Consider the following 63044-nt stretch of genomic DNA (forward strand, 5'->3'; position numbering starts at 1 on the left):
GACATGAAGTTTGCCCCAATCAATAGGAGGAGGAACCACACACTGTTTGACATCAGCTTCCGCAACCTCTCTTATCTCCTATAACTTCTTGTGCTCTGCTTCGAAGTCGACAAGTTGTTGACACAATATTTGATTCAGTTGGGATAGTTGAGCGTCGATCAGATCCACTTGATGCACAAGGGTAGTAGCCTCTTCCTTCTTCTTCATGTGATCTCTCATCATACAAAGAATTGCTTTGAAGCGATCCTTCGTCTCTTCTTCAACCACGACTCTCGTCCTCTCAAACGCGTTTTTCATGGCATCTATTACTTCCTCTTCCCACTCAAAATTGGAACTGCTTGCTTACTGAAACTCTCTTCGGCCATAGCTCGTAACCAACTTATTATTTTGTTATCGAAGAAGGAGATGCAATAGATTGACTAGAAATTGAGAGAATTTTTATAGATCCAATGATCGAAGAAGAAGATGAAGAGAAGGCAACGATACAATGAATGTAGATAAATCGAAAGGGTACAGCGAATGTAGAGATAGCGAAAGGGTACAACGAATGTATAGATAGCGAAAGGGTACAACGAATGTAGATATATCGAATGGGTACAATATGTTGACTTGAAACAATAGCATACATTGAAAGTTTAATAGACATCTGATTGAAGTTAACTTAGATATGTTGTACACATCCCAAGACACATTGCGATGACAACAATGAAACCTATCCAAGAGAGAACCATGAATTGACGAAGCATATTTTCCCTATCTTTGGCTGTCATAGCCTCACACTCAAACTGTTTCTTATCTTCCTCATATTTGTTAACCAAATGAGAGGTCAACAAACCATTAACAACTTGTTTATTCATTGCTCTTATAGATTCTTCAAGTACCTTGATTTCTTCTTTCTGCCGACGAATCTCGTCCCTCGACTCCAATAAGCTCCGCTTTTGCCATCCATGTGATGGTTCTTCGTCTGACCAACGAGAAAAACCATCAACAGTGCACCTGAAGAAATTTCTTCCTGGATTTGCATTTGTCCATGATTTCACAAGTACCGTAGATCTACCACAGTGGTTGCAGATTGGACAAGGAATTTGTATTTGCGAATTTGTAGCAGAATCTGACCCCGAAATTTGAATAATTATTCTCTATCTGATGCTATTTGATAAAGACGAGAAGAAAGTGGAATCCCCTTAAGAGAAATGATTGTCTGTAATAGATAATGTCGACTTGAACACGTGGAATATATACGAAAATATTACAAAATACACATTAATGGTCCAATCATTCCAGTTGACTTTACGAGGAAGGTAACTTTTACTCTCCGTCTTCAGCAACCTGAACAAGATCTATTAGTATAACCACCAAAAACAGCCACAAAACATTATAAATAATCTGACTGAATGTTACTCACGCAATGAGGTCGAGTATGTCCAGGCTGCCTGCATTTTGAACAAGCATATGACTTTTATGTCTTACGCGGCTTGGTACCCTTTTTACGTGACAGTTCTAGCCATGTAAGCCAATGAGACTTCTTTTGCCTACAAAGAGAATTTTAACATAATCGCGGTCAAACACACCTCAGTTGGTCTATCCAAGGATTATTTAACTGTCCATGAATACCACCAAAAAACAGTTTCCCTTCTTCATCATCTAGCCCCAGGTCATCTCCATCTCTTTCGTCATCTTCATCTTTAAATTTCCCGTACTCACTGTAATCGAAATCCATGTCATCAACATCTTTCGGCTTCTCATCTGTATGATCAGTTTCATGACATTCTTCTGCACATTCATCTGCACTCAACGGCACTTGGATCTACATCGTTACCAAATTCAACTGTTGGCTCTCCATCGTCAACAGAACGAGAGTTGTTTAACATAACCGGATGTCCATCCATGCACTGCGTAGAGACGCAAAGGCGAACAACATTCCTACTACTAAAATCTATCAAGTTCTGAACTGATCTATCATTTGTGACATAGACAGGAGAGGTATCTTGGAGCAATTGCTGAAGCATCATCTCTGTTAAGGGATACGATGAACCATCTCTGTTTCTTTGTGAATCAGATAATCTTCTACAACTATTTCAACAAGCTCAGCGTATGTACAACCGTGCAACAAAAAAAAACATTCTCCCACCTTTGCATCCATCCATGTCAAAATGCCAACGTCAGCCATACTCCGAAAACAACATGTATTTGCGCCATTTAAAATACCATAAACCTTAAATCCTTAACCCTAAACCCTAAACCCTAAACCCTAAACCCTAATAACCTAAGAAAAGCAAAAACATGATTGATCGAAAAGTATAATATTTAATCGTCGTCAAAATATACATAGACAATTACATAACCGATATAACAAGTAGGAACTAAAAAATCAAAAAACTTCTTTATAAATTTCTAATTAAAGACCATTTCAATTGTACAGACTTTAGGGATAAATCCAACGGTTTAACTTCATAAATAAGTCTAATTTAATAACCTAACTGCCTATGAAAACCAAAAACTTGATTTCTCCATATGTATAATACATAATCATGTCAAAAACATACAGAAGCAAGTACATACCATATATCAAAGAGTACAACAAGAAAAATTTTAAAATTATTTACCAACTTCTTGCAAATTGGTTTTCAAATTCTGAGTACTTCATGTTGATGTCAACATTGTATGCATAAACAAGCCTCTATACATAGACTACCTGTGAAGTCTATTACTTGTGGTCTATTTTTGCAATTACAATTTAATAAAGCAGACACCGTTTGAAGTCTACTATGATTGTTGACTTCTTTTGTTGTCTTCCTTTGTTAATTTTTGGGTCAGTTTTGCAATTCAAAACATAAAAAATAGTAGACTTCTTTGAAAGTTTCAAAAAGTTAACTTCGACTACAGTCTACACTGGTTATTTTTGCAACTGACCACACCATTGACTTTTTAGTAGACTTCTAACTAACAAGTAGACTTCGTCAATCCGTCAACTATAAAACTTAAACTTCGTTGTGGTTAGTTTTGCAATTGACCAAGTTTGACTTCCGCCAATTAGACTACTTACGAAGTCTCCAGAAATGTTGACTTCGTTTGCAGTCTGTCCTGGTCATTTTTAGGGTTGACCAATATTTTAATTTTTTAACTAGTAGACTTCTTTTGCAGTCAACTAGGTAATTTTATATAAATAATATTACGATCAATACTTTTATATTTTGGTCAACTTCAAAAATAACCACTATAGAAGTCTACTACTTTTTTTCATGCGAAGACTTCGTCTGACAATCTGGACTAAAAAGTCAATAATATGGTCAATTGCAAAAATACACTTTAGTAGACTGTAAACGAAGTATCCGTTAGAAATATTATAATGCAGTCTAAACCAAAATTTTTTGTTTTCAAATGAAATTAAGGAGACTAACATTTTAGTCTACGGACTCGAAACTCGATAAACTTTAAATTGCAAAACTGACCAAATAGTAAACTTTACCATTATATTATGATGGTTCGACTAACAAATATAGTCTAATTTTGATAAAAACATAAGAAAAATCACGAAATCTACCGGAAAATAACCTTACGGTGGTTGTTCGCAATGTCAAACACCAAGGACGTCGTCTTAAGTCACCACGGAAGAATCCCAACGCCAACTTAATCACTATCCAAGAATCATGATATATAACAAGATAAATGGACTTGAAAATTTTCTTGGATTAAAATGGAGAGGAGATGGAAGAAAATGAAGTTCTCTTAGCTTACAAATTCAGGTTGTTGAAGCTTTAAGAGCTTCAAATTTGGTTGTTCATGGTTGTTGGAAAATGATGGCGGTGGTACAACCGTAAATATAAGAAAAAGATGAGAATATGAATGTCAAAAACATTTTCGCAAAAAATTCAAATAAATCAGAAATAATGGCAATTCTGTGAATACAATGAATGAACAAGGATTTAATAGGAAGAAAGTGACAAATATTGGAAAAAAAAAGAGGGGTCTAACATTGGAATTGACTCAAGTTTGTAGTCTAATTTTGCAAATCTCCCGTTAATTTTTGATAAAGCGTATAACTGAATCGATTCCTAACTACGAAAGATATAATGAAAACTAAACCTACTTGTATTTAATATAGTTCAATATCAGATCTGGTATATAAATAAGAAGGACCATATATAGATGTAATTTCGTCACTACGTCTTTAAAAAGACAAAAAACTATCCAAAATTTGCCAATAGGAAAAAGCTCACTTCTCTTAGCTTATAAGTGTTGATGTCTTAAGCCTAAATGTTGGGGCATGTTCATGAACTCTGCCCAACTCAGTTGATCACATACAATTTTATAACAAGTCTCATCCCAAAACCGCCAAACATATTTGTATTTAATTTGATATATATAGATCCCATCACACATTTCGCATTTGAATGTGAATAGGAAAGGATCATGAGTTTTGACTTTGCACTATATACGATTAATTAATAATTAGTTACTCACTATTTCCGTCTTCTTCATATGTTCAGTATTATTTATAAGATTTGAAGTTTCTTAGCTCAAGATTGATTCATAACTACGAAAGATATACTGTGAACCTACTTGTATTTAACTAATCCCATCACATATCTGGTAAATGAACTCTACGAAGGTTTATGAATTTTACTTTGGACTATAGATAATTAGTTGCTCAATTTTCCCGCCTTCTTCATGTGTTGAGTTATAAGATGGAAGTTTGTAACTCAAGATTGATATTAACTTTTCGTTTTGTTATATCAGATTCTAACCTGTGATATATACATCGAAATAGTGCCAAAAAGATGGTTATAGACTTACGGTGTTGAACACATGACACGTATTAGTTAGTGGATGTCAATATCTAAATGATTCATATATATGTACTAGTTAATGTAATTAATATTAATATATTAAAATAGTTTGCATGTGTTAGCATGGTGTGGCATATATTTGATATAGTTAGCTATTATTTTTTCTTCAATTTTTTTGTTTTTGTTTTGGGTTTGAATGGAGTTAGGTTCTTTTTGTTATATGTTTATACGGTAAAATTTCTATAGATTAATAATGTTGGGAACATAAAAGTCTATTAATTTATAGAAATTTTAATTTCTTGATAAATTAATAATTATATAAAGACTTTTCTAGTAAAAACAAAATTCAAAAATAAAATAAAAATAAGAATTCGTCATCACGAATCAGGTTTCACAAGTTGGTGTTCTTTATTATCTTGGGCAAAGGGAAGTAACGCCTCCTCTCCATCTAATTTTCGGCTTTTGTTAACTCAGGCGATCGTCTATAGTGTATGGAAACAGAGAAATAACCTCATCCACAACCATATCATCATTCCGCCGCTCAATATCTTCAAAGATATCGAGCGCCAAATCATTAACACCATTCAAGTCTTGAGGGGCAGGAAGAAGTTCAGGAACCTATTCAGGCTTTGGTTCAGCTAAGGGAGATATGTTTTCCTCACTCTAGAGAGCATGCTTATGAACTTGTTCCTTGTTTTTTACCTTTTTTTTGGCAAGGAGCTTTCTATAAATTTTATATTTCATTGTAACACTGAAACGTTCATTCATGAGAGTCTCCGGTACCAATCTCCGGAACGAATCTAAAAATATTTAGAGCTGATTCTTATCTTCTCCGGATCATATTTTAATTATTTTATATAGTGGAGTAGGAGTATTGTAAGACGACCTCCAACGGAGGATCAAGTGGGGTGTATTGGAGATGCTCTAACGAGCTTACAATAATTACTTTAGGAACAAAAAAAGTTAGGCGTCACGGCCGGGTTCATGTAATGTGATCACGTTGGTCCATACTCTATACTACATCCGCCCTTACCCACAAAGAGAAAGATCACGTCAAACACGTTGCGGCAAAGGTGCCATGGTTGGAGCTTGAAAATGAGAAAGTTTTGTTTGGATCTAATTCAGAATTATAATTAACTGTATTATCTTTTATTTTAAAATACTGAAATAGAGGTTTAATAATTAAACCTTGTTTTATTACAAGAGATTCAAACTCGGAATAGACTACTAAAATTAAAGAAACATGGTAGTACGTAATACGTGAGCCTTAAGGCAACATAATGAAACGAGAGTGAAGTTCGTGACTATTTTCATCCATCGAACCTTATTTTTTTATATCGTTTATAGTTTTGAATTACGATGGAATCGGAGAGAAGTAAACCCCGATAGCGTCGAAAGCACCACCATCCCGCCCATAGAATCCAACAATAGCATTACCTTGGCTCTCCAACACAAATTTGGTGCCTGACACAAACCCATACGTGGGAGAGATTCTCCCTTTTGATGTTTTGAAAATCAACGACCTAATGACCAAAACGTTATCATCGGGGATTATGTTGTAGGTACCCTCCACTGATATCAAATATTCATTTGGATAGTCTACCACAAACTGCAATATAGAAAAACAAATGTTAGTAAACCTAGATTGAAATAATAATAAAAATTAAAATCTAATATAATCTATATATGTACATATAGAGTGTTTGGCTTATATATTAATATCAGCAATTTAAGAATATTATGTTAAGAGTTAAAAATGATTTGCTACCTCCTCTGTATCTCCATTCTTCATCCCATGGTAACATGTTACAACTTGGCCGTCCTTTTCGTAGTCGACATTGATACTCCTTATAAGCGTGCTAATGTAAGTAACAGATACCTTTCTCACGCCATCATAATTAGGACCATCATCCCAAGGTTCGCCTCCGGTTAGACCACCTACGAGTTCTGACTTGGTAGGAGGAGCTGTTGTTAAATATGCTCCAATGGAGTTTAAGACTTTCCCAGCGGATCCATGGAATCCGATCATCATCTTGCCATTGACTCCACCTAGTGAAAACTTAGTGGTACCCTTTGAATATCCAATCACCTCTGAAGTCTTCCGGTTGGTTTTGATTACAAGTGCTTGCATCCCACCGGTTTTGTCGTAGTAGCCATCAACAGATACAATATATTCACTGTTCAAATAATCAATCTCAAACTGCATGCGAACAAATATATGAATTACGTACATTAGTAAAGATTTTGTAGACACAGTACACAAAAAGCTATATAAGTGAGATGGGGATCCATGACATAATAAGATCCAAGTAAGTTTGAGTTTCATTATCCACTGGAATTAGATTTATATATAAAATATATATACCGTCTCTGTGAAACCGCTACCCGAAACACCATGGATGGATCCACTTATAGATTGTCCGTCTTTGACATAATCAATTTTGATGTATTGTATGCCTTCAAGACCACCTCGTATATAAACTTTTGCTACATTGTCATGGTCTGCTCCATCATCCCATTGCTTGCCTCCCTTCCCACCAACTGCATCCAACTTCTGGGCCTTTGCAAACCCAGTCGAATCTTTCAACATAAAATTTGAATTCATGAAGGAATTGTGCATGTTTTGAAGCTTGAACATTAATATGGTATAAATTCAACAATGTGGACAAGGAGAGCTTACTTACCTATAATGGCTGAGGAGAGAAAAAGAAAAATATAGAAGATAAACATGATCGTTTTGCTGTGGTGATTGATGAAGAAGCTTGGGTGCTGGAGATTGCTTATTTATACACATAGTTCTGGCTCTTTGACATATGAAAATTACTAGTATATATAGCTAGTGGCATATGATAAATTATAGTAATGTTTCTCATTTTGTACGTTTTCACCTTTTCAAGTTCTTAATATACCATTTCTTAAAGAACGTTGACGAGAACGATCATGTAGATTTAAATTTTGTTGAGTGTGAAATTAAAGGAATTGTTTTTGATAACTGTGTAACATTATAACTTATTAATATTGTTGACTTATACAATTGATGTTATGTTGTGTCATGTGTGGTAGATCTATTAATTAGCTTATGTTTATACATGATGTTAGTTCAGGTAAACTAATAAATTCGATGTCAATGTTCCAAAAAACAGTTAAAACAAATCAAATAAGGTTTTTGACGTAGGAAGGATCTAGTGAATTTTACTTTTCTTTTGATAATTACTTATGTTAGTTTTCTATTTCTGTTTAGAGTTTTCTATTTTATGTTTTAAGTTTCTTCTCTATATATAGAGAGAGCTTAGGTTATTGGAAAAACAGTTTTTGCATTCTAGTTAATAAAAGCAGAGAGAGTTTTCTTTCTAATCTGGTGTATTTCCAGAATTCCTAATAATCAAGTTCACGCTTGAGAACTTGATTTCTAACTAGGTTTAGTGCTTGCTAATCCTAGAGTTTCCGACTGCGTCAAGTGGTATCAGAGCAGGCTTTCTCCTGTCTCTTTTTCAAGGCTTGATCAGCTATGGGGGATCAATCTGTGACCAAAGAAGACTTGCAGGGTTTTACCGAGGCTATTACCTCGGCTCTAACTGATTTGACCGACCAGATGACCAATTTGACAATTGAGCTTAGAAACAACTTCAACAACGCAAATCAGCAAAGAAACAGAGAAGGAGAACAAGGACTTAACGTGAATCAGCATAGAAACAGAGGAAGAGTAATCCCAAGGGTAGACAACAATCATGCTGTTATGAATGAAAGTTCAAGTTCTGATGAAGACGAAGCTGTGGAGGATGAAGTTGAGCAAAGAAATCGACAAAATAATCATGACTACCGCGTAAAGGCTGACATTCCATTGTTCTATGGAACTATGGGTGTTGAAGATTTTCTAGATTGGCAAATAAGTGTTGATAGGTTCTTTGAAATCATGGGTGTCCCTGAAAACAAGCAAGTTAAGATGGTGGCCATTAGGCTGAAGAGTACTGCTGCTGTGTGGTGGGACAAACTTGTTATTCAGAGGCAAAAACAAAGGAAGGGACCAGTCAAGACATGGAGGCGGATGAAACAGCTCATGATGGACAGGTTTTTACCAGAGGACTATGAACAGATTCTCTATAAGATGTATATTGAATGTGTTCAAGGAAAAAGGACTGTGACAGAGTTTACAGCAGAGTTTCTGCGATTTTCTGAGCGCAATGATCTTGGAGAGACAGAAAATCAGAAAGTGGCAAGATACATCAGTGGGTTAAAGAGTTATATTCAAGAGAAGATGCGTTTACAAACTGTATGGACGGTGCAGGAAGCTTCTAGTCTAGCTTTGAAAGCTGAGTTAATAGAGAAATCTCCTCGCAATTTCACTTCCTTCAGAAGATATTCACCTCAGAATAATCTTGAATCAATAGGAGATAAAGAGAAGAGTGCAGTAATAAAGGATACTAACCTTGGGAACAAAGGCTCTGGAAGTTCTAACAATGGTTCTAATAATGCTCAGCAGAATAAAGCACAAATCCAAAAGCAAAGTAACACATATGCGAGACCATCCATCGACAAGTGTTTCCGCTGTTAAGGACAAGGTCACAAATCAAATGTTTGTCCGAGTAGGAGAACTACAGCTTTGCTAGAGGAGGAAGAAGAGAATGAAGAAGAGGATGAATATGCAGGTGTTGAATTTGTTGAAGAAGAATCGAATGAGATGATAAACATTGTACTTGAAAGGGTCTTGTTATCATCTAAGGAAGAAGGACAGCGAAAAAAATTGTTCAGAACAAGGTGTTCAATTAACGACAAAGTTTGCAACTTGATCGTGGATAATGGTAGCACAGAAAACCTAGTTTCTCATAAACTGGTTGAATATCTGAAGTTACCCACAACGCCACTTGAGAAGCCATATGCTTTAGGATGGGTGAGTAAAGGCTCTCGATATCGAGTAACATTGTCTTGTAAGGTTCCGATCTCCATTGGAAAACATTACAAAGAAGAGGTATTGTGTGATGTTCTTGACATGGATGTTTGTCATATCATACTTGGACGTCCTTGGCAGTACGATAATGACATTACATATCGAGGAAGAGATAACGTGTTAATGTTTTCATGGAATGGGCACAAGATTGCTATGGCTCCTGTTTCACACCTTGATCAGAATTCAAGGAAGAAAAATTCTAACTTCTTGGTATTGACGGATAATGAAAGGGAGCTTGGTGAAGCAATAAAATAAACTGAATGTATTTGTCCGGTGGTGATTAAAGGGTTGATGAGTGTGGTAACAGAAGAAGTAACAACTCCAAGAGAAATACTAGAGATTCTACAAGATTTTAAGGAGTTGATTGCAGATGAGTTACCACAAGAACTACCTCCTATGCGTAACATTCAACATCAGATTGATCTTATTCCAGGATCAAGCTTACCAAACCTTCCCCATTACCGTATGAGTCCTAAAGAAAATGAGATTTTAAGGGAACAAATTGAAGATCTGTTAAGGAAAGGGTTCATTCGTGAGAGTATGAGTCCTTGTGCAGTGACAGTCCTTCTTGTTTCTAAGAAAGGAAATCAATGGTGGATGTGTGTAGATAGCAGAGCTATCAACAAGATAACTATCAAGTATCGTTTCCCTATTCCTAGATTGGACGACATGCTTGACGAGTTAACTGGTTCTAAGGTCTTTTCTAAGATAGATCTTCGCAGTGGATACCATCAGATTCGAATTAGGCCTGGAGATGAATGGAAGACAGCTTTTAAGAGCAAAGATGGATTGTATGAGTGGCTGGTGATGCCATTTGGGCTGTGAAACGCCCCTAGTACTTTCATGTGGCTAATGAACCAAGTTCTTCGTCCGTTTACAGGTTCTTTTGCGGTGGTTTATTTTGATGATATTCTGATCTACAGTAAAACAAAAGAAGATCATTTGGAGCATGTGAGACAGGTGTTGCGGGTCTTAGAAGAGAATAAGTTGTACATTAATCTGAAAAAATGTACATTCAGCACCAATAAGTTGCTCTTCTTGGGTTTTGTTGTTGGAGAAGAAGGAATTCATGTTGACGAAGATAAAGTGAAAGCTATTAGGGATTGGCCTGTCCCAAAATCAGTAAGTGATGTACGCAACTTTCATGGTCTTGCTATCTTCTATATGAGATTTATAAGAGATTTCAGTACTATTACTTCTCCTATTACTGAGTGTTTTAAGAAAGGAAAGTTTCAATGGGGTCTTGAGCAAGAAAAAAGTTTTGATTTAATCAAAGAAAAGCTATGTACTGCACCAGTTCTAGCATTGCCTGATTTTGACAAAGTGTTCCAAATTGAATGTGATGCTAGTGGAGTGGGAATAGGTGCTGTTTTGTCTCAAGAAAAACGACCAATAGCTTTCTTCAGCGAGAAACTGAGTGAAGCTCGACAGAAGTGGAGCACCTATGATCAAGAGTTCTATGCAGTATTTAGAGCCCTAAGACAGTGGGAGCATTATTTGATTCAAAGAGAGCTCATCTTGTTCACTGACCACCAAGCTTTGAAGTTTCTTCACAGCCAAAAGGTGATTAACAAAATGCATGCTCGTTGGGTTAGTTTCCTGCAGAAATTTCCTTTCATAATCCAACATAAGTCAGGTGCTCTTAATAAGGTGGCTGATGCTTTGAGTAGGAGAGCTTCATTGCTAACTACTTTAACACAAGAGATTGTGGGATCATAATCTTAATTTTCACTTTAGCGGTCTTTCCTGCAATCCACAATGCGCAACAAAAAAATTTCTAACTTCTGACTTGACTCATGGAGTCATGGTCGAGAGCAAGTTTTACAATACAACTAAACTTTTACTCACGATCAATACAACTAAACTTTTACTCACGATCAATACAACTAAACTTTTACAACACAAAGTTTGGAAAAAAAAAGAAGAAGAATTTTGCATTTTCGATGAACTTAATAGAAACATGTAGGTTTAAAAAGTAGAGAGAGAAAAAATGAAATGTAGGAGTTTGATCGTTAGATCAAAAGTTGAACGTAACATGCTATGATACAATGATAATGTGATGAGAGACTAAATTATTTTTGGTAAAATGAGAGACTAAAATTGACATAATATGTTATTGCTCTCGTGAAAATGATTTTATATGGTAGATAAACTTAGGGAATGAATTAGCCTAATATAGTTTATAGAATCGTAAATATATATATAAAGATCTCTAGAATATATTAACACTCTCTCTTTGATCATATAGATGAATCTTCTAGATCCTTTCCAAGCTATTCTTAGGGAGCTCATGGCACCGGAATATCGGATGCATCACAGAACGATGAGTTAAAACCATTTGAATAGCTAATATTGTGGTCAAACATTCTATGGTTACATGCCATGCACTGATGCACAAGATATAATTATATAACATTAAATTCACTTGTGCCATGCACAAGTTCTTATCTAGGAGGCTAGGATATAGGATTAAAGGAGACGTTATTGAAGAATAAACTTCTCATGATCTATCTTTCACCAGTATCATTATGCAACCACTAACGAAACCTAGGAGGCAAGGGCTCATTTCGTTCGCCATTTCTTTTGCTTCGGTCCGAATATTTTGGATACAGGAGACTGAGTGAAACACAAACATCAAACTCCAACCAACGGCCAGTTTCATATATCCTTTGACGGAAGAAGACATTCACTCGGATACTTCAGTCTCCACCATCCTTAACAAGAAACCCGGCCACTGTGGGTATTTTTTAAACGTCATGTACTACATAGTCAGTAAACCTCATCATGGTGTCTTCAACATGCATAACGTTGGAGTTAAACTGAAAAGGTTCATAGCTTTTGACATGGGCTGAATTTTTGTTGGGCCAGATTAACTACACATGGACTTGGATTTGGGTCATCAATCTAAATTGTTCTTGTTCTCTTCTAATAGTTTTTTGTTGACTAATGAACATGTCGCACGAGTTAATGACACTGACATGCATCTTTTATTCTTTAGTAGTAGTATAGTAGTAATATCAAATTTAATTTAATAATAAACACACAGCGATACAAAACTGAGTCACACACAACAACACAATAAAGAGCCGGTCTATATGAAATAAATTAAAAAATTATTAAATGATACCCCAAATATGCATCTGGCGATGTTTCGTGATCGACTTCATCAACCCATCCTCTGTTCAATATTTCTCCAACTCATCAAAATTCTCGCCATCAAATCAAAATCAATATCTCTGCTTTCTCAACATCACATTCCGTGGTTAATCATCGGACCACGATATATACCCACCCACTCAAAAGAATCAAAAACCTTTTTTTGTTCTCTCTTTCTCTTAATTGCACCTAGAACCTCTCGTATCTGCTAACCAAACTTACCTCGAGAAAACAAAAAGAAAAACATAATTACCAGTTTATGTTGTTGTTTAATGGCGTTTCTGATGAGTTTCCTTGAATTTAATATGTTGTTCACTTCGGTTACTTTTGTGTTTTGACTTCAGTTTCTAAATAAGACAAAGATTTGATTTTTTTTGTTTGTTGGGTTTTCTTCCCAAAGTTGTGTTTTTTTTTTCAATCAATCTAAAAGGAAAGGGAGAAAAACAAAATCCAAACTTTTTTCTATTTGATCAGCTCTTTAGTTTCTGTAATGAGTAGATTACTGTTGATCCTTGGTGGGTTATTTGATCCCATCATCAAAGGTTTTGTTTTTTGATTAAAAATCTCAACTTTTTGCAGATGGAGGCAGAGGAAGAAGAAGAAGAGATATGATCTAATAATCTCCTTCTTCCAATTGTTAATTATTTTTGGGGACGGTGGGTTTTTTAGTTGGCAGTCATGATCATTACCAAATGCAAAAGAGACATAAACCTGTTTGTGCTTCAATTAGGAGCAGCTCTCGCCGTATCTTTTGCTGGATTTTTCTTTTCTCGATTTAGAAAGAATACAAAAAGAATCGGACCCACTCTGCCTCCTCTTTCACCTCAATCTTCTGGTTTGTGTTTCTGTCTTTGTATATACCATTTTGATTGATTTATGCAGTCAATGAGTCTAATTCGTAAAGAGTGTTTTGTTGAATTTTCAGATAAGGGATACAGTGACTGTTCCAACAGATCCAATGATGTAAGTATAATATAGTTTGTGGTGGAAGTTACTATTTATAGCCTTGTGATTTATAATCTGTAGATTGTTCATTTGGCCTCTGGTTTGTTTAGTTACATTTAGTTGTGGTCAATAGTGTTTGCTGTTACTGAAATTTTGATCTGCTTCTGTTTTTTGTTTGGTCGGTAGAGAGGAGATGTTGACTCTAAGAAGAGTAATGAAGAGACTGTAGTTTGTTTATCGCCACGAAAGGAATGTGATCTTGATGAAAAAGATGTGTTTTTATTACCGGAGTTTGAAGAGGAAGTGAAAAAGTTAGATTTGTTGGTCTCTGATGACTGTGAAACGCCGCGGTCGGATATAACTGTTCCGTTAGCATTTCCGAGCGAAGAGGAAGCTGATCATGAGAATGAGATTAACCGGTTGAGGAACACGGTGAGAGCGCTCCGTGAGAGAGAGAGGTGTCTTGAGGATAAGTTGTTAGAATACTACAGCCTCAAGGAGCAGCAAAAGATTGCAATGGAACTGAGAAGTAGATTGAAACTAAACCAGATGGAGACTAAAGTTTTCAATCTCAAGATCAAGTCTTTGCAAGCCGAGAACGAGAAACTCAAGGCTCAGTGTTCTGAGCATTTTAAATTTTTGTTGGAGCTGGATAAGGCTAAGTCTGAGGTTCATGTTCTTAAGAAGAAACTGAACGTTAATACCCAACAACACGTAGAGCAGATTTTGTCACTTAAGGAACGAGTGATGAGGCTTCAAGAAGAAGAGATCAAAGCTATTTTACCTGATCCGGAAGCTGATAAGATGATGCAGAGGTTAAGGGATTTGGAAGGTGAGATCAACGAGCTTCAGGATTCCAACATGAAATTACAGTTTGAGAATTTCGAACTTGCTGAGAAGCTGGAGTCTGTTCAAATCATAGCAAATTCAAAGCTTGAGGACCCGGAAGAGGTATGTTTCGAATTTACATCCTCAAATTCTTGCAGTTGCCTCAAAATGTTGAATCATGTTTCCGAATTTTTTGTATGTTTGTAGATTGAGACATTACGAGAAGATGGTAACCGTTTGAGGAGTGAAAACGAAGAGCTGAAAAAGGAAGTGGAGCAGCTTCAAGGGGATCGATGCACTGACCTCGAGGAGCTTGTTTATCTCAGATGGATAAACGCTTGTTTAAGATATGAGCTAAGGACTTACCAGCCTCCTCCGGGTAAAACTGTTGCTAGGGATCTTAGTACTACTCTAAGTCCTACTTCAGAAGTGAAAGCTAAGCAGCTGATCCTCGAGTACGCACATAGCGAAGGGCATGAAGAAGATAATACTGATTATGATCGATGGTCGTCTTCCCAGGAAGAGTCATCAATGATCACTGACTCAATGTTTTTAGATGATTCTTCTGTTGACACTTTGTTTGCGACAAAAACAAAAAAGTCAGGGAAGAAGAAGCTTATGCATAAGTTGATGAAGATTTTACACGGTAAAGATAGTACTCCAGACCGTAAGAAGAGAGCTGGTTCTTCAGAACCGAGCAGCTCAAACACAGGTGTTCACTCAACTCCTAGGCAGCAGCTTAGAACAACACAGTCAATGGACTTCCAAATGTTGATGCTTGGCAGAAACGAGGAAGAGGACTTCAAGAATCACATTAAGATGCTGCGTCGTAAGAGCGAAGCAGCAGACTCTTTCACTTATGGAGAAGAAAATTGTTTGGAATCCGATCAAAACGGGAAAAAAGAGCTGATTAAATATGCGGATGCGCTTACGAAATCTCGCTCCACAAAGAAACTGCATAAGAAATCTGTGTCGTTCTTTTTCTAAAAGTAAGTAGAAACACTAACTACTTTACTCTGTAACACTCATTGCCTAAAGCTACATATATGTGTGTATAGATTATAGGTCAAACAAAGTTTGTAAATTTTCTGAACCAAACATTAAATGAGTGTAACGAGAATGACCTACGTGTGGGCGTGTGGTGGGAGTAAAACATAAGATTTGTCTTATTACATGAGATTATTCTTAGAAGAAATAAAATTTTGTCTTATTACATGAGATTGTCGCTTAAATTAACATAGGAGACAAACGTGTGGACGTGTGGTGGGAGTAAAACATAAGTCAGATGATCAGACTTAGGTGGACTCCGATTTGATGAAGCATGTTGCTGGATTTTCCATGGAAACCAACGATCTTGTGATCAGCCTTTTGGAGTATGAAGCCAGATGTTGTAACGAGTCCAAAAGGTGGAGAGGTTTGTTTATTGGTCTTGAACTTAAGCATGGTGATAACTCCGGATTTATTATCATAAGTACCCTCCACTGTTGTGATATATTCACTTGGATAATTCAGCTCAAACTGCATAAGAAATAAAGGAAGAGTTAAGAGTAGTAATAAATCAATCACAGATTTGAAATTAGGGAAGTTGAATCAATGACCTCTTGGATTCCAATTTGGGTCTTGTTCCCATGATCCTCTCCGAAGACCAGTTGGTCGTTTTTGTAGTAAATAAACTTGATGAAGGAAACAGCGTTCTGGCTAAGTCTAATGTAGATCCTTCTAACACCATCATCCCAAGAAGCTCCTCCATCTCCACCCTTTGCTTCTCTAGTATATTTTCATCAGGAGGAGTAGGAAATGGACGATAATATGCTCCAAGATCTTTAAGGTTAGCAGATCCAGCCCATCCATAGAACCCAACAATAGCATTACCTTTCTTCTCAAGTACAAATTTGGTAACATCATCAGACTTTCTATCAAACGAAATGGTTCTACCTTTTGATGTTTTTGTGAGATTCGGTCCAGTTCCGCGTGATGGGCCAGAGACAAGCCTATTGGGCCTTGGATGAAAGAAAGGCCCATGTTCTAGGACTTTCTCTGTAACGGTCGAATGAAGCCAGTCAACACTCTGTTCTTTTCCTGTTGCTGAAGCGTACGGTGTCCTTTGTTACGCTGGCAAGGATAAGGTTTGACACCTAAGTTTACCACCTAGCAAGGGTGCATCATCAGGATATATATATATATATATAGGTAAAGAGTGAGGTTGCGGCTAAGATAAGAGTGAGCATTACAAGGTTGGAGAAATTTACAGAGATTGAGAGAAAGAGAGAACTCACCTTCTTCTTTACTCGGTTCTATAGGCTTTACTTTCTGGGTTTACCTTGTAATCGGTTATCAACATTCTATAAAACCTTGTGAGCTGGTTTGAAAGCTCACCAAGACGTACCTTAGTCACATTGACCTTGGGAACTTGTAAATCGTGTGTCGTCTTCTCTTCTTTCTGCTTCTCTTTTCTTCTTCTACAAACAACAACAAACACAAAAGATAAGCATTCTCAATCGGTTCAAGAAGTTAAAACTCTTACAAGTGGTATCAGAGCTACGGTTTCAAGAATAAAAGGTATTGTTTTCTGTCTTAACCTAAAGGAGTCGGAAGGTCTAGATTCAGCAAGTATAGGATCCTTACTTGGTTTCTGAGTCTAGAAAGGTGTTCTGGAACTCTAGTTGCATATCTGGTTGTGAGTCGGGTTGTTTAAGGTTGGTTCTGTGAGGGTGTTGTTCGGTTATCTTCACTAGCTAGGTTCTGATTAAATCTAGTCAAGGTAGGATAGATGGAACCCACTCATAGTAAGTTTGAAGTGGATAAGTTTGATGGGGAAGGTGATTTCTCCATATGGAAGCATCGGATGTTGGGACAACTTGAGTTATTCGGTCTACTATCAGTTTTAAAGATCGAAGAAACATCTGGGATAGAGAAAGAAGATGAGTCAGACCCAAAGTGAATAGCTAAGGATAGAAGGGTCAGAAATCTGATAGGTATGAGCATGACTGATATGGTGTTAAGGAAGATAATGAAGAACAAGTCAGCACAAGGGATGTGGGATGAGTTAGAGTCACAATATCAAGACAAATCACTGCCAAACCGATTCTATCTAAAGCAGCGGTTTTACAGCTTCAGAATGGATGAAGACAAGAACTTAGACAAGAATCTGGACGTGTTTAATAAACTCGTTTCAGATTTGGCAAGTCTTGAGGTGAAGCTAAATGATGAGGTTCAGTCTGTTATTCTTCTGAACAGTCTACCATCACATTTTGCACAGCTGGTTCATACGTTGAAGTACAGAGGAGGAAAAGAAACTATCACTCTAATGGAGATAGTTCAGTCAGCCTACTCAGTAGAAACAGAACTGAAACAAAAAGGTAACTACTTAACAAAGACAAGCGGTGAAGGTCTCTTTGTTCAGCAGAAACCAAAGTTTGAGAAGAAAGGAAATGCCAAAGCGAAACAACAAAACAAAGGAAAGGAGAAGGTTAAAACCAAGAAGACATGTTGGGTTTGTGGAGCTGAGGGACATTTTGAGAAGGATTGTCCGAAGAAAGGCCAAGCGGAAGCTGGTGTTGGACAAGGTATTGACTCGGAGCCTATGGTGTTAACTGCTTCAGAAACACAAGTGCGAAGCGGGTGGATTCTTGATTCAGGCTGCTCATATCATTTAACATACATAAAGGATTTAATGTATGATCTAGAAGAGATAGACGGGGGGAAGATCTTAATGGGAAATGATTCTTACTGCGAGATCACGGCTATAGGGAAAGTTAAGATTGTTAACTATGACAATACCATTGTCATTCTAACAAAGGTCAGATACTCACCAACTGCTAAGAGAAATCTGATATCTCTTGGACAACTGGAGTCACAAGGTTGTCGGTTTCAGTCAAGAGATTTCAGATTGATAGTTTTCAGTGGAGAAAAAGAAGCACTAGCAGGTGACTATAAGGATACTCTCTATATCCTAGATGGAAAAGCAGTAATTGAGCAGGCAAATGCAGCAATCAAGGGTGGAGATAAGACTATGCTTTGGCATAGCAGGTTAGGACACTTAAGTGAGAAGAGTTTACAACTACTGGCTAAGAAGGAGATGATCAATACCAAAGACATCTCGGAATTAAAAGAGTGTGAGCATTGCATTTTGGGAAAATGTCACAAGCTATCCTACAAAACTGGAAAACATACATCAAAGGACAAGTTGGAGTATGTTCACTTAGACCTTTGGCGATCTCCAAATGTCACCCCAAGCTTGTCAAAATGTCAGTACTACATTTCGTTTGTAGATGACTTCTCAAGAAAGGTATGGATCTATTTCTTAAGAACTAAAGATGAAGCATTCAACAAGTTTGTGGAGTGGAAAGCGTATGTTGAAAATCAGAGTGGAAAGAAGCTTAAGACCTTAAGAACCGACAACAGCCTAGAGTAGTGCAACAGATTGTTCGAAGATCACTGCAAGGCTCTTGGTATTCAGAGGCACAAGACGTGTCCATACACCCCTCAACAAAACGGAATTGCAGAGAGACTAAACAGAACCATACTAGAGAAGTTCAGGAGCTTATTGAGTGAAACCGGCTTAAACGAGACGTTTTGGGCAGAAGCAACATCAACTGTGGTGTATATGATAAACATAACACCATCCACTCCTCTAAATTTTGAAGTGCCTGAGCAAGTTTGGACAGGGTCAAAACCAGACTATGATCATATGAAGAGGTTTGGATGTTTGGTGTACTACCATGTGGATCAAGGAAAACTTAAGCCTAGGGCTAAGAAAGGAATCTTCATGGGATACCCACAAGGAGTTAAAGGCTACACGATATGGAGTCAAGAGGAAAGGAAATGTGGCATAAGCAGAGATGTCACATTCTGGGAAAACACCCTTTACAAGGATGTGATAAGAAAGGAATCGACAGGAAAGGAAAAGGTTGATGTTGTCTTATCAGAAGAAATCCGAGAAGGTGAAGTGTCAAGGGAACAGGGTGAATCTTCAGCTGGAGGTGGAGCTCATCATGAGACAGAAGCTAAGAAGGATTCAAGTAAAGGACTTGAGTTAACAAGATCACCGTCAAACTTAGAAACCTATCTTCTGACCAGAGATAGAGAAAGAAGAGTTATCAAACCACCAAGCAGATTCAATGATTGTGATGTGGCAGCTTATGCTCTTACCATGGCAGAACTAATTGAGATTGAAGAACCAAAGACTTTTCAGGAAGCCATGGAGAGCAAACATAAGGAAGAATGGAGTGGAGGAGCTGATGAAGAGATGGCCTCACATGATAAGAATCAGACTTGGAGACTGATTGAAAGACCAGAAGGACAGAAGGTTATAGGGTGCAAATGGGTGTTCAAACTAAAACCAGGAGTAAAGGGAGTAGAAGAACCAAGGTTCAAGGCATAATTGGTGGCGAAGGGATATGCTCAGGTCGAAGGGATTGATTACAATGAGGTCTTCTCTCCGGTAGTCAAACACACCACCATCAGACGGATGCTATCGATTGTTGTCAACAGAGATCTAGAACTGGAACAGTTAGATGTCAAGACAACTTTCTTGCACGGAAAACTTGAGAAAATGATTCTTATGGAACAACCAGAAGGATATAATCAAGGAAATAACAAAGTGTGTTTGCTCCAGAAGTCTCTCTACGGTTTGAAACAGTCTCCAAGACAGTGGAATTTGAGGTTTGATAGATTCATGAAGGATCAGGGATTCATCAGAAGTGAATATGATCCGTGTGTTTACTTTAAGTGTTATGGGAAAGAAGAGTATATATAGTTACTGCTCTATGTGGATAATATGCTTGTGGCGGCTAAAGAACTTGAAGAAATCAAAAAGGTTAAAGAAATGCTAAGCACCGAGTTTGATATGAAGGATTTGGGACCAGCAAAAAGAATTTTGGGGATGGACATCATCAGAGATAGAAAGAAAAGGACTCTGATTCTGTCTCAAAAGGACTACATTGAAAAGATTCTAAGAGGTTTTGGTGTAACCAATTCTTATCCAGTTCAGATTCCGATGGGATGTCATTTCAAACTCTCTAGTACCTCTACAGAAGACAAACCAGAAATGGAGTTCAAGATGAGAGGCGTACCTTATTCAAGCGCTGTGGGAAGCATTATGTACGCAATGGTTTGGTCGTGACCAGACATTGCTCATGTTGTTGGCCTGGTTAGTCGGTTTATGAGCTCTCCTAACTCACAACATTGGGAAGCAGTTAATTGGATACTAAGGTATCTAAGTACAAGTTCAGACTGTCAGTTAACTTTCAGAAGATCTAACGAGTTTGAAGTAGTAGGATTCTGCGACAGTGATTACGCGACTGACCTGGACAGAAGAAGGTCAATCACCAGCTATGCTTTCCAAGTCGAAGGTAACACAATGAGTTGGCGATCTGGCCTGCAAAAGATTGTAGCTATGTCATCGATAGAAGCCGAATACATGGCACTAGCAGAGGCGGCAAAGGAAGTTTTATGGCTTAAGAGAATTACCAGTGAGTTGAGATTTCCTCAGAAGACTACAGAGATCTTCTGCGATTCACAAAGCGCCATCTGCTTAGCCAAGAACAATGTCTTCCATGAGAGGATGAAGCACATCCAGATACGGTATCACTTCATCAGAGATGTGATTGCAGAAGGAGATCTGGTTGTGACTAAGATTGATACCAAGATCAATCCAGCCGACATCCTCACCAAATCAGTACCAGTACAGAAGTTTGAGGATGGTAGGAGTGATCTGAGAGTACTCAGACACTGAATCTAGCTCGGAGCGAGCTAGGGCTTCGACTGAAGTGTCGAAGGATCCGAAAGGACAAAAGAGATGTTCTTCGGGTGTTATGTCGGAAAAAGATCGAGGTGGAGAATGTGAGATTCGGTCCAGTTCCGCGTGATGGGCCAGAGACAAGCCTATTGGGCCTTGGATGAAAGAAAGGCCCATGTTCTAGGACTTTCTCTGTAACGGTAGGATGAAGCCAGTCAACACTCTGTTCTTGTCCTGTTGCTGAAGCGTACGGTGTCCTTTGTTACGCTGGCAAGGATAAGGTTTGATTCACCTAAGTTTACGACCTGGCAAGGGTGCATCATCAGGATATATATATATAGGTAAAGAGTGAGGTTGCGGCTAAGATAAGAGTGAGCATTACAAGGTTGGAGAGATTTACAGAGATTAGGAGAAAGAGAGAACTCACCTTCTTCTTTACTCGGTTTTATAGGCTATGTGTTACTTCTTGGGTTTACCTTGTAATCGGTTATCAACATTCTATAAAACCTTGTGAGCTGGTTTGTAAGCTCACCAAGACGTAACTTGGTCACATTGACCTTGGGAACTTGTAAATCGTGTGTCGTCTTCTCTTCTTTCTGCTTCTCTTTTCTTCTTCTACAAACAATAACAAACACAAAAGATAAGCATTCTCAATCGGTTCAAGAAGTTAAAACTCTTACAGTTTTGATTGTCAACGACCGAATATCTGTATCGGAATCAGTACTCATAGTCCCTTCCACAGATGTGATCAGTTCATTTGGATAGTCCAGCACAAACTGCAATCAAAACAATATAGTATATTTATCTATGCACGGTCTAAGAATATTCATTATATTTAGACGACTTAATTAAAAGGGAATCGTATTGTGACCTCTTTTTCGTTTTCAACATAATACCGACGATGAGTCTTTTCCACTTTGCCGTTATTAACGTACTCCAGCCTGATACACTTTATGTTCCAGTCCCTTGTATCATCGACGTAGACCTTTCTTATGCCATCATTATTAGAGCCATCGTCCCAGAATAAACCTTTAGTTAGACCTTGGCATTTCAATTTATTAGGAGTTTGAGTTGTGAAATATACTCCAAGAGAGTTTAGGTTCTTCCCTGCATATCCATGAAACCCAATTATCTTATATCCACTGGCTTCAAGTGTAAACTTCCTACCCTTTTCATACCCCATAATATCAAATGTCTGCATGTTAGTTTTGAATTGAAGTCCTTGAATGACTCCAGACACATCGTAGTAGTAACCCTCCACAGATACTAGATATTCGTCATTGCGATGGTTAATCTCAAACTGCAAAAGTTTAAAAATTTGGGAAATCAAAAACAAAACTTACAACATTCAAAATAAGGTTAATATATATACTTGAATACATACTGTCTGTGTGAAACCTCTGCTAGAGACACCATGGGTGGACCCATTTTCTAGCACTTTTCTATCCTTGACATAGTCAAACTTGATGAACTGAATGCCTTCAAAACCACCTCGTACATGAATCTTTGATACATTGTCATGGTCTGATCCATCATCCCACTCTTTGCCTCCCTTACGTCCTTTCTCATCCAGTCTTATAGGAGTGATCCAAGTTAAATATGCTCCAAGAGAGCAAACATGAGAACGATCAGACCCGTGAAGTCCAATTATCTTCTTCCCTGTGACTGCCAGCGTAAACTTAGTACCCTTTTCTTTAAATCCAAAGAGTTCAGAAGTCCTGAAATTTGTTTTGAATTGAAGTGCTGTAATACCAACAGGCTCAGCGTAGTAACCATCAACAGATTCTAGGTGTTCATTTCTTAGATGGTCAATCTCAAACTGCATCAAATTTGTTTAAACAAAAATTCAGAAACTGATCAGCATTCTCCATAGTGAACACAAAGAAATTAGTTTTAAATTTGTCAAGCCATACCATCTGTGTGCATTGTGCAACCACGATACATCAAACCATGGAATGATCCTTCTTTCTGTATTCCACTCTTGACATAGTCACAATAAATATAACGTATGCCTTTCTCTCCAAGTCCTATATATATCTTTGTTACGTCATCATGGTCAGGACCGTCATCCCAATTATATTTGTTTATCATGATCCCTCTTGCGGCCAACCTTTCGGTCATCTCGGGTGGATGTCAATCTTGAGCTGTACAAGAAGGGTTTCATAGTCAATATCTAGCATCAAACCCACGTACTATCTAATATATAATAACTGTCATGGACATATTTCTTGTTCTACAGTTTTTAATAACATGCTCGTTACAATAACAAAACGTACTTTATATAAGATCTTAGTGCTAAAACATTCATATAAATAAATATAGCTGACCTTGATTGGAGCAACTGAGCGAGAGAGAATTAATGAACAGAGCTATGTAGATTGGGCTGTAAGTTGAGGGTTGGAGCCTCGGAGGTGTCTCTTTATATACAAGTTTTGGCTCTCTTACGTCAAAAAGTTTATATTACTATATATAATGAGTCTTGGTTCGCCAGTCTGCATTTTATATTTCAACTTGCTAAAAAGTATTGAATGTAAATGATAAATTTAAAGACCACCTGAGGTCTTCCGCGAGATGCCAATTTTATTTTGGCTTTATCATAACATGGAGACAAAATTACTACGACACTGCATATATCCTAATTAACGTTAGATAATCAAAACAATTTAATTAACTGTCGTACGTTTTCTATATGATAATAATTTCCGAAGTTTTAATTTTGATGTTATCTTCTTACCTACGAAAAGAAGAAAAATTTAAACGTTATATCAATCAACTAGGATGGTCTGTGTTTGAATGACAAAACTCATGGCTATTTTCCATCCTGAGTTTTGAAAAGTCTTCAAATATGATGTACATTGTAGTAATATTTCTGGATATATTTCGAAACAGTGTTATATATTGAATGGAATAATATTATATCAATCAATTAAGATGGTCTGTGTCACTGTGTGATTTGTAATCAAATACATTGAAAACAAAAACTACTCTTCTCGGAAAATAGGTGACATCTATTTTTTTTTTTTTTTTTATAAATAATACACAAAACATTACTATGATAAAAAAGATATCAAAACTCAAATTCGTGAAATATTTGATTGAATATTGTATACCCAAAAATATTTGATTGAACTGTTTCAAACATGTTATTCTTTTTTTTTTTTTTCTTTTGGCCTCATTTCAAACATGTTATTCGATGAGAAAAATCTAAATATTTGTATTTGTACAAAAAAAAAAATACAAAAATTCTAGAAACCTATATTCGCTCCGCTCCGGTTTACTTTCTTGATGTTCGAACTTTTGTATTGCTGCTGAGGAACCGAGTCGTCTCTACTACAGAATCTACCAGTTGTTTTTTGCTGAATACGAGAATCGGCCATAACGAAGAAAAGTTTAATGACATCATAAAGCAGAGAAACCGAGAATGTGATTTTCTTGCAGCTCAGGGAAGAAGCTCAACGCTTGCTGCGAAGCATTGGAACTCGAATATGGGAAAACTTATTGCCTATGCATGATATTGTCTAGTGACATGTTTAGTCACCATAGGAGACATCCAATGGTACGTACTAGAATACTACAAGATAACGAGATTAGTAAAAAAACCAAGATCATACTTGGCTTTTCTAGTAAACCCTACGATTTTGTGACCCTCCTTGTGGAGTACGAAACATGGCTCTTTTGTTTGGCTTCAATTGAAGCATTCGTAAAACTTCAGATTCACTTCCATCTACTTTACCATATCTACCCTCCACTGATATCAAAGTATTCACTTGGATATTCCAGCTCGAATAAATGCAAAACCAAAAAATTTCCAAAAATTATGTTAATCAAGTACACTACAGCAAAAAGTTCATGAAGGAAAAAAACCCAAAAGGAATATTCAAAGTTTCAACTCAAAATAAAATTGAAATAAATGAAGTGATCCATGTCCCTATTACTTTAAAAGTGAAACTCTCAATTAAAAATCACCTCTTCGACTCCAAGTAGTGTCTTGCTCCCATGACCATCTCCAACAATCACCTGATAGTCCGTACCATATATATATATATATATATATAGAAACTTGAGGAATGCGACACCAGTGTTGTTGTGTCTTGAGTTCTGTATTGATCGTTTTCACATCATCGGACATCGAAATTACCATGCGTTACAAGAAGAAAGTAAATTCGCCACCATCGTGGTCAAGAGTTTTTAATATTTTATTTTAAAAGAAAATTAATAGCAACAAAAAAAATAGCGACAACAATTTGTTCTTGTCCCCACAGATGGAGTCCAACTGTCTAAATTTAGGAAACTGGCATAACTAATTATACTACTACATGAAAACAATCAATTTGCGATGGAAGAAATTATCGCAAGTTCCTCGCAAATGAACAATCTCAAGATATTTGCGAGATACTAAATTTTCTCGCAAATCACGTTTCGCAAATTGGCAAAAAGTGTAAATTCCTCGCAAAATTTGCAAGGAAATTTATTTGTCACAATCCCATGCACTTTACGAGAAAGAATATTCATCTCAAATATTGATTTCCAACAAAAACTCAAAGATTACCAAAGTTTTCTAGCTTGTTTGATGAACAAGCTAGTAGTGTTTGTTAAGAACAATTGAGCATTGGATCATAACTTTCGTCTTACTAGATGAGATTGTGGCTTAAACAACATACAAAAGATAAATGTGTTGCTATAAAGAAAAAGAAAATAAGATAAATGTGTGGTAAGAGTAGAAGAATTAGATAAATGTGTTGTGAATTTAGAAGAAGAGTGTAGAAACCCGAATGTTGTTCTTGAAGCTTCAAAGCAAGATGAGTGAAACACTTAAAGCTTCTTGTTGTACAGCTGAGCATCTCTATTAAGAACACATATAAGTCACAACCCCATACACTTTCTTATTGACAGAAATCATTTTAAAGTTCATAAGATCCACACATATTAAAAAAAACAAAACAGAGAATCAGGAAATAAAAACAGAGGAGAAACGAATCAAAGACATTGAAAAAATAGGAGGAGAACGTTTTGTTTTAAGTCATATAAATATGATCAGGAGTCGGTGATGGGGAGCACGTGGATGCCAAGTTGATGAAGCATGCTACTTGATTTCCCATGGAACCCCACGATCTTGTGACCTTCCTTGTGGAGTACGAAGCTTGGGTCATCATCGAGTCCGATAAATTCAAAATAATCAGTTAAAAATGAGAAGTTATATAAACAAAAATGAAAACTGAAGAAAATAGTGGATATATATAAGGCAATGCATAAAATGATGGTATTCTTTAAAATCAAACCTAAGTAATTATGTTCATACACCATAGAACCTAAAACAAAATATTGATCAACCCAAATAAAAAATATAAACAAATTGAAAACCAAATAAAAATAGAAAATGGTTTCATACTTTTAAAGTAAAAACTAAAACCAAACTAATTTATGATAGACTAATTTAAAAATATCGAAGATTTATAATATATATAAGATAATTGTTGTATAGTTTGCTTTTTGAAAAATTTTCAACATTGTTACAAAAATATATTTCTTCTATTTTTTAGTTTTAGCATCTAATATATTTCATAATGAAATCATACACCATAGAACCTAAAAAAAAATACTGATCAACCCAACTAAAAAATATAAACAAATTAATACCAAATCAAAATAGTAAATGGTTTCATACTTTTAAAGTAAAAATTGTTGGGGCTGATAAAAAAATATTGAGTCTTTTAAAGTACAAATTGTTAGATTCAAACATAGAAATTAAACCTAAGAATTCAAACTTATAAATTTAATTTAGTGTTGGTATAGTTCCGAGATAAAACCAACGACAGCTGATAAAAGGTAGCTATAGATTATTGGGGCTACATTTGTTTCTGATTAAAGAAGGGAGGAAGAAAATGTTGATGATTTTTTTTTGGTTTTATGGGTTTGTAGTTAATTGAGTCAAATTATAGTTAATTAAGTCCAAAAAAAGAAAATACAGGTGTCAGAAATATAGCAGCAAGGCAAGTGTCATCTCCTTAGCAAAAGTTCAAAAAAACCTTATAATAAAATATATATATACCCTTTCCAGCCAACGATCAACACTAGTTCTAAGTTGAAGGAAGACGATCAAGTTTTGGTGAAAAATAAGCAAATGCGATTATTATCTAAACGTAATAAGTAACATTTTGATACTCGATGCTCTACATTTTAAAAAACATGCTCATTACGTTTGCAAAAATTTAGATAATTAAGATATTAGAGCTTTGAAACATTGATGTAAATAAAAGCACCATAAAGAGAGAACTGACCTATTATAGTCAGAGGAGAGAGACACACAGCTGATTGAACTGAGAGGCTATGTTGATCTATAAGCAAAAGGTTGAAGTTGTGTCTATTTTATAGGGCTTTCACCATAAAAGAAAATGCAGAATTAGAAATATTTTTTAAAAAGATTAAATTAAAAACTAATATTGACAACTAATTAGTTAAAACTAAAATCAATTAAAATCCTTGGTCTTTTTTAGAGCCACATAATAAATCAACTTACATTAATTAATTAAAATTAAAAACTCCAAAAGGTGACATCAATATATTTGAGCTTACACTCCAAAAGGTGTGTGTAGTTTTTTAGCAAGAAAATACGTACGGATGTTATGACAACATAGGATGAAAACTAAAGAAAAGTCGTAAAAGAGATTTTAAAACTTGATAATCTTCAAATCCGATCCTGCAGTGGAAGAAGGCCATCATCTAGAAAATTTATCAACTTTGTCAAATCCTTTGCAATCGGTCTTAAACACAACATCGAGATATGAGAGAGAAATAAGGCACTTCATCGCCCGCAAGAATGACTCAAAACTCCGTGTCAAGCAGTGACAAACAACGCCGAGAAATTTTCAAACCAAGCTTAAGAATACGATCATTCAAACAAAATGACACGGTAATATCCCGGAAAGCCTGGTTATATATGACTTGAGGTGTCCTTGTAATTAAAGAGAATTGAAAAAATATTGAGTTGAAAAGTTTTTACTTCTTGTGATCATTTGTGCTTATGTTTTCTTATTAGTTAATAAGGTTTTTATTATATAAAAAATGATTTTTTTATTAGACAACACTAAACAGAAATGATTTTATGCCAATGCCTTAACATAACTTATATATTGAAGTCCTTAACATAACAGACACAAATAATTCACGGTTAATGGCCCCTGCCACACATCCGGGCAAAGCCCATAACCCAAATGGAATGACAGCTTTGTTTTTCCAGAAGGCATGGCAGATTGTTAAGGTGAATCTAGTCTCAATGGTTAATCAATTTTTCGACAAGGGAGTTTTTGATAAGAGTTTAAATCGGACGCATATCTCTCTCATCCCCAAGGTGGCGAAACCGACTCGGATGGCAGAGTTGCGTCCGATTAGTTTGTGCAATGTAGGATATAAGATCATCTCAAAGGTCTTATGTCAACGGCATAAGCGGTTATTACCTGGTCTAATCTCAGAGACTCAATCCGCATTTGTTCCAGGTCGGTTGATTTCGGATAATATCCTGATCGCTCAGGAGATGTTTCATGGTTTGCGTACTAATAACTCGTGTAAGGGTAAGTTTATGGCTATAAAGACGGATATGAGTAAGGCGTATGATAGAGTGGAATGGGGTTTTGTCGAGGCTCTGTTACGGAAGATGGGTTTTGCGAATAAATGGATTTCGTGCCTAATGTTCTGTGTCTCTTCAGTTGAATATAGAGTTCTTCTCAATGGTCAACCTAATGGATTGATAGCCCCAGAGAGGGGTTTACGACAGGGTGACCCGCTTTCTCCTTACATTTTTATCTCATGTACGGAGGTTTTGATTGCCAATATTTGGAAGGCGGAGGAAGAAAAGAAGATTACGGTATAAAGCTGGCAAATAAATGACCGCCAGTCACACATTTGTTGGTTGCGGATAACAGTCTCTTTTTCTGAAAGGTTGATAGGGATCAATGTGGGGTTGTTTTGGATATTTTAAAGCAATATGAGGCGGCCTCGGGACATCAAATAAATTTTGAGAAATCTTCAATTCAGTTCGGCCATAAGGTCGACGAGTTGGCTAAGGCGGATATTAGAAAGTTCTCGAGATAACCAATTTGGGTGGCATGGGGTCGTATTTAGGTCTTCCCGAGAGTTTGGGGCGGGGTCCAAACGCAGGTTTTCTCTTTTTTTAGGGATCGGTTGCAGAACCGGACAACTGGCTGGTCAACGAAACTGTTGTCAAAAGGAGGGAAGGAGATGATGATTAAATCAGTTGCGACCGCTGTACCGACTTTTGTGATGTCTTGTTTTCGGTTACCAAAGACAATTACATCCTAACTAACGAGTGCTGTGGCAAACTTTTGGTGGAGTTCTAATGGCCATTCTGGTGGTATGCATTGGACAGCTTGGGAGAAACTTTGTTGTAGCAAGCAATTGGGTGGTTTGGGCTTCAGGAGTGTTGATGATTTTAATACGGCTTTGTTGGCTAAGCAGTTATGGAGGTTGATGGATTATCCGGACTCATTGTTTGCTAGGGTTTTTAAGAATAGGTATTACCGAAATTCAAATCCTATGGAACTGATACTAGGATTTTTGTGTGTCCTAGCAGGTTCAATTAACCTTATGTATTGTAGTACTTAAGGTGTCAATCCAAATGGGATGTTGCTAGCAATCAAGATGCAATCAAGAAATCACAAGTTAAGCCAAATCAAAAAGAGTGTTTTTATGTCTAACAATCCTAGAGTGATCAGAATGCAAAACGAAATTGAATCACAGAACTAGAAACGAAAATGTGTGACAAGAAGCGAACAAGAATAAGTGAAACCGAAAATGATTCTAAGCATGAACAAACGAAACAGTCCTAAGGATGGGAATAATTGATGTCGGTGGAGTATCCTAGTCTACAGAGTGTTTAACATGCCACAAGCAAACTATCTCTAAACAATGAACATCACAACTTAGCTAATCCAATCTCTTGGCAAAAGCTACTCAGACTCAACCACTTTCATACCTAGCTTTCACTAGAGAAACATGGTCGAGCAGGCATGACAAACAAGTTCATTCACGTCAACAAACATCCTAGACAACTAATCTCTTAGGCTAGGAACGTAAGTCTCTGGCACTGGTTGGTCAGACATTTCATCAAACACCTTTTGGGTGTGGAAATGTCTCAAACCTAGTTCCAATTGATCAGAGAGAAACTAGTAATTCTAACACTAGTCCAGAAGAGAATCATACAAATCAAAGCTTAAACACCCTACATCCTAAGATCCTCCACCTAGTCTATCCCATCCCCAAGAACTCTAACACTACTCAGATTCGGAAATCATCACCAAAGATACAAATCCAGAAAACATTGAACGAAGCATAATAAGATAGATAGAAATGAGAAGTACAACGTTGTAGAAGAAATCAAATGCAACTGCAAAAACTAAATGGATCAAAAGATATCTGGATACAAAGTCTCCAAACGTTTTCGGTGGCTAGGTAAAACCTTAAAAAAAAAGAGATAAAAGATAAGATGTCCAGCCAAGGCTTAACAAAAAGTATTTATAGTAGTCCAACATGGAAAACCCAAGAACTTAAAACGACAAGGTAGGGAGTCGGTTTTGGGAATCTCCTGAAGCGTGTAAGACGGAACGTCTTCCTGACATGTGCGAACGAGTCGGTGTGCGTCCAATCCTCGATTGGTATATGAAAGTTTCTCGAATGGTGTGAGTGAAGTGGCTCGAGCGTGGTCGGTGAAAACGGCTCGAGCGTAGTCGGTGAAAGTGGCTCAAGCGTGGTCGGTGAAAGTGGCTCGAGCTGGGTGTATACACATCCACTAAAACGATGATAACTCTTGAACCACACCTCCGATTGGCTTAAAATAAACGGCATTGGAAAGATGATTCAATTCTGCACAACTTTGGTGAAGACGTCGAAAGCTAAATCCCAATGGAGTGGAACGGTTCGAACGGAGTGGCTCGATCGAGCGGATGAGACTGGCTCGAGAGATGGTTCTGGGAGTGTTGTGAGATTGGCTCGAGAGAGGGTGCCGAGAGTGTTGTGAAATAGGCTCGAGAGAGGGTTCCGGGAGTGTTGTTAGATTGGCTCGATTGGTGCAGCTCAACTGGTGACCTGAGAGTGGCTCGGTCGGACCTCTGGAGAGCGTGGCTCGGTCGGACCGCTGGGGTGCGTGGCGAGTGAGAGAGGCTCGGTCGGACCGCTGGGGTGCGTGACAAGTGAGAGCGACTCGGTCGGAGGCTGGGGAGCATGGCTCAGAAGGACGCTGGGGAGCATGGCTCGGACGGACGCTGGGGAGCATGGCTCGGACGGCCCTGGGGAGCATGGCTCTGACGGACGCTGGGGAGCGTGGCTCGGATGGACGCTGGGGAGCATGGCTCGGACGGATGCGCTTCCAACGTCTCCTCAATACCTAAAATACTCCGAAATGCACAATGTATGCAAGGATGATGCAAGAACTACCTAGACATGCAAAGTGTATAGAAAAGACTTAGAAAATGATGTAAAACAATCAGTTATCCTAGCTAAATGCATGATAAATATATGCTGAGGAGAGACAAAATATAGACATATCAGGAACCAATACGGTCGTACTCTCCTTCTTATGGGGGGGAGAAGCATTGTTTCAGCTCAATCTCTGGTAAATAAAGGGCTTATTAAAAGGGTTGGCTCTGGGGACTCCATTTCTATATGGCAGGATTCCTGGATTTCAGCTCAATTCCCGAGACCAGCTTTCAGTACCGGTCCTTTTCGGGACCCAGATCTTCGATTGACTCACTTGATCAATCGCCAAACGAATACTTGGCATATGGATTTTCTCTTTGAGCTTTTTGATCTCGTGGATGCAGGTTTGATCGAAGCTTTGCCTTTAAGTAATTGTTCCAAGGCAGATTACTTAGGTTGGCATTTTACTAAACATGGAAAATATACGATTAAATCAGGGTATGAGGTGGCGCGTTTGGAGATCCCGAACACCTTCCAGGCTTTTGGGGCTGGTCCAGAGATTACTCCTCTTCTGGCTAAGGTTTGGCGGGTTTCATGTCCACCAAAATTACAGCATTTTATGTGGAAAGTTTTGACGGGTTGTATCTCGGTATCGGCTAATTTGAGACGACGAGGGATAGATTGTGATGTACACTGTACACGATGTGGGGCAGCTGTGTAGAACATAAATCATGCCATTTTCTTGTGTCCACCGGCTCGCCAGTCGTGGGCTATAGCAAATTTCTGGTGGGGCCGCATCTCTTCCCTACGGAGTCTGTTTATACTAATGTGGATCCTTTTTTTGGTTCTACAAATTCGGGTTCACAGGTTGCAGCTTTTCCTTGGATAATGTGGTATATATGGAAAGCACGGAATGCTAGAGTTTTTGAAAACCAGCTCGAACGACCTGATGAGGTTGTCCGGGTGGCGAGAGGTGAAGCGCAGACTTGGCAACATGCACAAGTGGAGGCAGAGTCGGACGACCTCCCCTCGTGCTCTGCCTTCTCAGCCTCAGGGCTATAATGCTCCTCTTCCGCCGGTATTTTCAGGACATCGGTGTTTTGCAGATAGATCTTGGAAAGCAACAGATGTTTTTGCATGTGCAGGATGGGTTTGTACTTCTTGACAAGGACCATCTCCGATACTCGGCACAACCAATTACCGGCGTAGTCTGTCTCCGTTACATGCAGAGGTTGAAGCTTTTATTTGGGTGATGCGATGCATGATTGGGCATGATTTCCGAGAGGTGGTTTTTTTCACGGAATGTTCCGATTTGGTGAAGATGGTGTCTTCGCCTCAGGATTGGCCCGCTTTCGCAACATACCTAGACGATATCAAGCTTGATAGGAAAGTGTTTTCTTCTTTTTCTTTGGTTCAGGTTTTTAGAAATGCTAATGTCTAAGAGGATTATTTGGCACGCTGAGCGCATTCCTTTCTGCAGCATATTTTGTTTGTAAATAATTTTTCCGCAAATTGGCTCGTTTGAGCTGATTTCTTTTTGTCGACGAAAAAAAGAAAAAATATTGAAGTCACAAAGAGTACTACACAAATCACAAAGTTTTCCGGGGAATATTGTTTTTAGTAACCCCTACTTGCATTGTACTACTATTTAAGATAGTTTTATTTTGTCAACGCTTTCATTTAGTTCTTGGCGGTAAAGAATATAGCTCACTAAAATATATATATATATATATATATATATATATATATATATATATATATATATTTCCAGCTAATTTAGCTTATTCTCAGTTACTTTTTTCGACATCTTCAGATCTAGAGGAATCAAACACAGGCTCATCTATGACATTTAATATGAAAATATATAAAATGAGAGAAACTATTAAAGCCCTTTTGAGTATAATTTGCTTATACAAGTTTGCAAATCCGTTATACCCCACTACACAAGTTTGCAAATTCGTGATACCCCACTACACAAGTTTCATCTTTATCCAAGAGTTTTATATATACAAGTAAACAGAGTCTATTTCACATTTCATCTTTAGATCATAAAACAATGTCCCTCCTATCCAATGGAAGGTAGAGACATGAATAAAGTATTAGTTACAAAAAAAAAGTTTGCAAATACTCATATACAAAAAGTCAAAAAGATAGTAACTTGTTATTACCAGTTTACTTTCAAAAAGTCAATATTATTATCCGTGTAAACATTTTGTTAATAAAAATTTATATTTCTGAACATCTCTTTATTTTCAAAAGAACAATTATCTTGTTATCTTATCAAATTTTATTAAATTTTACACTAGCCCAGTTTGAGACCAACAAAATTTATTAATTTATCATGTTTATTAATTTATAGAAGTTCTTATTTAAATATTTAACACTATATATATTTTAATCAAATATCATATCAATTTAATAATAAAAATTATTTCACATTGTAGAACAGACACATTTTCTATATATTAATACATTAGAATTTTGTGAAAAATCCGATGTGTTATCGCCAGAGAGCTCGTGACACATTTTTGTAGTTTGTCTTTATTATTTAATATTATTTACAATTCTTTCCATTAGAAAGATATTTCATTTTATTTTATAAATAAAAAAATTATTATTTTCTAAATTAAATAATAATGCAAAAAGTTTAGAATGCAAAAAGAGAAAAAAAAAATCATAACAAAGGAAATAAAAAGAGAGGAGAAACGAATCAAGAAGGAGGAGAACGTTTCGTTTTAAGTCAAATAAATATGATCAAGAAGTAGTGATGGGGAGCACGTGGATGCCAAGTTGATGAAGCATGTTACTTGATTTTCCATGGAACCCAACGATCTTGTGACCTTCCTTGTGGAGCACGAAGCTTGGGTCATCATCGAGTCCATAAGATGGAGAAGTTCGCTTGTTGGTGGTGAACTTGAGCATGAGTATAACTTCAAATTCTTCACTTCCAGGTACTACATCATAACTACCTTCCACTGATGTGAGGTATTCACACGGATAGTCCAGCTTAAACTATAAAATTTCAAACCCAAGAAAATCATATAAGAAAATTAAGTTTACATAATTGGACAAATAGTTAATAAAAGTGAAGTAGTAGTAAATCACCTCATCATGTCCGAGTAGGTTCTTGTTCCCATGATGATCTCCCACTACTATCTCGTGAGTGTCATTTTCATACAAAAACTTGACGGAAACGATACCAATCTCACCTGTCCCAATGTATATATTTCTAACACCTTCAAAATTACTGCCATCGTCCCATGGAGATCCTCCAGCACCACCTTGTGCTTCTAGCTTTTCCGCAGCAGGAGGAAGAGGCATTGGATAAAAATATGCACCAAGACCCGTAATTTCATAAGGATGATAAACTCCATGAAACCCGACAATCACACAACCTTTGCTCTCGAGGACAAATTCAGATGAATCAGAAGTTTTGCTTCCAAATGTCTGAGAGGTTCGCCCTTTTGATGTTTTGTATGTCAAGGACGTAACCTCATTAGAATTGATTGTTACCACCACAGACGTGATAAATTCGTTTGGATAGTCAACCATAAACTGCAATAGAAAGAGCTTCTTAAAGCTATTCAACAACATATGGACGAAGAATATATAGTTATAAGAATTCTGACCTCTCCTTCTGGCTCAGCAGAGGATGAGTATGATAAACTTGCCCTTCCATGGTAATGCTTTTCGACTTTGCCATCATTGTCATAGTTAATCCTCAGACCCCTTATATAAGAACTTCCGTATATAACTGACACCTTTCTAACACCCTTGAAAGCACCATCATCCCAAAGGGTGCCTCCAGCTTTAATAACACGGCATCCACCCTTCGTTGGAATAAGTGGTGTGAAATATGCTCCAAGAGAGCTTAAATTTGTTTTAGCATATCCGTGAAACCCAACGATCTTCATTCCATTGGCCCAAAGTCTAAACTTCTTATCCGTGGCCGTGTAGGAGCCCATAAGTTCAGAAGTCTTGATGTTAGTCTTGAATTGAAGTGCTTGAATGACCCCATATTCGTCATCACCATCACAAAAACCCTCAACAGACACAAGATATTCCTTTTCAGCATGTTTAATCTCAAACTGTAAAACAAAGAGCACAATTAACATTTGATATACTCATCCAATTGAATAATGATATATATTTTTTTATGGTATATTAGTATATATCTACCACGTGTGGGGAACCTCTTCTAGAGATAGAACCATGGATTGGCCCATCTTTCAGCTGTCCATCCTTGTCGACATACTCAAACTTAATGTATTGTATGCCGCCTTCAGGACCACTTCGTACATGTATCTTTGTAAATTCCACTTGGTCAACTCCATCATCCCACTCCTTGCCTTCCTTGCTCCCTTTCGCTTCCATCTTAGTAGGAGTAATCAAGGTGAAATATGCTCCAAGAGAGTCGACCGTCTCAACTGAAAATGAACCGTGAAACCCAATGATTTTTTTTCCCGCTACTGCTAGTGTAAACTTAGTACCCCCCTCATGATATCCCATCTTTTCAGAAATCTTCAAGTTGGTTTTGAATTGAATTGCTTGAAACCCAATGCCATCTGTGTAGTAGCCCTCAACAGATTCAAGATGTTCACTTTTTAGATGGTTAATCTCAAACTGCAAAATTTGGTGGAAAATGATTACAAAATTTTCAACATGCAATGCATGAAAGTGAAAATAAATGGTTCGACAACACCAATAGTAATTAAAAAAAAAATGTTAAACTTCTGATGTCATCATATACCGTCTGCGTGCAAGTATTATACGATAGACCATGGAAGGATCCATCACTCGGGTTTCCACTTTTGACATAGTCAAAACTAATGGAGTGTATGCCTTTAGGAGAATATTGTACATATATCTTTGTTATATCATCATGGTCAGATCCGTCATCCCACTTATAGGTGCCGTACTTGCTCCCTTGCGCTTCAGATCTTTGGGTCATCTCGAACAGGTTGAATCTTCACATATGGATGGGAATTGTGTTTCTTAGTCAGTAATATATAATATACCCTTTCCAGCCAAAGATCAACACTAGTTCTAACTTGACGAAAGATGACTATTATTGGTGTTGTCGAACATTTAAGAACATGCTCATTACGTTTGCAAAAAATTAGATAAGATATTAGAGCTCTGAAAAATTGATCTAAATAAAAGCACCATAAAGAGAGAGCTAACCTATTATAGTCGGTGAGAGAAAGACAGCAGATTGAACTGAGAGGCTATGTGGATCTATAAGCAAAAATGCAAAATGATGAAGGCGTCTCTATTTTATAGGGGTTTCAGCAAAAAGAAGAAATTTCTAAATCCTTTTGTAAATATAATTTCCACCTAAGAAATGCAGAACTATACAAACATAATCATAATATTAATTCAGATTCAAGAAATTATAAACTAATATTCTTACCCAAAAAAATATATAAAAACTAATACTAACAATGAAAGCTTTCATAGTCTAATATTTGACCAAATGTTAATTAATGCTTGTACTGTGTACATTAGAAGGTCTAGGGTTCAAATCCCAAATAATATTTATTAATCAGATTAATGGAGAAAGGTTTACAGAAAATTTCATAATTTGCAATCTTGTTATATAAGTTTGGTTTTTAAAAAAGTAACTCACAAGATTGTGACATGTGTCAATTTTAACGATTAGAGATTTTGTTGTGTAGAAAACAAAAACTTAGTTTTAACAATTTTTTTAAAGTATACAGATAATTATGAGAAAATTATCATTTTCTACAAGTTTTTTAAAAGATAACTTTAATAGGTACAAAAATAACAAAATTTGTTTTTAATAAATTTTTAAAAGTGAAAGGGTTATTACAAAAAAAAAATCATAAATTAAAATTTTCTTTAAACATTAAAATTTAAATCTAATATGTATATAAGAAAATTATTGTTTTATATTTTAAAACTATAATTATATAAAAAAAAAAATTTAAAACATTTTTAAAATATAAAAAGATAATTCTAATATGTATATAAGAAGTTTGTTTTTGAATAATGTAATTTTAACATGTAAAAAGTTTATTTTAATTTTTTTCCTATATTACTTTTCAAAAATACACTTTCATGATGTCCATTTTCAAAAATACATTTTTCTATATATAAAATGATTAAATTCCAAGATCTAACATCAAACATAAACCCTTTTCCCTCAAAACTATACCCTAAATGTAAAATAGAGATTCCAAACCTAAAAAAAATTCTAAAAATTAATTTAACATATTGTAATTGTGTAAAAGTGAGAAAAAAATGAAAATGTTCAAGAAAAAAGGTATTTTTGAAAAGATGTATCTCAAAAGGGGTCTTTCTAACAAATTCTCATTTTAATATGTATAAAACAAAAAATATATATTTTAAATTTTTAAAATTGTAATTTTTAAAATTAAATATATACTTTTTTAAAAAATTATAAGATTAGTTAGTTAAGTTACTAATTCTACAAGGAAAAGGATTACCTTTATTGTTAAAAAGAGAACTGGATTAAGGATATACAATTAATTCATAGAATATTTTATAGTAAATTATTATTCCTAAAAGAAAAATAATTTTAAAGACTCGTCTCTATCCAACAACTAAACTATCTAATATTTTTTCACCTAACAATGTAATACCTCTTTTTATGTATAAAACAACTAAATTCTAAACCATAAACTCAAAATACTTAACTCTAACCCCTAACTATATACTAAATGTAAAATAGATAACCCAAACCTAAAAAAAATTCTAAAAATTAATTTAACGTATTGTAATTGTGTAAAAGAGGGTAAAAATGAAAATGTCAAAAAGGGTATTTTTGAAAAGAGATATCCCAAAAAGGGTATCTCTAACAAAATCTCCTCAAAAATCTAAATACTAATTGTCATTATAAATTCAAGCCGACATCTAATTTTGTTTAATTGTAAAATCTTAAGTCTAAACTTTTTTTATAAATACAAACCGAAATAATTTTTTCTAATTATAAAATTTAAAATCTAATCATCTTTTATAAACTCAAACTCACATATAATATTGTTTAATTGTAAAATATAAACTCTATCCCCTCTTTTATAAATCCAAACAAACATATTATTTTGTTTAATTTTAAAATCTAAACTCTACTGCTCATTTATAAAACCAAATCGACTTCTAATTTAATCTAATTGGAAAATTGAAACTCTAATCCTCATTATTAAACCAAATCGACGTATAATTTCATCTAATTGTAAAATTCAAATCATAATCCTTTTATATAAAGTCAAACTGACATATAACCTTTTTAATTATAAAATTTAAACTCAAAATCTTATTTATAAACTCAAGCTGATGCCTACATATTTTGTTTATTTTATTTTTCTAATTTTTTTTAATATAATACTTCCTCCGTTTCAAAATATATGATGTTTTAACTAAAGCACGCAGATTAAGAAATCTTTACTTTTGACAAGTTCAACCTATCAAAAACAATACTGGATAATATAAAATACTAATCTAATCTAAAAATTGCATAGAAACTTGAAAACATCCTACATTATGAAACAAAAAAACTTCTCTAAAACATCTTATATTTTGAAATGGAGGGAGTATAGTTTTACATGGCATATTTTTGTATTTTGATATGCTAATTGAAAATGGATGAATAAGAGAGGTTCATTCCAAAGGGTGAACCCAATAATTTTTCTTTAAATAAAAAAGTTTGTTTCTCTTTTTTATGTTTTCTGTTTCAGTGGAAAACTAATTAATCCTTTACTTGTTGTGATCATTTGTGTTGTATGTTTTCTTCTTTGTTAAATAGGTTTTTCTTATTTAAGAAAGGTTGTTAAAAAGATTGGAAAAATAAAAATGATTTTATCCCAAAACCTTCACATAACTTATATAGAATTATATGGAAGCCCTCTTAGCTCAATGATTGGCCAAGGATTGATTAATGATTTAACATCAAAGAGGTTTTGGGTTTGATGTCGAGATAATGCCATCGATTTAATAATTAATTTGTAGATTAAGTAGATAAGTTTACAAGAGGTCTACAATGATACACAATTAAAACCGTTTGCCGTGATTTTACATATGGATCCGTCATAGAGAAAATATGTAATCTGCGGTGAATCTAACATAATCAGAAAGAATTGTTTATAATAGAATCGTTTATACAACAATTCTCATAATTTACATTAAATAATAAATTATGATGGAAAAGAAAACTTATATTGAAGTCTACTTAAATTTTAACATCTCCTTTACGATATCAAATAAATTCTTTACATTCAGTGGTGATGATAAAGAAAAAACATAAAAAATAAAAACGAAAAGAAAGACTTCTACTGGTCATAATATATATAGTCACTTGTTAAAAAAAAATATATATATATATATATATATAGTCATATTAAAAGACTATACGAAATCGTGAGAAACGAAGAAAACAATGACTGCACAAAGTCTTCTCGGGAATTATAGTATTTAACTATTTATGTTAGTTTTATTTTGTCAACGCTTGCATTTATTTTCTGGCGCTCGTTAATGAATATAGTGTACTTTAGTTAATAGAGTACCTTGATTAAATTTTCCCACCAAGAAAAAGGCATTTCAATTGCTCAAGTTTGTTCACAGAATTTCAGTTCAGATGAATCAGTTATAACCCGCTTGCATGATTCATGTTGTCTTTAGCGGTGTCTAGACGATTCCTGAATTTGTCATATTTCCAGTCTAACCCAAACCTTTTAAAAAACTCAGCCTTAAGGTTCATTCTACCAATTTCTGTTAAGCATTTACTTTGCCAATTCCCTTTCCTTTTCTCTTCTACACAGATTTTCAAGTGCCCACGAGCCAAATTAGGTGGCCACTTAAATCTTTTGCTATCAGTAGTTGGATCATCTGTAGATTGTTCCGATCTATGTTGCTTTGTCATTCTCTTAGCTTCTACAACTTATGAAAACAACATTATTAGAATCAAAAGACACAAATTTTGAAGCTTTAGACATAATTAGAATCAAGAGAAACAAATTTTGAATCATGATACTGTAGAATAGGTCCACAATATAATGTTAAAACCAATACCCAACATTAAAACGAAGTAAAGAATTTATTTAGACATTTAGTCGAAAACATGGTATGCAATATATATCAAATTTAACCTACTCAATCAAAACCTTATAAATCCATTACCACTAAAAATTGTTAATGAATGTCAATGTCAGTTACTACAATTTTATGATCAAAGACCCTTAAAACTCAAATTTTTGAATTGGCGAGAAAAGTAAACATACCGATTAGAGCATGAACGCATCAAAAACACGACAACAATGATGAAGAGGCGCTGATGATGGTGACAGAAGACGGTGGTGGCTAAATCGCCGGCGATGATGGTGGTGGCTGCAAATCACCGGCGATGATGGTGTTGAAGATCCGACAACGATGATTTAGAAAAAAATGTTTCGTCAAATATGTATTAGAGTCTTTGTAATTCTTCCCTTGAATAAGGGTAAAATTGTAAATTATATATTAATGAGACCTTGCCGCACCACAATCGCAGCTTGAGAGTGTGATTCGACGCCTTTTATATTTTTACTAAACTTATCACGGTCTTCACACACCTGAATCATATCACTGTTGAGCCGGAAGATCATTCGTTGGTGACCCTGTGATTAGGATCGTCACACCAGAGCCGTACCGGACTTCCATTCAACCTCTATATATTTCTCAAACATTTTGTCAAACATTTTATTGACCCTAGGCAAAACAGATTTGCATACCTTTTATACCCAAAAAAAAAGTTTTGCTTTTTGCCTACCTTGCCACCCCCTAGAGACGGGCCTGCTATAAAGTATAAAATTAACTTATTGTATGTTATTTTTCGGACATCTTCACATGTAAGGAATCAATTGTATTTTTGTCAACGCTTGCATCTATTGCATCAAATTTGAAAAGGTATAAAATGAGACAAACTATAAATTAGCTTATACAAGTTTGCAAATACGTGATACCCACTACACAAGTTTCATCTTTATCCACAAGTTATATACAAGTTAATTTGATCCATGTTTAGGAAAGAGTCTATTTCATATTTCATCTTGTATATTTCTATGCATATATGTTTACTTTCATATGTTAAAAACATAAGATGTTTAAAGGGATAATAATATTCCCTTCGTTCTTTTTAGATGATCTTCTAATTCACAGAAAGAACTAATTTAATTTTTATTTATTCTTAAACTATAACAATACTTCATATCTATCTGTTCACAATTTGACAAATCATAAAACAATCTGCATAATCAAAATTCCAAATTTCAAATTTTCTGAATTCCATCAAATCCTCCAAAATCATTGCTTCAATACACCTCCCTAAAAACTCATTTAATTTTTATTTATTTTTAAACTAAAACAACACTTATTATCTGTTTGAACACAATTTGACAAATCAGAAAACAATCTGTATAATTATTTATTGATCAGCTGGAATTATATATTGGATATCGATAGTAATTACAAAGATTTCAAACCACATATGGTGCCTTTGATGAGTTAGACCTACTTACCGCTACTACTAAGTCCCATTCAGGTGGACCCATATAAATTTTTTTTACAAACAAGCTCAAAATCAAACAGAGAGTGTTTGTCTTTCCTCCATAAACACTTGATGAAGCCAGGTAGGATGGTTTGAGGCAACATACGACTGCACTCACTTGAAACACTCTGGGCTATTCAAAAGACTCCTCTGTTTGAGATTGAACTTTCCAAGATAATTCTCCAAGACTTAGAACGCTTGCAACAAAAAATTTGACCTCCATCGCTTGATATCTGAAAGATGGCCAGACTTGCGGTCTATTAATATCATCAACCAGACACTTTTCCTGAAAAGCAAAAATCACTTTCTCAACTTTGTGACTTCTCATGCTCCCTATAGCCCACATAAGAGATATAAACTGAGCTTCTTTTTCGTCGGTTACTTTGGAGAAAGCTCTTCTATTATGGAGTAAGACAACACCATTGTGATCTCGCAATACCCAAGCACCACCAGCCAATTCATTTCTTTTGGACCACAAAGCACCTATATTACACTTTAACCAGTCCTTAGGCGGAGGCACCCATAACTAGCCATTCTGACTGAAACCTCCACTGAGGTTGATACCTCCATTCACCTGCCTGTTACCCAACGGAGGATCTACCTCTTCATCAATTGTTTGAGCCTCGATCCACTAAAACCAATCATCTTTCGCTTTTTGGGCCGAATCAAACGGTGAGAAACATTCCCCTTCAAAAGCCATCTGATTCCTATTCCTCCATAATCTCCACAAAACCCATGGAAAAGTTTTCCTTATCTCCTCGGGCCAAACATTATTTTCCTGGTTTATAAGAAGGTAATGTATGTTGGAGAATACAAAACCGTTATGGAAACCAAACTCTGGCGAGGGAACTCCTGCAACCGCCCAGGTTTGTCTCGCTACGGGACATACGAAAAGAACATGATTTATAGATTCCCCATCAAAGCCACATATCTGACATCTCTCATCAGTATGTAAGCCCCAAGCATTTAGAGTCAAAGCCACAGGTAAAGCTCCAGACAAAATCTTCCATAGAAAGACATGTAATTTAGGATCAGTGGGTACCTTCCATACTTGGGATTTAGGGACATTTATGGAGGGAAGTTGGTTACCTTGGATTCTGATAGCTGAATTACTTGATTGAGAGGCTAATCAATAAGCAGATTTGACTATAAAGTCACCACTCTTATTGAAACGCTAAGAAAAGAAGTCCTCCTGATCTAGCACCATTTTGATTTTGATGATTCTCTGAATATCAACCGGCAAAAAATGCTCTTCCAGCTTTTGGGGATAGGATAGTCTTCTTCTATCAATCAGCTCAGAAACTCTGAGATTTGGGTTGAAAAAACTATTTTTCCTCCAAGGTGGACGCATATCACCATCCTCAATCCAATTGTCCATCCATACCCTTATATTTTTACCATTACCTATGTTTTGGCTAAAGCTTTGATTAGAAGATCCCTCCCATGTGGAATTGAAGAATAGAAGAATTCTCCAGGCTTTGAGCAAAAAAGACAGTCAGGGAATTGAAGAATTCTCCAGGCTTGTTTAGCCAGTAGAGCTTGGTGGAAAGTTTTAATGTCTCTAAAGCCCATTCCTCCAGATCTTTTGGTAAACACAGCTTCTCCCAACTTTGCCAGTGGATTTTATTTGCATGTTCGACATTGTTCCATCAGAAATCTGCCATCACACTCTCCAGGTTTGAACAAGTTGTTTTGGGGAGTTTGACACAGGTCATGACGAAAACAGGCATCGCTAGAGCGATCGATTTTAATAAGACCTCTTTACCTCCTTGGGACAGAGTTTTCGCATACCATCCGGATAGTTTGGACTTTACTCTATCTTTGATGTAACTGAGGAGCTGCACTTTTGAACCAGAGAAACACTCAGGCATTCCTAAGTATGTACTTGCACCACCTTCTTTATGGATCCCCAACTTATTTTGGATGCCTCTTTTAAGATTCATGCTCACATTGACCCCAAAGGTGATGGAAGATTTGGATAAATTGATGGCTTGCCCAGTTAATTTTCCATACCTTTCCAAGATACTCTGAAGAACATGACTTTGATCCATAGTCGCTTTGCAAATAAACAAACTGTCATCCGCAAAGAGTAAGTGATGAATCTCTGGACTTAATCCCTTCTAATCGTCCTTCTAGTTGAGCTTTGTTGAGCAGGTGAGTCAAGCCTTCAGTGCAAAGGTCGAAGAGAAAGGGGGATAGAGGGTCCCCTTGTCTTAAACCTCTTTGTGGAGTGATGAGTCTGAAGGGTTGATCATTAATTAGTACAGAGTATGTGACCGAGCATACACATTTCATTACCCATTCAATCCAGACTTGGTGAAAACCTAAAGCAGTTAGCAGAGATGTTAGATAGCTCCACTCAACTCTATCATAGGCCTTCGACATGTCGGTTTTCACTGCCATGAAGTTGTCAGACAATGCTTGCTTGCCACTGAAACTATGTACTGCTTCGTGTGCAACCGTTACATTATCCGATATCAATCTTTCAGGGACGAAAGCTGACTGATTTATCGAAACAATGTGCTGGAGTAAGGGCTTCAGTCTTCTCACTAAGACATTTGAAATGACCTTATAAAGAACGGTGCAAAGACTTATTGGTCTTAAATCTGATATCACAACTGGCTGAAGAGTTTTTGGAAGGAGAAAGAGGTGTGTGTAATTCCAGTTAATAGGGATCAAACCAGTTTCAAAGAACAGTTGCACCTCTTTGATCACTTGAGCTCCTACCGTGTCCCATTACTACTGGAAGAAACTTGCAGATATACCATTGGGCCCAGGAGCACTAGAAGCTTTAATGGAAAAACCCGCACTTTTGATTTCTTCTGCAATGACTTTTTCTATCAAATCCTCATTCATACTTTGGGTAACCTTGGGTTGAAACCACTTATGAAAGGAGGAAGGGTTCGATGACTTGAAAAGATTATTAATATAGGCATAGGCAACCTCCCCTTTAGCAGCATCAGAGCGTTGAGCAAAACCGTTACTATCCAACAGCATTTCAATCCTAACCCTTGATCTGTTCCCTTTCACAGAATCATGGAAAAACCTGGAATTGTGATTTCCTGATCTAAGCACTTCTGCCTAGTGATATCTTGTGTTTTTATGTAATTTTAGAGCTTAATTCTTCATTGTTTTGTGCATATTCATGAGCATTTAGGTTGTTTAGGTTGCATTTTGCATCAAGTTTGTTATCTCAAATGATGGAGTAGAGATGTACAAGGAAAGTGTGCTCTGGAGCCAAATAAGTCAATAATTAGCAATATAATGGAAGACACACATTTGGATGTACACAAGATGATTGATGATTCGGAACCAGTTTATAGTCCCTCAAAGATCGACTCGTATGAAGACCTTTCTTTGGGATTAAGCTCCAGAGTTCTTCATATAAGTTATTGTAAATTGAGTAAGATTTGCAATGGAGGTGATTTCAGGCCAATCAGATGTGCGTGTAAAGAGTTATACCTGTTTGAGTGAACGTATATACAGCCAGAGTGAAGACAGGAGCCACACGCGGCCAAGAGCAGCGGCCAAACGGTGGCCGAGTGAAGACCAGCGGCCATCCCAATCGGTCAAGAGCTGGACGATGGAGTTCAGTAAGAGGAAGATCGTTTACAGCAGCGGCCAAGCTCAATCGGCCAAGCCATGACCGTTGGAGCCACGCGACCTCATCAATCGGCCAAGCCATGGCCGATGGAGCTCAAGAAGAGAAAACACCGTTTACACCAGCGGCCACCACCATCGGCCAAAGTGTGCCCGGCCATCCCAATCGGCCATCTCAATCGGTCAAAGCATGGTCGTGTGAGACCATCACCACACTTGTTTTAGTTTTGATCCGGGTTTGACCCGGTTTGAACTGGGTTGACCCGGTTCCCTTTTATTTTACTATAAATACTCTAACCCTATTAAGGGGAGACTTATCTCTTATCTCTTATTTTTTGTTTATCTCTTGTTTAGCAGCCATTGAGAGTTTTTAAGATTGTTTACTCTTGGTTTGTTGAATGATTGAGTACTTCTATGTTTTTAATAGCAATTTCTCTTTCAAATCTCTTAATCTATAATCTCTGATTATGATTTCACAAAGACAAAACTCTTTCCTTTGTGTGATCATGATGATGAGGGAGTAGATCATTAGAACTTTGGGCTAGGTAGATTAGGGAGATAGATGATTGATCTTGATGTCTAGAGCCTTATTTATGTGTTTCCTATCTTGTTTAGTATCAATAATGCTAGAAAGCCTTGATCAAGCTTGAATCTAGACATTAGGATTTCCATTGCCCAGAAGGTGTTTGATGAAATTCCTGAACCAAACTATTCAAGGGGTTTGCACTCCTAGCCAATGGAAATTGATGATTAGGGTGCTTAGTGGTATTAAGACTTGTTCTTAATGCATGCTAGCTTTGTGATTGCCTTTAGAAAAAGTTGATTATAACTTGATTAGCATATGAATCTCTACCATGAAAATGGATTGATTTGCATTAGTGTTCTTAGCCATAGGATTGTTCTTGATTGTTGCCTGAACATCTAGGATTGGTTAGCTATCTCCCAAGTTAATTACCTTGCCCAAGGTTCACTTGTTTAATCTTGATTTAAAGTTTGTTGTTAGTTGTGTTTTGTTTCTTTTCTTTAATTTGTTTTGCTAGTTAAGACTGTTACAACAAACCAATTCCTGTTAAGAATAGATTAAACAACTTTGTGTGTTCTTAGTGAGTTGATTAATGCAGATTGTGGATTGATAATTTAATTGACTGAAATATACTACATCAATTTGGCGCCGTTGCCCATTTGCATTCAATTTGATTTCAACTTTGCTTGAGCCTATTCATTTTTATTTACATTGTTACTTACTTTGTTTTGCTTTGGTGTTTTGAATTCTCTTTTGCCAGGTGCAATCACAAGGGAGAAAGGAGATGTCTTCCTACATGAAAGGTTCAAGAGTTTTTGAGACAACACATTTGGAGTCTATCAACACCAAGCCAACACAATGGATTGAGGAACAAGAAAAAGAATCCACCCCTCTTTGCGAATACAAGACAAAAGAGGTTCTTTCCAATGATATTGGAGGAAATTTTGAGGAGAATGCTCAAATCAAGGATGCATTCCTCCAACAAGATGAAGAGTCTATAAAAGAATTTGAATTACTTCTTGGATGCATGGTGGATAAGAAGCTTGTGGTAAGATATGAAGAACAAGTTGACCCATGGAAACCATCATGAGCTATTCAACCAAGAGGAATGAAGATATAATTGGTGTTGCTGGGAAAACATTTGAGGATCATTATGACGGTGATTTGGTTGTTGAATATATGGTCAACAAACATCTTAGTATACTCTTCACTAAAGATGTGAGCCTTGATGAACCAAGGAAGATACTCTCTGAGGAGATTAGGATGCGAGAGTTTAAGGGTTGGTTCTATGATGAATATGATCCGGGTGATACATGGATTCATCTCAGTCATCACCATAAACTTTTCAGGCCCCCTTCATTACTACGGGTACCACTCCATCCTTATACATATCATTTCGTTTTAGTTTTTTCTTTATTTTGTTAGTCTTTCTCTTGGACTTCTATCACATCGAAACGGTGTGAATTAAGTTTGGGGGAGAGACTAACCATCTAACATTGTGTTTTGTTTTGATTTTCATCTTTTGTGTGATGCATTGTTGATAGCTATGTTTTGAGAAGAATAAAAAAAAATTGAAAATTTTTAAAAACCAAAAACAAATGCATGTAGTTTTGCATATTCATTTTTGTGTTTAGGATTGAGTCTAGAAGTATATAGTATGAATTTGCATTTGCATTTGGGATAATTATGAAGCTACCTTGTTAGAAGTAGAGACTTAGGATTAAACCCACAGCCCTCATTTATAGTTCATTGGTGCTTGTTTAACCTTTGGGAAAAAATGAAGAGTCTAGGCTTAAAGCATTGTGTCACTTGAAAGCATTTTTTTCTAGTGTAAAGCTTGCATGATCATTGCTGCATCTCTATATTATTTGAACTTTAATTTGATCTTTAAATTATCTTGCATATGGACTATGAATGCTAGCTCATGGAACTTTCATTTGGGTTAACAATCTCTATTTGTCATTCTATTTTGTTTAACCCAGTCTCTTGCCATACTTTTGAAACCCAACCTTTTCTTTCAAGCCTTGTGTTAATTTGTTCAGTGAGGCCTTTTTCTTGATAATGCTATAGGTTGTGAAATCTTGAGAGTATTGAGAATGACAAAGAATTGACTCTTGTTTTAGCTAGGTTTGGAATCTTTATAGCTAGCTAATAGGACTGGTTTTGAAAGAAATAGGTGGTTAAAAATTTTGATTTGGGTAAAGGTTTGGAAATAAGAGAGATTAAGAAAGAAGAAAAAAAAGGAAGGAATTACTTGGTCAAAAAAGAAAAGAAAAGATTTATCTCTAAGGTTAAGTTTGGTTAAAAACTCTAAGTCTCTTAAGAAGAAAAAAAGAGAAAGAAAAGTTTAGCTGATGTCTCCTAGAAAAGTTTCATAAAAAAAAGAATGCTAAAGCATAGTTTTATAAGAATAGGAGTTCATCAAAAGAAGTTCAATGAAGTAAGAAGAAAGAGAGTTTGTGCTTAAAGTGAAGCCTTAGAGATATTCAAAAGTATAAGACCATAAGTAAAGAAGAGAAAGGGTTTAAGTAGAATCAAGTTGATTTTTTTTGGGTTTGAAAGAAAGATAAGAAAGATGAGAAAAAGGGTAGAAAAGCTGCTAGGTGGGTAGAACATCAAGAGCTAAGTTTTGTATGCCCAAATTATTCCCAGTCTTAGATTGATTTCACAACTGTCTAGCATTCCTCTTTGTTTGAGAGTAAACCACCCAAAAACACCATTGCCAACCTCTTTATAAAAAGTCTTTCCCTTAAACCAATTGAGATTGATTCATTTTCCATTTGCAAGATCACACCAAACACTTTAATGGATGTGAAAGAGGTGCTCAATAGAATTGCAAGTCTTTACCAATAGATAGAAAGTGAGCTAGAGTGGTGTATTGTGAAAAGCATAGAAAAATATTTGTAAGGACTTTGATTGATCTTAGCACCATTGAATTACATTTAAGGACTGTTGTTTGAATCCTTTGTTGATGCTTTTTGGTTCTGTATCCCTTTTTCAAACGTCTCTCTCTCACTTTTTGTTTGGTCCTTTCTTGAGGACTAGCAAGTTATAAGTTTGGGGGAGTTGATATCTTGTGTTTTTATGTAATTTTAGAGCTTAATTCTTCATTGTTTTGTGCATATTCATGAGCATTTAGGTTGTTTAGGTTGCATTTTGCATCAAGTTTGTTATCTCAAATGATGGAGTAGATATGTACAAGGAAAGTGTGCTTTGGAGCCAAATAAGTCAATAATTAGCAATATAATGGAAGACACACATTTGGATGCACACAAGATGATTGATGATTCGGAACCAGTTTGTAGTCCCTCAAAGATCGACTCGTATGAAGACCTTTCTTTGGGATTTAGCTCCAGAGTTATTCAAATAAGTTATTGGAAATGGAGTAAGCTTTGCAATGGAGGTGATTTCAGGCCAATACGATGTGCTTGTAAAGAGTTATACCTGTTTGAGTGAACGTATATATAGCCAGAGTGAAGACAGGAGCCACACGCGGCCAAGAGCAGCGGCCAAACGGTGGCCGAGTGAAGACCAGCGGCCATCCCAATCGGTCAAGAGCTGGCCTATGGAGTTCAGTAAGAGGAAGATCGTTTACAGCAGCAGCCAAGCTCAATCGGCCAAGCCATGACCATTGGAGCCACGCGACCTCATCAATTGGCCAAGCCATGGTCGATGGAGCTCAAGAAGAGAAAACACCGTTTACACCAGCGGCCACCACCATCGGCCAAAGTGTGCCCGGCCATCCCAATCGGCCATCTCAATCGGTTAAAGCATGGCCGTGTGAGACCATCACCACACTTGTTTTAGTTTTGATCCGGGTTTGACCCGGTTTGAACTGGGTTGACCCGGTTCCCTTTTATTTTGCTATAAATACTCTAACCCTATTAAGGGGAGACTTATCTCTTATCTCTTATTTTTTGTTTATCTTTTGTTTATCTCTTGTTTAGCAGTCATTGAGAGTTTTTAAGATTGTTTACTCTTGGTTTGTTGAATGATTGAGTACTTCTAAGTTTTTAATAGCAATTTCTCTTTCAAATCTCTTAATCTATAATCTCTGATTATGATTTCACAAAGACCAAACTCTTTCCTTTGTGTGATCATGATGATGAGGGAGTAGATCATTAAAACTTTGGGCTAGGTAGATTAGGGAGATAGATGATTGATCTTTGATGTCTAGAGCCTTATTTATGTGTTTCCTATCTTGTTTAGTATTAATGATGCTGGAAAGCCTTGATCAAGCTTGAATCTAGACATTAGGATTTCCATTGCCCAGAAGGTGTTTGATGAAATTCCTGAACCAAACTATTCAAAGGCTTTGCACTCATAGGCAATGGAAATTGATGATTAGGGTGCTTAGTGGTATTAAGACTTGTTCTTAATGCATGCTAGCTTTGTGATTGCCTTTAGAAAAAGTTGATTATCACTTGATTAGCATAGGAATCTCTACTATGGAAATGGATTGATTTGCATTAGTGTTCTTAGCCATATGATTGTTCTTGATTGTTGCCTGGACATCTAGGATTGGTTAGCTATCTCCCAAGTCAATTACCTTGCCCAAGGTTCACTTGTTTAATCTTGATTTAAAGTTTGTTGTTAGTTGTGTTCTGTTTCTTTTCTTTAATTTGTTTTGCTAGTTAAGACTGTTACAACAAACCAATTCCTGTTAAGAATAGATTAAACAATTTTGTGTGTTCTTAGTGAGTAGATTAATGCATATTGTGGATTGGTAATTTAATTGACTGAAATATACTATATAACCTAGTTCGTTGACGCCAGAAGTCCTCCTCAGCCCTATAGGCTCTTGCTAATTCACCCTTCAGAATGTGGACTTGGTGCAAATTTGGCCATCTATCCGATTGAACTTTCTCTAAAACTGACTCCAAATGATGAATCTTTTCAAAAGAGTTCATGCTATTCTTTTCTTCTGCAATATTTTATTCTTTGGGAGACTCTGAATCCAATATTCCTATTTCCAGGATTCCAAGCTTTTGCAATGGGTTTCTTCACCTCAGGTTTCTGAAGGAATCTCCTATTGAAATGGAAATGTCCTTTGTAAGAAGCTTGAGAAGAGACAAAACTTAGGAGGACTGGTCTATGGTCAGAATCTCTCATATCCAGAAAAGCTTGGTTTGACGCCATAAATTGATCTGACTAGGCTTTGTTTCCAAAAGCTCTATCAAGTTTACTCTGAATCCAGTGATCCCCTCTTCTACCGGCCCATGTGAAACCATTACCGGAGCTAGTAAGTTCCACCATAGCACAATTATTAAGCATATCAGAGAAAGGTTTAAAATGGGTATCAGATCTCCTGGGACATCCAACCTTTTCACCATTATGAATGATAACATTAAAATCTCCTAACATGCACCAACGATCACTGCGGCTAACACCAATCCGACTTATTCTTTCCCAAACACTAGCCCTTTTACTGTAATCCGGATCATCGTAGACACAAGACAGGAAAAAGTTTGATGCTCCAAACTGAACTTGAACATCAATCAGATTCTTATCGAAGAACAGAAAATCCAACTGTACATTGTTCTTCCAAAGGATAGCTAACCCTCCACACTTATCAACCGGGTCCACCGTGAACAATCTATCGTAACCTAATAAAAGCTGCACATCCACTAAACTATCACGACTTTGCATTGTTTCCATCAAGAACACAGTCTCTGGGAAATGCTTTTTACGCAAATCCTTGAGACGCTGAATTGCCAAGTCTTGAGACCGTCCCAAGCCTTGGTAATTCCAACTGAGTATGCTCATTAACCATTGGGCAGTCCCTTCTTTGGGACCACCTCTTTACGGTTCAACTTTGTTGATTTGGAAGCAATGTTACCCTAATATACTGCTTTTCTTTTCTCTTTCACTCCAACTTCCCAACTGCACAACTTGCTACCCATAACCCAAAGAAGGTTCTTTTGGCTTCAGCTTTCTGAGATTTTTAGTGGGTCTTTTCCTCTGTTTTGCATTTTTTGGAAGAGTGCCGGAAGGACCAGCTTCACAGAAACCAACCCTATAAACCGTTGCACTATCTTGGAAGGGCTGAGACAAAGCAAGGAAAGAACCAGCCTCTTTAAAAGGATAAGAATCTCATCAAGCATTAGACTATCCCTTGGTTGACTAGCCTTGATTGCAGCAGCCATTAACTTGGGAACTTTCTCACCAGCATCGACAAAATCTGACTTGTGTGAAAAGTCAAAAACCAGCCCCTTATCCTTGTTGACATTTCCATGTACAATTGGGACTTGTTCTAACCTGAGGATCGACTTATTGGCGAGTGGATCTTTCTCGACTTTACTGACCGTTCTTTTAATTCTTTCCGCTTTGACATACCAATCCTCATTGTTGTCCACTAGCAAGTATTGACACATTCCATCAAGAACATCATGGGCGATCTTTTGTCTTCCAGTAACTGGATCCACTCCCACTTGATCCTCTCTCAACACACCGAAAAGGGGGTCATCGTCCTTGAGGAATGGTACGTTAATCGATTTTGGGATGGGATTCCCAAATCATTTTGCTTCTAATTCACTCGCCTTCCTCTTAACCAGAAAAGGGCAAACTGTATTTTCATGGGGCAAACTGTATTTACAAGTTTACTTGATCCATGTTTAGGAAAGAGTCTATTTCATATTTGATCTTGTATATTTCTATGCGTATATGTTACTTTCATATGTTGAAAACATAAGATGTTTAAAGGGATAATGATATTCCCTTCGTTCTTTTTAGATGATCTTCTAGACTAATGCACAAAAACTAAGAACTCATTTAATTTTTATTTATGTTTAAACTAAAACAATACTTAATATCCATATAAACACAATTTGACAAGTCATAAAACAATCTGCATAATATAAATCATCAAAACAAATAAAAGACTAATTATTTTTGCATTGGTTAGTGAAAATATTATTTAGTTTAGAACAAAAATACTCTTGTTTTAAAATGAAAGATTAAGAACTTAAAAGAACCTATAAAGAATCACTCTCTTTATTAAACTTTAGAACATCTCTCAATCTCTCAATTAATCTTACAATCTCTCATAAAACTCATAGGTTCTGTGTAATACCCCAACTCAATACCCGGAACTGGTCAACAGGTTGACTCGTTAGCCCGGCCCAAAATGCTCTTTAAATGCAAAACCACCAGCTAACAATGCAAACGAACTCTTAACTTAACCAACCTGCAAAAGAGAGAGAATGAGTAATTGATAATTACTTAAGCTTTCCTTCGCTTAGACAGAACACACATTTTTCAAATAGTCATCAAAGTTGAATAGAATACTCCAATTTTTAACAAAAGGTTTCCATTACCTCTTTACCTTGACTTGTGAAAATACCCAATTCACCAACATACAACGTTGTCTAATAATGTTCAGAAGTGTACAGATTAACCGTGACCATTACAGTTTTATGCAACACAAAGTTACATGATCCACCAAGCTTCCATTGCGCTCACTATGTAAGGTTGACATCCCTTTGAAGGTTTCCCAATGTTAAAATTAACATAGTGCTTTCCTAACACTCTCTTATGGTTCTTGTTCCTTTTGGGTTTCACAGTTCCATGCATTTTTTCTTTTCTTTTCAAAGTAGTACTTCCCATGTAATCCACTTTCGCCACATAATGTCCATTCTACATTAATCGAAATCCAAATCTAAATAATGTATCCTCATAATCCTTAGTGGTTTCCATTTCACTATCCTTAGTGGATTTATATACCACCCATGCATCAAACTTCATACATTGTAGTCTTAATGTTTTACTCTTCTTCCAATCATTTTGTTTTTTTCTGTTTAGAATAACATCCATTTTCTAAAGATTTCTCCAAATCCTCAATATTAGAATCAACCATTTTTATTTTCTCAACATTTTTCGTCTTGACTCATCCTGCTCTACAACTATCCAAGTTGCCTCCTTAGTGCTAGTCGTCCACATCAATCCACCAACCATCTCCATTTTCACCATACCCTTTCCTACTATGGTTACTACAACTTCAAATTATAAACAGCCTATCTCCACTGTCATAACACATTCTTTTTTTTTTTTTTAAATCATCTGTAGTGCTTACACACAATGCTTTGTAGAAGTCCATAATCTACATTAATGTGTGGTGTCCTCCCACACTACTCTTTTCCACTTCCTCCGCTGCAATTTCCTTTTGCGCTCTCCAAGCATTAGATTAACCTCGACTAGTGATTTTTATACACTACCTCATTTTTAAACTTTGTGGTCCACCTCAAAAAAAATGTCGGTAGTATTATTTTGTCAAATATCCATTCGACTTTTAGAAGCTAGTATCACCAACCTTTGTCCACTCGAACATCACATCCTTCCATGCGAGTCGAGTAATTGGTTTAACCATACTAGCAAAAACTTTAACAACTACCTGTTGCTATATACGACTCCAAGAAAAACTACGGTCCTTAGTAGCATTCTTTCCATTTACCAGTTGCTTAACAAGTATATCTCCTCCGAGTTTACTACTCCAACTTTTAAGCCAACACGCTAGAGAAACCCAATCTCCCTCAGGACTACCTCCCGGGTCAGAACCGGTTTGACATAACCTTGGGCTCTGATACCAAAATGTAATACCCGAACTCAATACCCGGAACTGGTCAACGGATTGACTCGTTAGCCCGGCCCAAAACGCTCTTTAAATGCAAAACCACCAGCTAACGATGTAAACGAACTCTTAACTTAACCAACCTGCAAAAGAGAGAGGAATGACTAATTGATAATTACTCAGTGAGGGAAAGCCTCAGGGCTCTCGAGGACTCCACACCCAAACACGCTTAGACAATCACCAAGTCTAAACCTAAGCCAAGCAGCAATCATTGTGTCCTAAAACCTGTGACACACAAACATACGCACACATCACAAAAATGGAACTACGTCCCATAACCGCCCCAAAGACGGGTCGGATACAACGTGTCAACACACGCTACCCTCGTGCATTATCAGATCCCTCATGCTTTTGCACTTCTTCATGCACCATGCTTACGGAACCTCCATGCCTCTTGCACTTCGTCCTAGCATCAATCACTCGTGCTCATGCTTACGGACCCCAAGCACCTCTTGCACTTGTTCCTAGCACTACACACACGTCACTTCTTCAGACATCCTGAACTACCCGCATTCCGCACCCGTAGACCACCACACAACTACAAGGAATTCTCCTTGCAGGACTCTCTGCGGCTCACCTGCATCTACGTGCCTTTGGCACCTATCTCCTCACACACAAGCACTTATTTTACCATAACAAATCATGCATTAACACAATCAACAAACAACACGCATAAAATATCCATTTTAGTTCAATATCCAACTCTAAGATACTAGTTCTCTTTCTTATACTTTATGAAAATATATTTATATACTTATAAATATTAATACACTCAACAAACAAATATGATTACTTATAATATATGCAACTCGTAGGTATACTCAACTTAACCCTAGACTAAGCAACTATCCAAACAGATCTGAATATGTAAAAGTCACCAACTAGTTCTCACCTTAGCCACATGAATCAAATCCTTTATAAAAGGCCAGCAACAACAAAACTCCGATTCGATGCCGATCTCAAACTGCAGTGATGTAGATTAAACGATCAAAAATTATATTTCAATAATAATCCATGATTTAATCTAATAACCAAACCGATCTAATTGTGCTGGTATTTTCCAAGTAAATTAATTAGATGTAGTTTAATAAATAAATCAAACCAACAATCTAATAATTCATAACTCCACAATTTAGTCCACGTACGATCTCATGCTCCCACAATACCAATTCCTAAACCAGCCAGAATACACGATTGACCAATATTTATATTAACCAACGTTCTCGACCACGTACGTAACCATGCATGACACCACTAATCAACTCATGCACGTTCCATAAACAAGTTTCGGTTCTGGACTTAAATACACAATTCTGGTTTAGATGGTTAAGCTTCTCGGTTCAATAATCAACAAGCACAACAACAACATCACGAGACAAGAGTTCCGCCGTTTACCTTTCTCGGCGATTACTCTCGGCAGATCTGATCGGCGGCTTGACTTCGACATGGCCATTAAAGCTTACAAGTCCATAACGGCCTCAACGGTGGTTACGGCTGCTCCGGTGATAGCGGCTGACATCTCCGGTGACACACGGTGGCTAACAGACCAATGGCGGTGATCGACGGTGACCAACGAGAACTACAGGTCCGTACGGTACGCTTCTCCTCCACGAGACTCATCATCACAACAACGTCTCTCCATCGATTCCTTCTTACTGACAACAACACCAACAACAAGAACACAACTTAAGCTTTCCAGGACACAACGATCAAGTTGGTGGTGTGTTTTTAGGGTTCATCGACTCTCCTCTCTTGCTGAACAACGACGGCGATATAAGCGTATACACGTTAACACAATTACACACAGTAAACCCTTGTCGTCCTTGTGACTTGCTCTTCTTGGGCCTTAATGGGCTTGAAAAGAAAAGAAAACAAACCAGCCCAATTCCCGATTAAAAACCGGGATGTTACATTCTGCAAAATATATGCATCCCTATATAATAAATAAAACCCACTAATCTTATTCCTATTTGGTAACGTTTGTTTCGATAACTCCTAAACAATATCTAGTCCTAATCTCCCTAGGAACTATAATCCAAATAGTTTGAGGATAGCTTAAGTCTTGAGCTTCCTTTAAGATTAAACAAACATTCTTTCTCTTATGCTTATGTTTGAAGTTAGTTTTCCCAAATCTGGAACATTAATCAGATCTCTCATCTCTTTGTGCTTGATTCTTCCTAGCGTCTTTCTTAGGATATCCGCATTGTGTTCTTCACCTGAAACATGTTCCCCCGTTATATACTCCTTTCGACATATTCCCTAATGAAATGATAGCGTGTGTATATGCTTGCTTCGGCCGTAAAAGACCGGATTCTTTGTGAGAGCAATTGTACACTGATTGTCAATACGAATAATTACTTTCTCGCAAGAAAGACCAGTGATTTCACTTAGCAAATCCTTAAGCCACAAAGCTTGTCTTGCAGCTTCTGATCTGGCCATAAACTCTTGTAACGTCCGCGAACCAAAATCCTGGTTTAGGGGATGCATCGATCGATGCAGGCTATGCATCGGTCCATGCAAGTATTGGTTTGTGCTGAGAGATTAAGATAAACGCTCGTTTCGTTATGTTTTGCTTATTGGAAAAACCTTGGGTCGGGTATTTAAGGGTGAGAAGTCGACAATTGTGAGGTTTGACCGTTCTTTGTCATCCTTAAAGAGTTAGAAAAGTTTCTGAGAAGTTCTGTGGGTTTAGAAGCTTTTTAGGTCAGTTTTTGGTGCTAATGGAACATGAAGAAGGAGATCTGAGCGTGAGAGTCGAGTTGGGGTCGTGGAAAAGCTTGTTTTTCGTTGTTCTTCATCAGATTTCGTCATTCTCAAGGTGAGTGCATGATGCTGACTTATCTGAGCATGAGATCTCTGAGTTCCTTGCGTTTCTTTGTGATTATGGAATTGTTTTCATTGTTTGTTATGATTTTCATGTTTCTCTATGACTGGTTTTGGTTTTCGATGTGTTATTAATCGATTGGTGATGTTGGAGGACGATTCTCGATGAAGACGACATTCGGAAATCGACGCTAGGGCAACTTCATCGATCGATGCAAGGAGTGTATTGGTCGATGCATTCGCGAGGATTCGCGAACAATCGTGGCGATGCACCGGTTGATGCAAGGAGTTCATCGGTCGATGCATCTAGGGATTTGGAGAAATGCATCGGTCGATGCAAGGTGTGGATCGATCTACGCGAGGCGCAAATCTGCATCGGTTGTTAAAAGGCGTGTGTCGGTCGATGCAGACCTCAACCAGCGATGCTTTGTGGTTTGGTTGACTGTACTGTTTTGTGCTTGGAGTTCTTAGTGCTTCTGTGTATAGCTTAGCAGATGGAAGAATTGCCTCACTAAGTAAAACTTGTTATACTTACGCTTTTTTTTTTGGTTGTGGCGCAGATAAAAGAAAAGTGTGATCGTGGAATTAGGGCGATGAAAAAACTTATATTGAAGTCTACTTAAATTTTAACATCTCCTTTACATATCAAATAAATTCTTTATATTAAGTGGTGGTGATAAAAAAAACCTAAAAAATAAAAACGAAAAGAAAGACTTATACTGGTCATAATATATATAGTCATATTAAAAGACTATACGAAATCTTGAGAAATGAAGAAAACAATGACTACACAAAGTCTTCCCGGGAATTATAGTATTTAACTATTTATGTTAGTTTTATTTTGTCAACGCTTGCATTTATTTCCTGGCGTTCGTTAATGAATATAGTGTACTACTATATATTTCTAGCTACTCTATATATTTTTTGGTGAGAAAACGGGAGGAAACTCCCGTTATTTATTAAAGTGAAACATGAAACAATTACAGTTGAATAAGTCTAGGACACGCAGGTCCAACTAAGTCCTCAAAAAACATGAAAACCGAAAGGTAAAGAAAATGTATAAGAGGCTAATCCATCGGCTAGACTATTGGTCTCTCTATACACATGTGAAACCTGGACTATCTAGTCCCTTGCAAGAAAACTGTGGCACAAGCGCACCAGGAAAAACAGAGGATGAACATCGCCTATCCCTGTTTGTAAGAACTTCACCACCATGGCTGAATCTATCTCCAACTCCAGCCTCCTTATCTGGCGGTCCCAAGCAACACATAAACCATAGTAGACTCCCCATAGCTCCACTAAAGGGGCTGAGCACCGACCTACTTGTAAAGCAAAGCCACCACTCCATTCTGCTAATTCGTTACGAATCAGCAGACGCTAAGCCTGGGTTACCTTGCGCAGCACCATCAGTATTAAGCTTATACCAACCTTCTCTCGGTGCTACCCACTTGATCAATCGTTCCTCCCTCATACTAGTACCTGAGACATGTTGGTTAGTCAGATTAGCCAGCCGAACCTCCTTAGCTAAGTCCCGAATAAACCGTACTATGTCCCGCCAAACTCGTGTTTCACCAAAAATGTTACCACATCTCCATTTCCAGGCCCACCAGATAGCCATGGAGAACATTATCACCCAAGAGTTATCCACATCACTCCCGCCAATAAGATTTTCATACAACCACTACAATAGAGATGATGTAAAAAACCGGTGTCTTCTCCTTGGTGGTACTACACGAAGCCACAACCCAGCCATCGCCTGACATTCCCTGAGAACATGAATAATGGTCTCCACCCCTCCCTTACAAACCTGACAAACATCTGTGTCACACAAATGTCTCCTATACCTCTCCGTATTTGTCAAGATAGCTTGATTTCCTACCAGCCAGAGAAAAGCTTGAACTCTTTCTGGAACGGGGGCTCTCCATATCCTGCTAAAAAACATCTCCATATTCTGCTTGGAGTGCTTAGCCTTCGTCAAAGAGACATATGCTGACTTCACAGTAAAGCAACCATCACTAGTGTTCGCCCAGGATAGTCGATCCCTTGCTCCAGTGACACAATCCAAAAACACAGCTGCAAGAGCAAGTCTCTGATTCTCAGATAAATAAGGAGTGATTCTAGGTAGATCCCAACCTTCTCCAACTCTCTAGAGGTCTCGAGCAGTCAACCTATCTGAATTCGGTGGTAACGTATTCACAACCAGTTCAGCCAAGGGTTTCTCTAATAGCCATTTATCTGACCAAAAGCAAATGCTCCGACCATCCCCAGGTACCCATCTAACTCCCGGATACACCACCTCTCTCAAACCAACTCCCACACTCCTCCAAGTAGAGGACCAATTACTCTTCACCACAGACCAACTTCGAACTTGAACATCCCCAACCCGATACTTACTTCTCACCACCCTTGCCCATAGACTCTCCTTGTCCTGCAATAGTCTCCATCCTATCTTTGCAATCAAAGCTTTGTTCATCTCACATGCCATTCTGATCCCTAAACCACCCTCTGACTTAGGCACACATACTCGTTGCCAGCTAATCAGATGAATTTTCCGCTTTGTTACATCACTTCCCCACAAAAAGTTCCTGGAGATTTTATCCAAATCACGCAGAGTATGCATTGGGAGTTTTATCGTACTCATTGAGTGCACTGGAATAGATGATAATACAGCCTTAGTAAGAGTGATACGTCCAGCAAAACTTAACAATCTCCCCTTCCATCCCGCTAATCTACTAGAAACCTTCTCAAGAACTTCTAAAAAGGTTTCCTTATTGATACGCTTCTGTAAGATGGGCATACAAGGATACTTACCCAACTCTCTTGTCGATTTAATCCCACTTTCGTTACTAATCATCATCCCTAATTCCCGAGAGACATTCTCAGAGAAAAAGATTTTTGATTTTTCCAAACTGACCTTCTGACCAGATATCAAACAGAACCGCTCCAGAACACTTCGAATGACTCTAATATGACTCACCGGAGCTTCTGCAAACAAGATGAGATCATCTGCAAAACAAATATGAGAAAGTTTTGGACCCCCTAGAGATAGACTTATCGGTTTCCAGGCTTTCTTCGCAATCTCAGCTTCAATCATGTGACATAGCCTCTCCATACACATGACAAACAAGTATGGTGACAGAGGATCACCTTGACGAAGACCTCTCAGTGGTTTAAACACTTCTGTCTGCTCTCCATTCCATAAGACCCTCATTGTAGGACCAGTGACACATTGCAATATCCAGTCAACCCATAAGTTTGAAAGACCTGCAGCTTTCAGAGTGTCCTCCAAAAAATCCCATTTAATACGATCATATGCTTTCTCCAAATCGAGCTTCAAAAGCATCCATCCCTTCCTTCCCTTCTTACGTCTCATTGAATGAACCGTTTCCTGAACCACAACAATGTTGTTACTCTATATAGTATAAGATTAACTTATTCTATGTTATTTTTTGGACATCTTCACATGTAAGGAATCAATTGCATTTTTGTCAACGCTTGCATCTATTGCATTAAATTTGAAAAGGTATAAAATGAGAGAAACTATAAATTAGCTTATACAAGTTTGCAAATACGTGATACCCACTACACAAGTTTCATCTTTATCCACAAGTTATATGCAAGTTTACTTGATCCATGTTTAGGAAAGAGTCTATTTCATATTTCATCTTGTATATTTCTATGCATATATATTTACTTTCATATGTTAAAAACATAAGATGTTTAAAAGGGTAATAATATTCCCTTCGTTCTTTTTAGATGATCTTCTAGACTAATGCACAGAAACTAAGAACTCATTTAATTTTTATTTATTTTTAAACTAAAACACTACTTAATATCTATCTGAACACAATTTGACAAATCAGAAAACAATCTGCATAATATTGTTTTTGATTAGCTGGAATTATATATTGGATATCGATAGTAATTTCAAAGATTTCAAATCACATATGGTGCCTTTGATGAGTTAGACCTACTTACCGCTACTCCTAAGTCCCCATTCAGGTGGACCCATACAAATTTTTTTACAAACAAGCTCAAAATCAAACAGAGAGTGTTTGTCTTTCCGCCATCAAGATTTTTGGAAAAACGATATATTGCTAAAGTGGAGTGATTAAGAGTCTCTGTGATGTCCCAGTGAGCCTTAACCATGGACAAAAAATTCTTATCGGAAACCAGTGCATTGATGAACTTAAAAGGCTTTCGCGTTTTAAGCTTTTCTGCTCTGATTTGGATCCTACACCATATATGATCAGAACATCCCCGCCTCAAAAATACTATGCGACTGCAGAAACTTTTCAAGCCATGAATCATTAACTAAGACACGATCAAAAACAATATCTCTTTTTATAGCTTTTTACAAATAAGCTCATCATCATCTCTTTTGTTGCACCAAGTAAATAATGGCCATGAGACTGCAAAAGAATGTTAAATAATATTTGCTTTAAGCTTTTTACAGATAAATACTATTTTTGCCGAAGAATGTTTCAAAAAGAATGTTTGAGAATAATTTTGGTCAAAAGTAAATTATAAGTAACTGTTGTTCAAAAAGGAAATCTAAAGTAGACAAATATAGTTTAATATTTATTTACACTGGAGAAAAAGATGCAGGGGAATATGGTTATTGAGTTCATTTTTTTACAAAGGTAAACTATTACTATATACAAAGGTAAGTTTCTGATCATAACTTCAACGCATCATTTTTAGACAACTTATGCTCGCGAAAATCATTTTAATGAATTCTACATAGACAGACAATTTTTTGGTTCACCCCTCTTTTTCTTATCATCTAGAATTTTATAATTGAAATCATTCAACTTAGGGTTACAACATAAGTCGGCGGAAAAACATGATATCCCCGAAGTCGAAAGATGTATGTAAGGGAAGCTAACAACTGGAAATACAAGTCTATTTACATAGATAGAAGGAAAAATCCATACCAGAAATGTACCATAACAGAAATGATGGTTCACCCCTCTTATCCACCATTTCTTAATTAAAGAATCAAAATTTACCATATAACAGAATCAAACAAACAAAAATAATTAATATTATCTAAATAAAATAATTAAAACTAATCCTCATT

General features: G+C 36.7%; 5 protein-coding genes, 1 long non-coding RNA gene and 2 pseudogenes across 6 annotated transcripts; 1 reads left to right on the forward strand and 7 right to left on the reverse strand.

The window, feature by feature from the left end:
• Positions 1 to 5917: 5917 nt before the first annotated feature.
• Positions 5918 to 7583, reverse strand: LOC104778129 (jacalin-related lectin 10). Its single transcript, XM_010502495.2, has 4 exons — positions 7475 to 7583; positions 7156 to 7370; positions 6559 to 6990; positions 5918 to 6399 (listed from the first exon to the last, which is right to left on the reverse strand). The coding sequence occupies exons 1-4, from the start codon at positions 7518 to 7520 to the stop codon at positions 6145 to 6147; spliced, it is 948 nt and encodes a 315-aa protein (XP_010500797.2). The 5' UTR covers positions 7521 to 7583; the 3' UTR covers positions 5918 to 6144.
• A 5171-nt stretch (positions 7584 to 12754) lies between these two features.
• LOC104778130 (protein CHUP1, chloroplastic) lies at positions 12755 to 15877 on the forward strand. Its single transcript, XM_010502496.3, has 4 exons — positions 12755 to 13726; positions 13817 to 13854; positions 14023 to 14787; positions 14872 to 15877. Exons 1-4 carry the CDS (start codon positions 13570 to 13572, stop codon positions 15649 to 15651), a joined length of 1740 nt encoding a protein of 579 aa, XP_010500798.1. The 5' UTR covers positions 12755 to 13569; the 3' UTR covers positions 15652 to 15877.
• LOC104778131 (jacalin-related lectin 43-like) lies at positions 15793 to 23790 on the reverse strand. The gene is made up of 10 exons (XM_019243942.2): positions 23731 to 23790; positions 23317 to 23547; positions 22788 to 23222; positions 22275 to 22703; positions 21831 to 22179; positions 21136 to 21708; positions 20972 to 21043; positions 20739 to 20837; positions 16263 to 17123; positions 15793 to 16182 (listed from the first exon to the last, which is right to left on the reverse strand). The coding sequence occupies exons 2-5, from the start codon at positions 23317 to 23319 to the stop codon at positions 22063 to 22065; spliced, it is 984 nt and encodes a 327-aa protein (XP_019099487.1). The 5' UTR covers positions 23320 to 23547; positions 23731 to 23790; the 3' UTR covers positions 15793 to 16182; positions 16263 to 17123; positions 20739 to 20837; positions 20972 to 21043; positions 21136 to 21708; positions 21831 to 22062.
• On the reverse strand, positions 15946 to 17005 carry LOC147947814 (jacalin-related lectin 43 pseudogene; annotated as a pseudogene).
• Positions 23791 to 34404: 10614 nt separating the features above from the next.
• LOC104779318 (jacalin-related lectin 48-like) lies at positions 34405 to 37077 on the reverse strand. Its single transcript, XM_019240983.2, has 6 exons — positions 37016 to 37077; positions 36582 to 36798; positions 36011 to 36454; positions 35461 to 35919; positions 34937 to 35386; positions 34405 to 34843 (listed from the first exon to the last, which is right to left on the reverse strand). Exons 2-6 carry the CDS (start codon positions 36780 to 36782, stop codon positions 34586 to 34588), a joined length of 1812 nt encoding a protein of 603 aa, XP_019096528.1. The 5' UTR covers positions 36783 to 36798; positions 37016 to 37077; the 3' UTR covers positions 34405 to 34585.
• Positions 37078 to 42342: 5265 nt separating this feature from the next.
• Positions 42343 to 44440, reverse strand: LOC147947815 (uncharacterized; annotated as a pseudogene).
• A 6845-nt stretch (positions 44441 to 51285) lies between these two features.
• Positions 51286 to 52797, reverse strand: LOC147947816 (uncharacterized). The gene has a single exon (XM_087507001.1). The coding sequence runs from the start codon at positions 52276 to 52278 to the stop codon at positions 51664 to 51666; it is 615 nt and encodes a 204-aa protein (XP_087363127.1). The 5' UTR covers positions 52279 to 52797; the 3' UTR covers positions 51286 to 51663.
• A 1495-nt stretch (positions 52798 to 54292) lies between these two features.
• Positions 54293 to 56933, reverse strand: LOC147947817 (uncharacterized). Its single transcript, XR_015594574.1, has 2 exons — positions 56534 to 56933; positions 54293 to 56102 (listed from the first exon to the last, which is right to left on the reverse strand). It is a non-coding gene; the product is annotated as an uncharacterized LOC147947817 (long non-coding RNA).
• Positions 56934 to 63044: the final 6111 nt, after the last annotated feature.

This window comes from Camelina sativa, chromosome 3 (assembly GCF_030686135.1).
Source record: "Camelina sativa cultivar CO46 ecotype springtype chromosome 3, ASM3068613v1".
Taxonomy (NCBI): Eukaryota; Viridiplantae; Streptophyta; class Magnoliopsida; order Brassicales; family Brassicaceae; genus Camelina; species Camelina sativa.

What these genes read in the sequence shown, in the direction of transcription:
- LOC104778129 (XM_010502495.2), bottom strand. Translation starts at nt 7,520, where the DNA reads ATGTTTATCTTCTATATTTTTCTTTTTCTCTCCTCAGCCATTATAG. An exon ending in TCTCTCCTCAGCCATTATAG is followed by an intron (nt 7,371 to 7,474) that starts GTAAGTAAGCTC and finishes TTATGTTGAAAG; the next exon opens with ATTCGACTGGGTTTGCAAAG. An exon ending in AGAATGGAGATACAGAGGAG is followed by an intron (nt 6,400 to 6,558) that starts GTAGCAAATCAT and finishes TCTATATTGCAG; the next exon opens with TTTGTGGTAGACTATCCAAA.
- LOC104778131 (XM_019243942.2), bottom strand. An exon ending in GCAGAGGTTTCACACAGACA is followed by an intron (nt 22,704 to 22,787) that starts GTATGTATTCAA and finishes AAACTTTTGCAG; the next exon opens with TTTGAGATTAACCATCGCAA. An exon ending in ATGTTGAAAACGAAAAAGAG is followed by an intron (nt 22,180 to 22,274) that starts GTCACAATACGA and finishes TTTTGATTGCAG; the next exon opens with TTTGTGCTGGACTATCCAAA.
- LOC147947816 (XM_087507001.1), bottom strand. Translation starts at nt 52,278, where the DNA reads ATGAGCATACTCAGTTGGAATTACCAAGGCTTGGGACGGTCTCAAGAC.
- LOC104779318 (XM_019240983.2), bottom strand. Translation starts at nt 36,782, where the DNA reads ATGACCCAAAGATCTGAAGCGCAAGGGAGCAAGTACGGCACCTATAAG. An exon ending in ATAATACTTGCACGCAGACG is followed by an intron (nt 36,455 to 36,581) that starts GTATATGATGAC and finishes CAAATTTTGCAG; the next exon opens with TTTGAGATTAACCATCTAAA. An exon ending in CTGCTGAGCCAGAAGGAGAG is followed by an intron (nt 35,387 to 35,460) that starts GTCAGAATTCTT and finishes TTTCTATTGCAG; the next exon opens with TTTATGGTTGACTATCCAAA.
- LOC104778130 (XM_010502496.3), top strand. Translation starts at nt 13,570, where the DNA reads ATGATCATTACCAAATGCAAAAGAGACATAAACCTGTTTGTGCTTCAA. An exon ending in TCTTTCACCTCAATCTTCTG is followed by an intron (nt 13,727 to 13,816) that starts GTTTGTGTTTCT and finishes TTGAATTTTCAG; the next exon opens with ATAAGGGATACAGTGACTGT. An exon ending in AGCTTGAGGACCCGGAAGAG is followed by an intron (nt 14,788 to 14,871) that starts GTATGTTTCGAA and finishes GTATGTTTGTAG; the next exon opens with ATTGAGACATTACGAGAAGA.